Source organism: Tasmannia lanceolata, unplaced genomic scaffold (assembly GCF_043159265.1).
Source record: "Tasmannia lanceolata isolate RefF3 unplaced genomic scaffold, GAP_Taslan_0.1 ptg000002l, whole genome shotgun sequence".
In the NCBI taxonomy this organism is placed as follows: domain Eukaryota; kingdom Viridiplantae; phylum Streptophyta; class Magnoliopsida; order Canellales; family Winteraceae; genus Tasmannia; species Tasmannia lanceolata.
The window spans coordinates 16,230,837-16,302,925 of record NW_027518679.1 but is presented as its reverse complement, the minus strand read 5'-3'; the positions used below and the strand labels follow the sequence as shown (position 1 = coordinate 16,302,925).

At 39.3% G+C, this 72,089-nt stretch overlaps 4 protein-coding genes across 6 annotated transcripts; 2 read left to right on the top strand and 2 right to left on the bottom strand.

The window, feature by feature from the left end:
• The first annotated feature begins 5,034 nt into the window (after positions 1 to 5,034).
• LOC143888620 (uncharacterized) lies at positions 5,035 to 5,787 on the top strand. Its single transcript, XM_077393061.1, has one exon. The coding sequence runs from the start codon at positions 5,035 to 5,037 to the stop codon at positions 5,785 to 5,787; it is 753 nt and encodes a 250-aa protein (XP_077249176.1).
• A 5,741-nt stretch (positions 5,788 to 11,528) lies between these two features.
• Positions 11,529 to 24,636, bottom strand: LOC143879519 (uncharacterized). Its single transcript, XM_077381983.1, has 2 exons — positions 24,474 to 24,636; positions 11,529 to 11,988 (listed from the first exon to the last, which is right to left on the bottom strand). The coding sequence occupies exons 1-2, from the start codon at positions 24,610 to 24,612 to the stop codon at positions 11,771 to 11,773; spliced, it is 357 nt and encodes a 118-aa protein (XP_077238098.1). The 5' UTR covers positions 24,613 to 24,636; the 3' UTR covers positions 11,529 to 11,770.
• An 8,551-nt stretch (positions 24,637 to 33,187) lies between these two features.
• On the bottom strand, positions 33,188 to 61,342 carry LOC143879215 (3-phosphoinositide-dependent protein kinase 1-like). Of its 3 annotated transcripts, XM_077381585.1 has the most exons (12): positions 60,861 to 61,001; positions 40,422 to 40,512; positions 40,154 to 40,334; positions 39,910 to 39,962; positions 39,711 to 39,812; positions 38,997 to 39,102; positions 38,833 to 38,911; positions 38,394 to 38,559; positions 35,222 to 35,356; positions 34,911 to 35,077; positions 33,825 to 34,047; positions 33,188 to 33,733 (listed from the first exon to the last, which is right to left on the bottom strand). In XM_077381585.1, exons 3-12 carry the CDS (start codon positions 40,281 to 40,283, stop codon positions 33,650 to 33,652), a joined length of 1,245 nt encoding a protein of 414 aa, XP_077237700.1. In that variant the 5' UTR covers positions 40,284 to 40,334; positions 40,422 to 40,512; positions 60,861 to 61,001; the 3' UTR covers positions 33,188 to 33,649. The 3 variants fall into 3 exon arrangements, with proteins under 3 accessions (XP_077237700.1, XP_077237619.1, XP_077237781.1); XM_077381504.1 differs by lacking the exon at positions 40,422 to 40,512 and having other exon boundaries at positions 60,861 to 61,333; XM_077381666.1 differs by lacking the exons at positions 33,188 to 33,733; positions 33,825 to 34,047; positions 34,911 to 35,077; positions 35,222 to 35,356; positions 40,422 to 40,512 and adding an exon at positions 37,215 to 37,398 and having other exon boundaries at positions 60,861 to 61,342.
• On the top strand, positions 53,762 to 60,580 carry LOC143881784 (uncharacterized). The gene is made up of 4 exons (XM_077385068.1): positions 53,762 to 54,110; positions 54,201 to 54,405; positions 54,501 to 54,772; positions 60,447 to 60,580. The coding sequence occupies exons 1-4, from the start codon at positions 53,762 to 53,764 to the stop codon at positions 60,578 to 60,580; spliced, it is 960 nt and encodes a 319-aa protein (XP_077241183.1).
• Positions 61,343 to 72,089: the final 10,747 nt, after the last annotated feature.

Sequence of the window (72,089 nt, the reverse complement as noted above, 5' to 3'; positions counted from 1 at the left end):
AGATTTTTGGTGAAGGGGCTATTTGGATACATGGATTTTAGAATCCAGGTTTTAGTTTGAAAGCAGTGTAAAATTCTGGATTTTTCAATCCATTATTCTAGATTTTAAGTAAGAAATCCAGGTTTTCGAAATCTCTCCCCCATCCCGAGATTTCTAAAACCTAAAGACAGGACCCCTCTCTCGCTCGATGGAAAGATGGGCGAGAAATCAGAAAATGACCGGTCTCCTTCAAGAAGCATGAATACACTATATAAGTTCTTCCTTTTCCTCTTTCTAAAGAACAATTAATTGTGTCTATTCAACATTCACCAATGATTTCTAAGCAAACACCGAACTGCACCATGAAAATTTGAATTGAAAGTCAGAAGTTTGAACTGACAAAAGCAATCATCTTTACAAAAGACTTGGGCCCTGTTCGTTTAAGATTATGCCAATCGATTGTGAGTCCAAAACCAATTATTGGACTCAAATTTATGTTTCATTTTGAGTCCAATAATTGGTTTTGGAATCACACTGGGTTGGGATAATCTCAAACGAACAAGGTGGTACGGCCTAGCTATGCGTACCTTTCCTATCTTGAAAATCAAGGAAATAGGGAGAAAAGGGAAGATGAGTTTAGGGCTGCTTCGAGGGAGCCCAATGCCTCCGAGAGATTCACACGGTTGTGAAAGAATTGGCTGTCAAGATGCTTTTTTTTCTTATTCCGTTGCTTCTAAAATAAACATGCATACACACCTTCACTTTCCAAATATCACATATGTCTAAACCTAGCCTAACAACTCACTTTAGAATCCTTCTAACTTTAGAATCCTATATTAGCAATACTACTAATTTATTAAACATACCAAACAGTAAGTTTCTAAAATAACAATACTACTAACTTAATAAACATAACCAGCAGCAAGTTTCTAATTACTCTTTTTTCTCCTTAATGAGATCTCGTAACAATCCTCCCCTCTTAAATTTCGCCCTTGTCCTCAAGGTCAAGATCCGGAAATTGATTTTTGATAAAATCAGAACCCTCCCAAGTTACATCAGCCGGCGAGAGTCCTTGCCAATAGATTAGAACTTCTTTCTTTCTTCGTTGCACTCGTCGGTCCAGATTGGATTGAGGTCTTGGCAGTAGCTTCTCATCCTCTTCTGTCACTGATGGGAGTTGATGTTGAACATTTACCTTTGTTCCAATATGCTTCTTTAGGAGTGAGACATGGAAGACCGGCGAGAATCCGTCGGCAACTCCAACTTGTAAGCGACAGCTCCGATTCGTTGCAAAACCTTAAATGGCCCAAAATACTTGGGAGAGAGCTTCTGATTCGTCCTCATAGACAGAGACTTGCCTATATGGTTGTAGCTTCAAATGTACCCAATCACCAACAGAAAACTCCCTCTCTCTATGCTTAGAGTCATAGATACGCTTCATCCTTGCTTGTGCCTCCTGATTTTCTCTCTCAATTCCCTGACAATCTCATCCCTATTCAATAATTCTTGTTCAGCAGCAGCCACCTTAGCTGCTCCAGGTACATAAGCCAAGAGCTTAGGAGGGTTCCGTCCATACACCACTTCAAACGGTGTCCTTCCAATGGTTGAATGCCAACTGGTGTTGTAACAAAATTCGGCCCACTTGGCCCAATTCTTGGGTTGAGAACTTGTAAAGCAACAAAGGTACATCTCAACCGTTCGATTCACCACTTCACTTTGACCATCCGTTTGAGGATGATAAGCTGAACTAAAATTAAAACTTGTGCCGTTCAATCGGAACAACTCTTGCCAAAAGATGCTTATAAAGGCCGGATCCCTATCACATACTATGGATATGGGCATGCCATGCAATCGAAATATTTGATCAAAGAAGACCAGAGCAACTCCTACGGCCGTATATGGATGAGATATGTAAGTAAAATGTGCGTATTATGATAATCGACCTACAACAACAAATATAGTAGATTTTCCTTTCGAAATAGGCAAGCCATCAATAAAATCCATCTCAATGTCTTCCCATACCTGGGTTGGCACTGGTAATGGTTGTAGAAGACCAGCTGGGGAGAGATGTTCCACTTTGTGATCCTGGCACGTGTCACAATCCTTGATAAACTTCTTGATTTGTTGTCGCATGCCCTCCCAATAAAAAGTTGACCGGATTCTATGGAGAGATTTGGCAAGTCCTTCATGTGGGCTGCCATGAAATTGACTGATAATATCTTCAACTAGCTGAGAATCCTTGGCCAAATAAATTTTTTCTTTAAAGAATATAATCCCATCTTGAAATTTTCATGGACCCACGGCTTCTCCATCCACTACCAACTGCACTAGCTTCTTTAGAGTGGGATTTGTTTGTATTTCTTCTTTAATTGCCTCCAACCAATTTGGTATAGGATGAGATAGAGCTACCAATTCTCCTGTACCTTCACTTTTTTCGTCTCTTCTAGAAAGTGAATCAGCAACTATGTTTTCTTTTCCCCTTCTTATATCCAATGATAAAATCAAATCCCATCAGTTTATAAAGCCATCTTTGTTGTTCAGACGTGGAGATCTTCTGGGTCCACAAATGTTTGAGGCTTTGTTGATCAGTCCGTACCATGAATTGCCTTCCCAAAAGATAAGGTCTCCATTTTTTAACAGCAAGAACAAGTGCCAATATCTCTTTCTCATATGTTGAAAGCAAGAGATGTTTTCCTTGAAGGGCATGACTAAAAAGAGCAATTGGCCTTTCTTGCATCAAAATGGCCCCCACTCCTGAACCTGATGCATCACACTCCACTATAAAAGCTTTTGTAAAATCAGGAAGAGCAAGCACTGGTGCACATGTCATCTCCTCCTTGAGCCGCTGGAATGCTGCCTCGGCAAGAGGGCTCCACAAGAAGGAATCCTTCTTAAGCATCTCCGTGAGAGGGCCGGTTATTTTACCAAAATCCTTGATAAATTTTCGGTAATAGCCAGTCAACCCAAGAAAACCACGCAAGGCTTTAGGTGATTGGGGCTTCGGCCAGCCCGCCATAGATGCTATTTTGTCAGGGTCTACGGCAACACCAGCATGAGAGATGATGTGGCCTAGGTACTTAACTTCCCCTTGGCCAAACTGACATTTTTCAAGCTTTACAAACAATTGGTGAGTCTTCAGGAGAGAAAAAGTACTTTCCAAATGTCGGACATGTTCGAGCCACGATTTGCTATAAACTAAAATATCATCAAAAAACACAAGAATAAATTGTCTCAAATGATTTTTAAATACCTCATTCATGAGAGCTTGAAACATCGAGGGTGTGAGACCAAAAGGCATCACCAAAAATTCATAATGGCCTTGATGAGTTCTACAGGCCGTCTTACTGATGTCAGCGGGATGCACCCTAACTTGATGGTAGCCAGAGCGTAGATCTAGCTTTGAAAAAAATCGTGCACCATTCAACTCATCTAAGAGCTCATCAATCACAGGAATAGGAAACTCATCCTTGATTTTGATTTTATTCAAAGCCCTGTAGTCAACACACATCCTCCATGAGCCGTCATGTTTCTTGACCAAAAGAACTGCAGATGAATAAGGACTATTGCTGGGACGTATCACCCCAGTTGATAGCAACTCGGTCACGATCTTTTCAATTTCTGACTTTTGGTAATGTGGATACCTATATGGTGGAACACAAACTGGTCCGTGCCCTTGCAGGAGTGGAATCTTGTGGTCTTGCGCACGTTGTGGGGGAAGACCCTTAGGCTCTGCCAACACCTCCTTGTACTTCTCAAGAAGTCCTTGCACTTGCGAATGGATGGATGAGTTAGCCGGCTGTTCTTGTGGGGTCCCCAGGGAGTACAGTTGCAACAAAGCTCCTTCTTTTTTCTTCCTAACCACACGCTCCATATGAAGGTCACTAACAATTTTATTCCCAGGAATAGATAACCCTTGTATCACCACTTATTTAACATTAACATGAAATTTCATCTGTAATTTAGAAAAATCCCAGACAATATGTCCCAGTGTACGTAGCCACTGAGTCCCTAAAACCACATCATAGCCTTCAAGTGGTAATAAATAAAAATCAACATAAACAGGAACTCCTTGAAGATTAAGTTGGACATTGGTACATTTACCTGGGCTTGCTAACTTCTCGCCAGACGCCACTACAACCTCAAATCAACCACCTAAAATAGGTTGCAATCCCACCTTCTTGGCTAGCTTCTCACTCACAAATTGTGAGTACTACCAGAATCAATCAAAACCGTTACAGCTACATGTCCAAGGCTACCACTAACTCGCATTGTTTCTGGTGCGCGAGCCCCGGTAATGGCATGAAAAGAGATTTCAGGCCTTTCCGCTGATTGGTCATTGTTAGAAGGTGTATTGCATAGCCTAAGGGCATAGTGGTCTTTGTATGTTCTCTTTATATATAAATACTAAAGTAAGGGGGCGTAAACCCTAACTTCTTCCTTTTCTCTCTAATCTCTTCTCCTCTCAACATGGTATCAGAGCCCTAGGGGTTTTTGTGCCCTAGGGACCATTGGAGAAGCTCCCCTTCTCCTTCTTCTCTCCTCCCTCCCTCCATCACGCTCCTCCTTTTTCTCCTTCTTCTCGTCCACCCTTCCCACTCGCCCCAGCCAATTTTTTTTTTTTTCCACCCCTGCTCCTCCTCCTCCTCCCTCGCTCTCTCTCTCTTCCACCCCAATCTCTTCCTCTTTCTTCCCATTTTCACCCCTCCCTTCCTTTCCTTCATTAAAACCCTCATTTTTCCCTACTAATCCCATTTCCTATCCCTCATGAAACCTTAAATCCCTAACCCTCCCACCCTAAGTTCTAACCCTCTTTCTCTCTATGGTCTAAATTTCTTCCGCCCCTCTTTTCTTCTTCGCTCCGCGACTCCGACCTTTCATCTTCTCCATTTATGCCCTAGAGGCCCTATTATGTCTTTTTTTTCTCCTCTCCTTCGTCGGAGTCGCGCCATATTCTCTCACCACACATAGTGGTCTCTTTATGCCCTAGAGGCCTTCTCATTTCTCTTGTCCCTTACTTTGACGTCGTGTGTTGTCTATTTTGCCTTCGTTCCTTTTATGGATCCTCCTATTGTAGACAATCCCTCTCTCGGGCAAACCTCTTCTTCTTCTACCCCTATTTTCCATTCATCGGGTGATGCCTCCTTCCTCCCGATGATCACGGTCAAGCTTGATAGTTCTAATTACATGAATTGGAAAGTGGCGGTGGAAGTTTATCTCATTGACAAAAGGAAGGTCTACACCATACGTCGTGACCCTCCTGCGGCTTTGGATCCCACTTATGAGCAGTGGGAAACGGATGATGCTCATATCCGTAGTTTACTCTGGCAGAGTATAATCCCACAGATTTCAGGGACTATGATGCAGCTTCCGACTGCAAAGAGGATTTGGGATCATACTGCGGTTATATTTTCAGGCGTTGGTAACCTCTCCCGTATTAGTGCCACATATTCTGCGTGGATGCATCTTCGGCGTGGTGACACCCCTCTTTCTACATACTATGGTCAGTTCGTCTCTCACTGTCAGCAGCTTGACATTTTTCTGCCCTTGACGACAGACTTAGCCGTCGCCGCTCGGCAGCGGGATCAGCTTCGAGTTGTTCAGTTTCTCGAGACCTTGGGCCCCGAGTTTATGTTTTTTCGCCAGCAGATTTATGGTTCTGGCACTATGCCTTCCCTCGAGGAGGTCTATCAGCGGGCACAACAGTGTCTAGGTGGAGCCTCTCTTACTCCTGCTGTTTTTTATGGGCATGCTACCGCGGCATATGCAGTAGGAGATCGTCCTGCCCGTGGTGGTGGGATGTTTGGCTGAGGCCGTGGCCGTGACTCTAGCCGTGGCGGACGTACCATGGGTACAGATTTCTCTAGTGGCAAGGGATATGGTGGCCGACCTCGTCCATATTGTACACATTGCCGGCGCGAGGGCCACCGTGATGAGACCTGTTATGTGCTACATCCTGAGCGTCGTCCCCCGCCGCCATCTCAGTTCGAGCGATCAGCGCACCTTTCTACTCTAGACGACTCTGATCCTCGAGCATCTTCCTCCGGCTCCAGCCCAGTTGTACCGTCTTTCACTCAGGCCGACTATGATGAGCTCCAGCGCCTACGCTTGGCCGCCTATCCTCCCAGTGCTGGCTTTGCACAGCCAGGTAGCACTCCTGCCTCTCTTCTCAGTAGCTCGAGCTCCTGGATCATTGATTCGGGAGCCTCGAACCATGTGACAGGTACTCTATCATCACTCAGGTCTTTTCACCCTCTTTCCTCTCAGTCTATGACCCTCGCTGATGGCCGTACTACTCCCATTTCTGGTACAGGGAGTACCTCTCCCTACCCTGGTCTTACCCTCTCCTCTGTGCTTTGTGTTCCCCAGTCTCCCTTTAACTTACTTTCAGTCAGTCAGCTCACTAAATATCTTAACTGCTATGTCTCATTTTATCCATCTTATTGCTTATTACAGGATCTTGCGACTGGGAGGACGATTGGTAAAGGACGTGAGGTAGATGGGTTGTATCGTCTGGATGGAGGTGCCCCCCGTACCATTTTACACAGTTCTGTCGACGCCTACCAGTGGCACTGCCGCCTTGGTCATCCATGCATTGAGCGCTTACAGCGCACCTCTATAGTTTCTGTTCCTATTCAGTCTTTTCAGTGCGAGGCCTGTGAACTTGGAAAACACCACCGTGTGTCTTTTCCCTCTAGGCTTGTTCCCTCTAGGCTTGTTAGTCGGGCCTCGCACCCTTTTGCTTTAGTGCACTCTGATGTATGGGGTCCCCTGAGAACTCCTTCTATTTTTGGATATAGATATTTTGTTGTTTTCATTGATGACTATTCTCGCATGACTTGGCTGTATTTGCTTCAAGATCGTTTTGAGGTTTTCTGTGCTTTTCGTACTTTTCATTGAGGTTACAAATCAGTTTGATTGTACCCTCAAATGCTTGCGCACAGATAATGCTAGAGAATATTTCTCCACTACCCATGGGTTCCAGGATTTTCTTTCCAGTCGGGGTATTCTCCACCAGTCTTCCTGTGCTCACACCTCTCAGCAGAATGGTGTGGCTGAAAGGAAGATGCGCTCTTTACTTGATGGGGCTCGCTCTCTTCTTATTCAGATGCGAGTTCCCAAGAGCTATTGGGGTGATGCTGTTCTTACTGCATGCCACCTTGCCAACCGGCTTCCATCCTCGGTTCTTGGTGGCTCTTCCCCCTTTGATGTGTTATACCCTGGTCATGACCCCTTTCCTATCACCCCTAGGGTCTTTGGGTGTGTGTGTTTCGTTCACCACCTTGGTCCTGGCTTTGATAAGCTGGACCCTCGGGCTGAACGATGCATCTTTCTTGGGTACTCCCGTACCCAGAAAGGTTATCACTGTTACAGTCCTCGCCTGCATCGGTCCTTTGTGTCTGCCGATGTCACATTCTTCGAGTCTGAGTCCTACTTTGTATCTTCTCATGAGGCTCCTTCCACAGGTCCTGACTCGGACCTTCCTCTTCCCCTCCCCACCCTTCAGGCTCCTCTCCTCTCCCCTCTTGTATTAGTTCTTGAGACTATTCCTGTTTGTGATCCCTCCTCTTCACTACAGGCTCCTGAGGCTACTGAGGCTCCTCCTCCCGCTCCTCCGCAGACATATCCTCGTCGGCCGAGATTTACAGCTCATCCTCGTCGACCGAGATCTACAGCTCATCCTCCTCCGCCTGCGCCATCGTCCTTGCAGCCGGAGATCACACCCCCCACATCTCAGGTACCTATCTCTTCTACTCCTACTTCAGATTCTCCCATTGCTTCTCGTACTCGTTCTCACAGTACTGCTCACCCGATTTCCTCTGTTATTTCATATGATTCTCTCACCCTGATGTTTCGGAGTTTTGTTTCCTCTTTGTCCTCTGTTTCTTTGCCACAGTCTTTACCAGCTGCACTTGATCATTCGGGATGGCGTGCGGCCATGGATCTTGAGATGGAGGCCCTCCAGGCCAATAAGACATGGGAGTTAGTTCCTCTTCCTCCTGGGGCTCGACCAGTTGGTTGTCGCTGGGTTTATGCCGTCAAACACTTACCTGACGGTACTATTGAGCGCCTTAAGGCGCGGTTGGTGGCAAAATGCTATACTCAGACCTTTGGTGTTGATTATTTAGAGACTTTTTCGCCGGTCGCTAAGATTCCGTCTGTTCGTGTTCTTCTATCTCTTGCAGTTACACATGACTGGCCTCTGCATCAGTTAGATGTCAAGAATGCCTTTTTACATGGTGAGCTTACTGAGGAGGTATATATGGAGCAACCTCCTGGGTATGTTGCTCAGGGGGCGATGTCCTCCTCAGTATGTCGGTTGCGGAAGTCTATATACGGTCTCAAGCAGTCTCCTAGAGCCTGGTTTGGACGATTCAGTGATGCTATCATGCACTATGGCATGAAGCAATGTGCAGTTGATCACTCCGTCTTCAGTTCTCATTCCACTACTGGTTGTGTGCTATTGATGGTATATGTCGATGACATCATCATTACAAGCAGTGATTCAGAGGGGATACGCAGATTGAAAACCTTCTTGCAGAACGAGTTTTCAACCAAAGATTTGGGTCGTCTCAGATACTTTCTTGGCATTGAGGTTGCATATTCTACTAGAGGTCTCTCCCTCTCACAGAGGAAATATGTACTAGATCTTCTTGAGGAGACAGGTCACCTTGGAGTGAAACCTGCGTCTGCTCCCATGGACCCAAATGGGAAACTTCTTCCAGAAGAAGGAGATTTATTAGATGACCCTGGCAGATATAGGAGGCTGGTGGGTAAGCTCATATATCTTACAGTCACTCGTCCAGATTTATCATTTGCTGTTGGCTCAGTCAGCTAACATATGAGCTCACCCCGTACTTCTCACTGGGCAGCAGTGATTCAGATTCTTCGCTACTTGAAAGAAGCACCAGGGAAATGACTCGTATTCAAGAAGCATGGTCATACCCGGGTAGAAGGCTCTTGTGATCCAGACTGGGCAGGATCTCCAGCAGATAGGAGATCTACCACTGGATATTGCACCTTTGTTGGTAGCAATCTAGTGTCGTGGAAAAGTAAGAAGCAGGACATAGTCTCCAAGTCGAGTGCCGAATCAGAGTATCGTGCTATGTCTCATACCAGCGGGAAGCTTATTTGGTTACGTTCTCTCCTTTCAGAGATTGGTTTCTCTTCATCTGCTCCAGCTCAGCTGTATTGTGACAATCAAGCTGCAATTCATATAGCTACCAATCCAATCTTTCATGAGAGAACCAAGCATATAGAGGTTGATGACCACTTCATTCGCCAAAGGATACAAAGATGCGAGATTCATGTTTCTTTCACGAGATCTGCTGATCAGTTAGCAGATATGTTCACAAAGCCCTTAAGCTATACAAAATTGAGTGACATATGTAACAAGCTTGGAATGTACAATATATACATTCCAGCTTGAGGGGGAGTGTTAGAAGGTGTATTGCATAGCCTAAGGGCATAGTGGTCTTTGTATGTTCTCTTTATATATAAATACTAAAGTAAGGGGGAGTAAACCCTAACTTCTTCCTTTTCTCTCTAATCTCTTCTCCTCTCAACAGTCATCAGGTTCTTCCTCTTCTTCCAAAACTATGTCCTCATCACCTTCCTCCCAACAAGCTTCACCTTCCTCCCAACAAGCTTCGATGACAAATAATTTATTACAACGATGCCCCGGACTATACTTCTCATTACAATTATAGCAAAGCCCTTTATTTCGCCGTTCTTGTAGTTCTGATGGCGTCATTTTTCGCACTGGAATCATTGGTTGGTTCGTGGTGGCTGCCCTATTAGATTGGAAGCTGGGTTCTGGAGTGGGCGGATTTGTCCTTCGCTAAGATATGTTTCGGGCTTCGTACAAGCGAGCCAACCCGATTGCAGATGATAAAGTTGTGGGTTTTTTGGCCTGCAAATCAATTCTAATAGAATCTCGCAACCCGCTAACAAAACAACTAACCTGGCGAGCTTGGGGAAGATGCCCTACCTTCGCAAGTAACTTCTCGAACTGGGTTTGGTAGTCCCCTACTGATCCCGTTTGTTGTAACTTGGTAAGTTCTCCGAAATAATCGTAAAACTGGTTTGGACCAAAACGTGAGTGGAGCCCATCCTTGAATTCATCCCAGGTGATGACAGCCATCTCTTGTTTTAGAAATTGATACCATAACTGCGTGTCTCACTCAAGATGGAAGGATGCTAGAGATAAGCGTTCTGCATCTGGGGTCTAATGAAATTGGAAGAATTGTTCGACTCTACATAGCCAGCTGGTTGGGTCTTCTCCACAATTGAAACGTGGGAAGTCCAACTTCACAAGCTTAGGCGTATACGAACCCGTTGGGCCTATCGGATGAGGAACGCTATTGCCAGTGTTCCGCCCTCCATTAACTCGAGTTTGAGTATGAGAGTTCTCTCCAAACTCCCTAGCGGATTGGCTGGCAACTTGCTCCACACGAGCATTCAATTTTTCAAACATCTGTCATCCGATTCATCATCTCTTGTTGGCCTGTAGAAAGCGACTATAACTTGCTCTAAATGCTCTACATGTTGGTCCATGCCTGAGCTCTGATACCACTTTGGTACGGCCTGGCTACCCGTACCGTTCTTGCTCTTTCCTATCTTGAAAATCAAGGAAATAGGTGAAAGGAAAAAAGGGAAGATGAGTTTAGGGCTGCTTCGAGGGAGCTCAATGCCTCCGAGATATTTACATGGTTGTGAAAGAATTGGCTGTCAAGATGCTTTTTTTTCTTATTCCATTGCTTCTTAAATAAACCTGCATACACACCTTCACTTTCCAAATATCACATGCCTAAAGCTAGCCTAACAACTCACTTCAGAATCCTTCTAACTTTAGAATCCTACATTAGCAATACTACTAATTTATTAAACATACCCAACAGTAAGTTTCTAAAATAAAAATACTACTAACTTTTAACAAACATAACCAGCAGCAAGTTTCTAATTACTCTTTATTCTCCTTGATGAGATCTCCGTAACACAAGGCCTTATATATGCATCTGATTAGATTGAATGGCAAAAGGTATGAAAATTTCTGAACCAGACCTCATAACCCACCCATACAATCTCTCTAATATATTACTTCAATTTCTCTTTCGCGCTCATTGTGTGATGCATAATTATGCCACACTCGGGATACCCAAGGAAAAATATATGCGGATAGAAGTACAAGTGGGACTCACCTATTCAGTGATCCAAAGTACTCATCTCTTAGGCTTTGCTAAGGATGGGCCATGCACCAAAATCTACTCCCATTGAATGATTCTAACCCTCTATTTGTGGCCACTAAATGGAAAATAAAATAAACAAAGAAACAATGGTCTGCATTCACAGCCACAAATTGGAGGGTTAGAATCACCCGATGAGTGTATTTTAATGCATGGCCCTTCCATAGCAATGCCTAACTGATAAATGGTTTGGATTTTAAGCTGCACTCATACTTCTATACCCTCTTATTTTTCCTTGGAAAACTCTGCTCATCGTCATACAAGAGACCCATTAATAAGCCAAATATGAATAGTCGCTGCCAAAAGTAACTTAAAAGCCATTCTTATATAGCATCAGAACTAAAATTCTGCATTTATTAAAGGCCCACATGTTTGGAAAGCAGACTCAGAAATGAAAAACAGAACAAAAAGAGAAATAAATTCCAACTCCATTGTTGCGAAATGGTGGTCAAACTTCTATCAAAGAAACTCATACCTATTGTCTAAAAGTCCAAATACCATAGAGAAAACCATATACGAGAGCCGGTCTGTCTCAAGCTGGAGAAGAATCAACCGGAAGCTGTCTTCTTTTGCTGGAATATAACGGCATAGATCGGAACAGCCACGCCAATGCTGAAGGCAGTTAACACTCCTAGACTCATCTTCAATGCTTGATGTTTCATCCTGTCCAAATTATACATGTGCTTTGCATGAAGATAATAGGGTTCCGAATCATGGCCGTGTCCTCCCATTCTCTTCACCCCAGTTGAGTGGAATCCTCGGGAAACTGTTACACATGTAACTACTTTCATCAGAGGACTTGCATTACAGCTTAGAAATTGAAACCATCCAAGTATCATATCTAAGCAGTCAACAGTGTAATAAAACGAAAATTATGCATTATATGTTGCTTTTTTTTTTTTAATGACTGCATTATATGTTGTTTCTAAGTGAACTCTTTTGCACTTGACTAAGGGCGCGTTTGGTAACTATCGTGATAATGCATCCTGCCTTTTTATTAGGAGCGTAGAATGAAAATAGCTAGGAATCCCTAAAATCTCGTTCAGCATCCCGACCCAGAAAGGCCCGTTTCTAAGTTTTCTCAGCTTTAGATGGCTAAAAAATAGGATTTTACGAAGCGACGTGGAGTCGCTTTTGCCGATTCTCATATACCTGTTTCTGCCCCATTTTTTTGTCAAAAATGAGAAGTGTTGCTGAACACGCCCTAATGTGCTATCATTGGTTGAATTATATAAAGGATGGAGGAGGACAAGAGTCTCGCTTTTTTCTGGTTCTTATGTGCTTAATAGTGTACTGATTTTGACACTTTACCCAGTTCATTTCAACACTGCATCAGAGTGTGCTGTAGATATTAGCGTGAAGGGCAATGTTAACATATGCCAATATTATTACAAAACCCCCCAATTTATGAGGTTCACGGGAAAATGCAAACTGCTTCATTTTCGTGGGAAAACAGAAACAAATAGCTTTTTTTATTACTCCGTTAAAAGATGATCCTTTGAATGCTCAGGAAAATGTACCAATGATGTGTTCATGACAGTACCTATTAGGTCTTGGAAATGAAGACGAGAATTATTTTTGTAGCTTGCCGGTATCTATTAGGTCTTGGCAACCCACCCTTCAGCCGAAGAATCTCCTGCTACACTTTCTCATGGATCTAGATCCATATATGACAAAGGTCTGCCCCCATATAAGACTGGCACTGGGAACTTGATTAATTGATTTAAAACAGGTCAGAACATCTCTATCCTCCTTTCCTTTTCCCTAGAAATGACATTGGAGCCACAAATCGCTCAACACAGGTCTTGGGCAGCCTAACACACATCTCCCAACAGTCAAAAGATGGAGATGTGTTACAGGCATCCTCGAGTGATAATCAAACATGTCTCTAAGCGCTCAGCTCGTTTTCAGGTCGATATTATAGGAGATTTTTGGGAGTGGCTGATCTTCATTGAAACAATTGCCAAATATGGTCATTGCTGTCATTAGCAGATGGGTTATTAAAGGGTGCCCTTAATCATCGTATTAAAAAAATGATGTTCTGCTAGATTTCTTAGGTATGTTTGGTTGCATGTAGTTGCCTTGTAGAGTAGTGGTGAATTAGAACTGAAGCAGTCAACAGGCGTAAGTGTAACAACAGTGAAGTAGTCTCACAGAGTAGTGGTAAGTAGTGTTTGGTTGTCAGTTGAAGTAGTTTCATGCTGCGGAGTGTCATTGCCAAAATAAGGGGGGCAGTAGGGGCGTCATTACTAATATAAAGAGAGAGGAGTGATAAATCGCAAGACTACTAGGAAAAAATCTTCTTTTTTCAGGTAGTTTGATGGGGGACAAAAGTCATGCCACATGGACCAACATGGAAGAGACAAGGCAAGAAGTTTCCTAGTAGTTTGAATCAAAATGAAAAACCAAACACCACCATAGATTTATCTCAGAAAAAAAAACACTATGGAAGACGTGACATCCAAAAACCAACCAAAACACTTGGTAAACCCCCAAAATTGTGCAACCAAACTGACACTACGGCAAAAGGCCGTTAAAGGGGTAATATTGGCATCAATTAAAGAAGGAAAGAGGCTAAGAATCCCATTTAAACCTCTCAGATTTCAACCAAAAGAAAATACAAGAGTCAAAAAGTAGAGTGTGGGGAGTATGCCAAAATCGAGATCTCAAATGCAGATCTTGAAGCTGTGATTCAAATATTCAATATCTATGGATCAGACTACAGCTCGAAGAGGAAATAGAACGAAGATGAATCAGGATGATCAGGTCAAACTCATAAGTCAAGGGATAGCGACTGCGATCAAGTGGTAGAACAAGGCAAATTATCGTGATCAAACACTAGTGCGAGTCACCAATGCCCAAAGCTAGTCGAGATGGAAAAATTAATGGAAGATGACAATGAAATTCTAAATGAAAAGAGAGTAGTTTATAGAATTACAACCGAGATCAGACGTTGATAGAGGTGTTTATACTGGGTTCAAACCCAAACAATAGAAGCATGACTATGGAGGGTCTCCGCGCAAGCTATTGAGGATAAGTCCTAGCCCAAGCTCTTAATCCACACATTCAGGTGAATAGGATCCTTTGGAGACTAAGGAATGGACTAACTGATCTCGCCTTGCTCATTGTGGAGGAACAAGAATGTAATAATCTAGTGCAGATCTCAAATCCAATGGAACCTGAAAAGGAATCAATGTTTCATGTCGAAACAAAGCTGATTTCGAGGGGAATGAAGAACATGTGCGGCAAATGGTCAACAAAATTGAATCTAGAGATCCGTCACAAAAGATAACGGACATTGGCAATAAAAGTAAATAAAAAGAGAAGGTCTGATCTTTTATTTATTTCTAGAAAACTGAAAGATTGCCGAAATGGTGAATGGGGAAGACGTGGGGGTGGGAAAATCAATCAATTAATCAATAATGAACATAGTAGTGTGGAATATTAACACATAGGGTCGGAGGGAAGAAATAGGCAAAAGTGATTGCAAGGCGAAGGGTTGAGGTTATTGCAATTTTTAAATTAAATGAGGAAACAGTGACAGAGGAACTAATTAATCAACTATATGGTAGACATAATAAGATCTGGGAAAGTCTAGCAACAAGAGGAATAGCATGGGGTATCACTCTGATTGGGAAAGAATTGAAGTTCCACATTGAGAAGAAGAGAGAGTATACAATATCATTGGAGCTAAAAATGTGGATATTAATCTGACGTGAATGTTAACGGCAGTTTATGGCGCCGGTTGAAAGGTTGAGAAGGTTTCTATTGGTGGAATTAATGGAAATCGATAACCAATGGGATGGGCCTTGGATAGTAGGTGGAGATTTTAACACAATTAGCTTTCCACATGGAGAAAAAACTAGAGGAAGAGACATGACAAGCATGGGAAAGTTATTGGAATTCAATCAAGCTTTTGAAATGGTTGTTTTACCTCGTCCGAAATATTTCGATTTCGGTTGCTACTGAAACGAAATCCACTTGGATTCGGAAAATACAAGATTTCGTCCGAATTTCGGAATTTCGCCTGAAATTTCAAGATTTCATTAATGTTTCAGTCGAAACAACCTCTCGGATAAAAAACAAAGACATTTCTACAGAAACCCTAACAAAAATCAACTCCACTCGCAGAAAGAGAAGAACAATGAGATTCCTTTACGATAATTCTAAGAAAATGACAAAAAATAAAAAGAGAAACAAGTGGTGGAGAATATTGCTTGGATTTCGGCCGTGATTTCGTACCAAAATATTTCTGTGACTTTACAAGATTTCGGCTGAAATTTCATAATGTTTCGGTTTCCCTGATGACCAAAACCGAAACCCCAATTTAAAACCTTGATTGTGAGTAGCCCGAAAGGATTCTAGGGTCAAAGCATTATAAAGAGTGTTATTCACATATCAATCAAAAGAGCATGATCGAAATCAACCTCAGACCACATCTCATTAATAATGGAAATGAAGAAATAGGAGGCAGCCTAGTCCTTTTAAAATGGATCTAGCATGGCTAGAAATTTCAAAATTTAAGAAAGTGAAAAAATGGTGGCATGAAACAAAAATAGAAGTATGGGAAGGTTTTAGATTTTTTTAAGAAACTAGAGATTTTAAAACAAAGATAAAGCATTGGAAAAAGTAATACGGGGTATCAAATAAATTTTGAAAAGAAGAAGTGCTTGGCAAAATAGAAAGCCTTGACTTATCAAACGGGGAAGCCCAACTTATGAAGAGTTATGCTAAGCGAAATTGGTTAGAAAGAGATTTTGAAGAAGAGGTTAAAAAAGCAATACTTAGTATGAAGAGGAATAAACCACCTCGTCTGAATGGGTTTCCCATTGCATTTTACAATATTTTGGGAGGACATCAGAGAAGATTTTATGGGATTCTTGAAGGAATTTCATGAAAAGGGTAGAATGGGAAAGGAAGGAAGCCGTACTTTCATCATACTAATTCCGAAGAAGGTTAAATTGCAAAAAAAAATTGATTTTTGACCCATGTGTATGATCCATAGTACATACAAAATATTGGTGAAGGTTCTTGCAAGAATATTAAAGGAAGTCATGGAAGTGGTAATATCACAATACTATGGAGATTTTGTAAAAGATAAGACAAATTCTTGATGGAATCTATTGCCAACAAATGTTTTGATTCAAGGAGGGAAGGAAAAGCGAGGATAATGTACAAAATCAATAAGAAAAAAACATATTATTTTTTAAAAGTGACATATATTCATAATTGATAAAATGTACAAAATGAGGAGAACATGTTGTCCCTCCACATGACATTACAGCATACCCTACCATAGGAGACTTCTCCAACGGCCCAAATGATAAGAACATTAAGAGAGAAACCCAAAAATCCCAGAATAGCCTTCCATCCTTCTCCCCGCACCTCAACAAACAATCACTCATAACACCCATTGAAACCAAGACTCTTGACCAAACGAGTCTTCCAACCCCTTACCTTCATCCATCCACATATATACTACGCCCACTGAAGATCATAATAACAGGGTGACCAACCAGGGCACAAAAGAAACCGAGTAGCAAAGGAATAATGACCCTCCTCAAGAGTCAAAAAGAGCATCCCTTCAATCTATCCATCTACACCCTCACACGTTAGCAAAGCGGAAAAAAACACCTTAACATCTACATCCAACGAGGCGACACAACAAAACTCCCAAAAAAAAACTGTATGTACAGCCATCACAACCTTCTAATTAACTTAAGAGTGACTTAAGCTCCCTCCCTCCTTTACTAGGAGTCTTCCCTTTCACAACATCACACCTCTCGATATCCAAGAACATCCTCTTTATCTCGTCCACATTCTCCTCATAGCCTATCCCCAAGCAACTTCCCATCTTCTTCATCTCCTTGAATTCATCCACCAGCTCTTCATTTTCATCTTCCACACTCTCCGAGATTGCCTCCCCCAACTCTTCATCATCCCTTTCAAGAAATTCTTTGATCTTGGACTAAGACCCTCGTCCATTGAGTCCCCAGATGTCCCAATTTCTCCTTTTGAGAAGACCCCTTGGTTCGCTTTTGTCTTCATCGGGGAGAATTCAGTATTCTCTCCCTTCCGATATTCACCTCCTATTGATTCTACCTCCAACTCTTGCTGGAAAAAAGGCAATTCATAGAGCGGAACACGAGCCTCTTCCAAGCTTTTCTTCCCCGTCATCTCCATTATTTCTTCCTCCTTACCTTTTGCCTCCTCTTGAAGCTTTTTCCATTGGAGCTTAAGATACTCCACTGCCACTTCCTCCTTTTTGAAACACTCCTGGTGTTTCAACTCTGGCTCACTCCCTTACCCAAGCCACTTGAATCTTAATGAAGCACCCACTCCCAACCGATGATTACGATTGGAAGGATCCTCAAAATTAGGGTTCTAAGGCTCATCGTCACCGAAATGGACGAACCTTTTGAGCAAGGAGAGTAAACTTGACACAGACATTTTTTCTTTCTCATAGAACCACTGCTTTTGTTCTTTTTATATGGAAACAAACCGCCTCTTTTAAACATTGGCCTCAGCTTTAATTTATTATTTTCCTTCTTTCCAAAAAATTTATGCCTGCTGAAATCATCCCTTTCCCAATAGCCTTTTGAGCCCTGCCATGGGTCCCACGATGAAGCAGGCGCAAAACTGACACGTTTCCGGACAAGCACGTATCCAGCGCACTTTTTTTATTTTTCCCAAGATTATCTTCATCAATTTGGATTCTGGCCTCCTTCTTTTTCCAGGGAGAAAGTAAGTTTCCATCATTCTCTGCCAGGCCTCCCTCTTGTCCACATGTCTTAGCATTTAATTCAGGGCTCCTCGCAGTCTCATTGAGCCAATCACCTCCACCATCAGAGTTTGCCAACCTCAACATACCTGGTAGAGAACACTCCGCCCGATTTGACCCCCATTTCAAATTTGAATATAGATTTCTATAACGGTCGGATTCCCCCCTTTTCGGGCTTCAGAGGATTGGCTTCCATGACCCTACCTCATCAGAAACTTTTCTGAGCTCTGGCAACAACTTATCCGCAGCAGGAACCTTAACCGATTGAGAACACGACTCATCCTTAGAGTTCTCAGACCCGATGACATCATTTACTAAATCCAAAAGGAATTACCTCCTCTGAAATGCCCACCACCCCTATTAAATAGCATTTATTTTCAATGTTCACTCTAATAAAAGGACTTAGGTTACCATTCAAAAAATAAAAAATAAACAAATAAAATGACTTAGGTATTTCCAGTCCAGGTGAGGACCTTAAGCCGAAGAAAAGGCCACACAATAGTCATGATAACCAGATAATTTGACTTGGAGAACCAAGCCAAAAACCCTGCCAAAAGCCTCAATCATTGTCTCCGACCAATCATGAAGTGGAATATCATAGAACCTAATCCAGATAGCCTTAGCACCAGAATGGAAATTAGGACTCCAAGGATGCAAAGATGAGAATTTATTACCCAGCGCATCACCCCCTCTACGCAAAATCCATCTTGCTAGATTCTCTTATTCAAACCTAAATAGAAACTCCTTTCTGATTGCAAGAGGTTTTGCAAGACCTAGTATTTTTCATAATTTCTTAGCCCACTCCCATATTTCCTCAAGTTTCCAGCCTCCCACCAGACACATTTTAAGTAGTTCCCTACGACCCTCTATCTCTTGACCAAATAGATTAATTTCTAGGAGTCTCCTATCAATACCTGGTTCTCTAACCATCTCCTCCCATCTATTGTCGAGCACCACTCCATCACCACCAAAAGATATTCCATTGACTCTGTTTACCCTACACTTTCTGCAACAACTTCTTTTCCCAAAGTTGAAGTAACCGCAGTTTATACATTTCCAGTCTCCTTTGAAAAACCATGATGGTCTTTCTGAATGCATATTGTTTGGTTTACAACCATCAGCCCATCTCCTATCTCTCTTCCTAGGAGGCAAGACTTTTTGATCGAGGTCTGGCCTCTCGCCATCGCTCCTCGATCCAAAGGTAGGTTCATGATCATTACTCGGCGAGGAACATTTAGGAACACCGAGACTCTTCCGTTACTGATTAAGATGAGATTTTTCCTACAGCAGTCTTGATGATTCTCCAGAGCTTGAAGGGTACCAAAAATCGTGTACCCTGCTTCAATGAAATCAAGATAAGCCTCCTTCAGACTCTCTATCTTGTACCCACAACTACAACTTCCTCTTCCAATGGTACTTCCCAAACAAACCACCCCTGGGGATCTCTCCCTTTGGTGACCGAAGAAATCACACATTGACATGCTCTCCACCAATCACACTCTGTTTACCCTACGCCTTAATGCATATTCCTGAACATCCTTTCCACTAATATCACACACCATCTCATCGCAATCCACAATCATAAAACTCTAACCCAGTGGTCCACCCAATATCCCCCTGCTTCAGTGGCCGAACTTTCTACCACCACAACCTTGATGGAAGTCTTCACTCGTAAATTCAAGTCCTTGATAAAATAGTCAAGCTCTCTAATCCAATAAGAAAAAAGCATATGATCACGTGGACTGAAGTTTTATTGATTTTGTACAAGAGAAGGTGGGGTTTTGTGAAAGATGAAGTGAATAAAAGCTTGCATTTCATCGACACATTTTTCAATCATGTTAAATGGGTCACTGATAGGCTTCTTTGATAGCCCTAGGAGAATATGCCAAGGAGACCCACATTCCCCAACAAAGGCATTTTTCTCTTAATTAGAAGATCAGAAGAGAGATGTCTAGTAGGTGGCATCAAAGTAGGGTTTAAAGGGCGGCCCAGTGCACGAGGCTCCCACCATTGCGGGGGCCTGGGGAAGGCTAGATGTACACAGCCTTACCCCTGCTTTGCAAATAGGCTGTTTCCATGACTCGAACCCGTGACCACCAGGTCACAATGGAGCAACCTTATCGTTGACCACCGTGTCACAATGGAGCAACACTTTCAACCTAACCTTACCGTTGTGCCAAAGTAAGTAGGTTTCAAATTTAAAATAACATCTTCAATTTGCGGAGGATATACACATTTTATTAAACAAAGAGAATGAGGTTTTAAATCTAAAGACAATCTTTAGATTTTTTGAAAGTGTGTCAAGGTTGAAGATCAATTATGGAAAGAGTATGGTGGCGAGAATTAATCTAGATGAAGACAATATGGAATCTTAGCCATAACTCTTTTTTTTTTTTGGAAAATGGTAGCCAATTTTATTGAAAAAAAAAAGACTGAGGTGGTCAAGAAACAAAGCAAATAAGAAGAAACATAAAATGAATAACAAGAGAACAAGAGAGGACTAAGGGGGGAGTGCATTGAAAAGTGCTAGCTCATCCTTGGAAACTCCCTCCCTAGCAAGACGGTCGCTACTTGGTTAGCGGAACGCCGAACGTGATGAAAGGAGGAATCATAGCCATAACTATGGTTGTAGAAAAGAAGTTCTACCACTAACATAGCTTAAGCTTATATTAGGCATGGCCGCATGGGGATTCTGGCACCATCTCTATGGGATCTGGTCATTGAAGGAATGGAGAGAAAGGTTGCAACTTAGAAAAACAGGGTATCTTTCAATTGGAGGTAGAATCACATTAATCAAAGATGCCTTACCCAATTAATCAGTGCACTTCATGTCGATATTCAAGATACTATCTATGGTTACAAATAGAATTAAAAAATTCAAAGATTTCCTTTGGGAAGAAAGTGAATCAAATAAAAAAATCTCACAAGTTATGAATGGCAACTGGGAAGTAAGTTTTCAAATTAAAGAAACAATGGAGCCATGGTATTAGTATGATAAGATACAGAAACATAGCACTTTTGGGCAAATGGTTAGTGAGGTGTGGTGAAGAAAAGGATCCCTTATGGTACAAAATCATTGGGAAAAAATGGGAAGGATTATGGGATTGGGGGTCTAAGAACCTATCAATAGGTAAAGGTCCGATTGGATGGTGCCATGGCGGTCAAGTTCTTCATCTCGTATTTTGTATGAGTCTATAGTTAGGGATATGGTTGGAAGGGAGAGGGAACAAGTTTCAAAAGAAATTATGGGTTGGTGAGTCTTCTTCGTGCCATGCATATCCGAACATATACTTATTAGCAAACCATAGAGAGATGAGAGTTTGCAATCCATTTCAGAGGAGGGAAGATGTGTCCATTCTAAGAGGGCTAGGTCTTAGGAGAAACCTTAAGCAAAGTGAAATTTATAAATGTCACTAATATGGTCTTAAATTTCTATTGAATTAGACATGAAACGACTGAAATGTTTCCATTACCATCCTCACTGACATGCATACTGAAAATAAAATCATAATTGTTTTATTGGTATACTATATCAATATGTGTTACATAAATATATTTATATGAATTGCAGGTGAAATGTAGTACATATATATATCAGTGTTTAAAAACTCATTGACTCGACTCGGGACTAGCCTGAGTTGACTCCCTTTAACCATGGCCGCGTTCCGAGTCGCACCGCATCCGCATTCTGCGTTTTGCCCTATAGAGTCAATAAAAACTCCTTTGACCTATGAAGCTACGTGGTTTGGTTACGACGCGATACGGGTACGTCGATACTTTATTTTTAAAAAAAAAAAAAAAGGATACGGATACGTTAGGGGTACGCTGAATATAATATATTTTTATATTTTATTATATATTTATAAAAATTAAAATATTAAAGGCCATGTTCGTTTGGGATTGTCCCAACTCCCAATCGAATGTGAGCCCCAAACAGATTATTGGACTCAAAATTAAACATAATTTCGACTCCAATAATCAATTTTGGGCTCTCAATCGGTTGTCAGTGTCACAATCTCAAATGAACATGGCCTACATGTAATTTTGAGTCCAAATGTGAGCCCAAACAGATTATTGGACTCAAAATTAAACATAATTTTGACTCCAATAATCAGTTTTTGTTGTTTGGGTGTATACTACCAGGTACGCACCCGGGGAGTACCCGGGCGCACCCGCACCCGATACGGGTGCGTGGGCCTCCAGAGAGTACCCGTGCTTCCTTGCCTTTGACTCTCCCGAGTTATGACCACGTCAACCGCGTTCTTGGCCGCATCCGCGCCGAGTCGATCAAGATTTTTCTTGGCCGCATTCCGCGTCACATCCGTGTTTTTAAACACTGTATATTGTGCATAAATATTTATGAGTTATATAAGAAATGTATAATGTAGTGAATCATCAGACATTTGCCGTAACGCATGTCACTAGGTATTCGATATTAAATCATTGTGAGTGGGTTTTTTTTTGCTTCTACAACGGTTTTTTACTGTCTCTTTGTACTTATTCTGGCACTTTCTGAAGTTTCATCATATATGTCTATCATTTGCATGTCTCCATACGTTTCTATGATTTTATAGGATTTCCAAATAAATTTCCATCCAAAACCAGCATGTTTCCATTTCTATCACGACCGAAATGTTTACTAAAATCTAAAACTAAAATCTTAGTTACTAATTTGTTAGAGGTTCTTGATAAAGTGTACATTTCCCATCAAGAATCTGATAAGAGAATTTGGATGCCAGATTCAAGATACCATTTAAGGTTACAAATACTCAACTCAACTGGGCCAAATAGAATTTTAAAAAAAATAACCCAAAGATATTTACTTTGGGAAGGAAGAGAATCAAAGAAAAGGATAAAACGCCTTATGAATTGGAAGAAAGTGTACAAATCAAAGACGCAATGGGACCTTGGCATTGGTACGTACGATAAGATAACGAAACAAAGCACTTTTGGGTAAATAACTTTGGAGGCATGAAGAAGAAAAAGATGCCTTATGGCACAAATTCATTGGAAAAAACATGGGAAAGAATGGAGGGATCGAGTCCACAAACCCATCAATAGGTAAAAACTCGAGTGCATGAAGGTCAAATTTTTCATATCGTCTTTTGTACTCTAGGGTTAGGTATATGGTGGCAAGGGGGTGTGAACACAGTTTTGAAAGAATTTGTGAGTTCATGAGTCTTCTTTGTGCCCTGCATATCCAGACGTATACTTCTTGTTAGCAAACCATAGAGTGGTGAGAGTAAGCAATCTTTTTAAGAGGAAGGGGGATAGGTCTATTGTATGAGGGTTAGGTCTTAGGGAAAACCTTAAGCAAAGTGAAATCGGTAATGTTACTAATCTGTTAGGGGTTCTAGATAAAGTGTACATTTTCAATCAAAAACCTGAAAAATAATTTGGATACCGGATTTGCAAGGAACTTTTCCATTCAATCATTCATCTAAAGTTGAGGTAGAAGGTGCCAAATCTCCCCTTGCAAAACTTTGTCGCTCTATCACTGCCTAGAGTTATTGCTTCCGTTAGGACGGGGGCAGCTACAAAGATAAATGCTTGTGATAGACTCAAACGAGAGATCCAATTAGCAAGTAGATGTAGACTTTGTAGGGCAGCCGAGGAAATCATTGATCACATCACAATTAATTGTTTCAAATCAAGCAATCTTTGGTGCCCAATTATCTAAAGCTTTAATGCCATGTGGGTGTTCTCATCTTCAAATTAGACGGTAATTTCCCAATTGGAAAGGAGGGCCTTTAGAAAGTGGTGGAAAACTCCTATGAATACTGTTAGGGCCCGTTTGGATAGCTCATGCATTTGTATTTTGATTTGGATTTGAGTTTTGGATACAAAATACATCCATCATCTTCATGAACATGTTTTAAGAGAGAGAGAGAAAGAGAGAGGGAGGGAGAGAGGGAGGGAGGGAGGAAGGGATGTCTCGCTGCTGCCGGAGCAACGTCAAGGAGCAGCGACGGTGAAGGAAGTTGCCACAAATATTGATTTCCAAATATTGCAGAACATATTTGAAAATTGGAATTTTTTGCACTGTTGTAGCTGATTTGGAAATTTTTAGGATCTGATCCAGTTCAAAATGTCAACTAAATCCAAATCTAAATCTTGTGGGTATCCAAACGTGGCCTTATATTTCTAGAAATCCGAGGTCTTAAAAATTCCTAAAGAAAAGTGAAGATCTAATAAGTTATTTTATTGGTGACCTAGAAAAAATCATCCACAGAATCTTCATGATTGCAATCGGGTAGGAAAAAAAAGGCCTGGTAGTATTAGTTCTCAATAAAGAAAACCACATGAATCATGTAAGATATAGATAGATAGACAAATAAAAGCATGACATTCGATAAGAGTTTCATCAATTGCAAAGAAATTAAACAACATGATAACAATAAGATTTTTCATTTCTTTTTTCTCATTGATTTACACGGAAGGAGATGAAGAGAAATGGAATCAAGACTTGCCTGATCTTGAAAGAACAGTCTCGGAGGAGGATTTGAGCAACTTTACACCTGATCTCAGCCCACTGTTTAACGCCATCTCTCTCTCTCTCTCGCTCTCTCTCTCTCTCTCTCTCTCTCTCCACGAATGATTGCTTTCCATGCCCTACAGCAAATAAATACATGGGTAGAGTTTTTTTTTGGAAAAATGATATCAACACCACCAAAAGTTTTGATATCACTCACTACTACCTTGTCTTTTAGTATTTAAAAGGCTGTCAACACGTTATTACAGCTTCCAAAAAGCTCTCACAAGCCCATGAAATACTAAAAGACAGGCAAGGAGAGTGTGGATATCAAAACTTCAAAGTGTTGATATCATTTCCCTTTTATGTTATTTTTTGGGGATTGCTAATTTGCTAGGGTCAATCGCAAAAGGCATTTCACGGCTGGTCTGTCGAGCCGCGAAATGCATTTTGGGATGGACCTTAACAAATCCCTTATTTTTTTAGGGAAATGATATCCCCCATAAATGCCTGGGATTTTACCCGGGGGATATATCATTTCCCCATCTAAAGCACCAACAGAGTGACCATCCCTGGCAGGGTCCACTGATTTAAATCAATTCCCTATAGGAAACTGATAGTCTTTTAGTATTTAGGGGAAAATACAGACACACTCCCTCTGGTTTCTGACACATTCAACTCTAACCCTGACTTTCAAAACGTGTCAAGTACACCCCTTGAAGTTACAATGGGTTTTTTTAACGTGATGGAGTCGACGGCGAGGCGAAAATGACAATGTGCCCTCGCCTTCCCCAACTGAAAATTAGGGTTTTCATACTTGAAAACTGAAAAATTAGGATTTGATTCAAACCCTCGTTTATTTATCAACACAAACCCTCGATGTAGGGGTTTTATTTGTCTTCATTCACATCATTATCATGCTTTGAAAAGAAAGCCTAATATTTTAGGGCTTTTTTTGTCTTTATCAATGTTTTTTCTTGAAATGTGTGGTTTGATGTAGCCATGGGGTAGGGTTTCATTGTCTGTGGTGGGGTACCGAGATGGATAGACAATGGCGGTGGCCGAAGGTGGCGACCGCGACGGTGATAAAGGGAATGGCATAACCCTAATTCCTCTGAAATGGCTTAAAACTAATGACGAGGGTATTTCTTTCCTCAAAATCTTAACCTAGGTTAGTTTCAGTCTTTTCGTCAGGTTAAACTGACGGACCGTTGACGAAGGGGGTCTAACTTATACAAATTGAAACCTCAGGGGGTGTACTTGTCACGTTTTAAAAAGTCAGGGTTAGAATTGAATGTGTCAAAAACTAGAGAGCGTGTAAATGTATTTTTCCCTAGTATTTAAAGAGCTGCCAAAAGTTTATTACATTTCCCAAAACGTTCTCACAAGCTAATTAAAGAATAAAAGACTGGGTTTGTGCAAATATCAAAATATGGTTGTGCTGATAACATTTCCCTTCTTATATGGGGATTTTATATTATAACTATGGATTTGATGGCAACTTTGGCAGAAATGCATTTACTGGCGGGCTGTTGCATGTGAGAGGAGCCACCTCAGATGAATTAAGTGAATAAGACAAAATCTGCTGAAAAGTCGGCCTCTGTGGCTGCTCTCACATGCAACAGCCAGCCAGGGAATGCCTTTCTGCGAAAGTCCCTAGAAAATCCCTTGACCCATGCTTTTTTTGCAAAATTCCCTACAAATACAGGAGCCCAAAAAGTACAGTGAGACCCACCTAATTGGATGATCGAAACCGTTCATTTGTTAGTTGCCCCCATGATCCATCAAGCCCTAGGAAATAATTGATTTGGATCATTCAGCAAGTGGCCCCAACCAACTCATATATTTTTCTAAGCATATGGTGTATAGGGTTTCTTTCTTTTGGCCATAGCAAAATTTCATTTTAAATCTTGTTTTTTTTTTTTTTTTTTTTAAAGAATGCATTTTTGTAGGTTCACCATTGACTACTTCGTTTAAAATTTTTACTGCAACAAAAAACACTGTTTACTAGAGGGAAATGTTTAAAACCCATTTTAACCATGTTTCAAACATATTAAACACTTTTTTGCCAACTTTTCAATTTACCCTTCGTTATATTTTGTACATGAAAAAAATTTAAACGTATCAACGCATTTTTCATGTTTTCATATATATGACCTTTTTTTACTACTTTTTTTGGGGGGAACCATTACCGTGTTAAACCCGGATTTTTCCCATCCAATTTTTTTATGGTATCACTTAGGACTACAACCTGGGTCAGGTTTTACTCGACCCGCATCGACCCAACCCGAAAATAGCTTGGGTTGGATTCATGTTTCTCGGGTTTCGGGTCGAGCTCGGTCTACGATCCAAAAGCCCGCATGAATCTCGGGTCGAGCCGGGTTTGAAGAGGCCCGACGACCTGAGTTACTTAAGTTATAGTATGTATTTTTTTTTCTAAAACTTTGTTACTTTAAAGTGAAAACTTAAAAGTAAAACTCACACACACACGCAATCACAGGGACTCTTTCCATCTTCTGTTCGTTTCCCCCTTTAGCTCTAGGGTTTCAAGTTTCAACTAAATAGTTAATGTACTAAATAGTTTGTCGTTTATCTCACATGAGTATAATCATTTTCATTTGGTAATGCATCAATTTATTCTCTTTGGACTAGTTATTAGTTAATGAACTAAAGAGTTTGCCATGCTTGAGTTTTTCTACTTCTATGAGTTGAGTTGCCTTGCCAAACAAGAGTTTTCCTCAAAAAAATGCATCAACGTAAAAAAATCCAATCCAACCCAAGATTTATCATGGGTAGGGCCGGGTTTGGGAATCGTGGGTTTTCCGGGAAAAAACCCGACCCGACCCAAGATATTTCTCGGGTAGGGTTGGGTTCTTCAAAACCCGACCCGAGTTACAGCCCTAGTATCACTATCACGTTCATGAAAAAAATATTTCGTAGATAGAGAAATTTCAAGGTCCAACAAGAATGATATTTTCCTAAAAGGTAGGGAAAATTTTGGATTCCAAAAAAAATTTTCCTTGAAAAAATGAGTTAGCCTAAGGACATGCTTGGCAACCATAATTTTTTCTCAATGGATTATTACTTAAGGAATGCTAAACTCAGGGGTGCCTAGATGAAAGGGCGCCCCGTTGGTTGAACGTCGCCAAAGTGCATTTATAAAATGGAAAGGTCAAATAACATCAAAAGACTTTGACATTAATTGCACTTTGGCCTTTCCATGTTATAAATGCACTTTAGCAACGTTCAACCAATGCGGCCGGCCTGATTTCTGCAAGGGTGCCCTTGAGTTTAGCATTCCTCATATTAGTTATATTTGTTTATGGAACAATTACCATTGGGGGACAAAAATTAGGCGGAATTATCAACAGGACCCATGCTTTTTTGAAATTATCAATGAGGGACAAAAGATGTCTTGTCAGTAAAAGCTGGACGAAAATGCCATTTTCTTAAGCAACACATTTTGCTTTTCCACTTTTCCCTCTTCTCTCTTCTTTCCCTCTTTTTTTTACTTTTCCATTTTCAACTTTGTTTTTTTAGCTTACCAGTTATCTTCTTCATCGTTTAGCCACCATTGGAGGCGGAAAAGCTCGAAAACTTGAAACGTGAGTTCATTCCCATCTATCTCTCTGTATCTAGGTTTTGTTTTTCATTTGTTTTAGGGTTTTATATTTCTCCTTCAATGGCGGATGAGGAAGATGAATCGTAGGGTAGAAAGGAAAAAATGGTGAAAATGAATGAATGAAAAAAACATGAAGTAAAAACGTGTTCATATGGGACTTGATAAGCCCATTCGGAAATTGATAACCCCATTTTGATACTGGATAACCTCAATACCAGAGACTTGAAAATCCCCTTCAAAAACTCCAGTATCCTCGGCCAATTTTAAAGGACTTGATAAGCTCATTCGTAAATTGGTAACCCCTTTTTAATACTAGATAACCCCAATCCCAAATACTTGAAAACCCCCTTCCAAAACTCCAATACCCTCAGCCAAGTTTCAGGGGCTTGATAAGCCCATTCGGAAATTGGTAACCCCATTTTGATACTAGATAACCCCAATCCTAGAGACTTGAAAACCCCCTTCCAAAACTCAAGTACCCTCGGCCAATTTTCATGGACTTGATAAGCCCATTTGGAAATTGGTAACCCCATTTTTGATACCAGATAACCTCAATCTCAGAGACTTGAAAACCCCCTTCCAAAACTCCAGTACCCTTGGTCAATTTTCAGGGATTGATAACCCCATTCGGAAATTGGTAACCCCATTTTTATACTATATAACCCCAATCTCAGAGACTTGAAAACCCCCTTCCAAAACTCCAGTACCCTCGGCCAATTTTCAGACACTTATAAGCCCATTCGGAAATTGGTAACCTTACTTTTGAGAGTTGCTAACCCCCATCCAGAAAGTTGATAAACCCCTTCTGCTACAAAACCCCCTGCCTATAGCAACTCTTCTAATGGCATTACAATTCTGCTCATGATAGAAATAACAAAAGAAATGGATGTTGTTTTTCATTAAATTTGCTTCATGTATAGCCATCCATCCATGTATTACATCAAAATTTTCATATACAACCAGTTGTCTTCCAAAAGGTGAGTGGAGCCATCTATGCATTATCTCTAGAACACACCCTAAAATACAAATCGCTTAAACCGTAAACAAGATAAATAAAAAATAGTGCAAAACCCTAAAAAGAAAAAAGAAAAACAAAACCAAGATACAGAGAGATATATGGTAAGAACTCAACATTCAAGTTTTCAAGACTGCCATCAACAATGGTGGCTGAACAAGGAGGAAGATGACTAGTAGTGTAAAAAATTCAAAAAGTGAAAATGAAAAAGTAAAAGAAGAGGGAAGAAGGGGAAAAAAGATGAAAACATGTTGTAAATGCCAGAGGGCATTTTCATCCAGCTTTAACTGACAAGACCTCTTTTGTCCCTCGTTGATAATTTCTGAAAAGCATGGGTCCTGTTGATAATTCCGCCTAATTTTTGTCCCCCATTGGTAATTGTTCCTTGGTTTATTGAGTAATGCTAGAGAAACCGAGAATACGACCTAAAAGAGGACTGAACCAATCGATTCTTTCCACCACATGCAACAACATGCCAAGTGACGTGAGCAACCCTTAGATGTAGGAAAATCGACGGAAGGTAAAAAAAAATTTGTACACATGGCATATTCTCATTGCAGGTCCCATGCTCAGTGGTACTCCTCTGTCTCCATATCAATTGCCTTGTTTATTAAGTAGTGAGAGAGGGATAAAGATTCATCAGAGAACGGGAGACTTGAGAGGGCATTAGAAATGACAGGTTGAGAAGCGGCTGAAAAGCAGGGAAAAAAATCATATTTTGAGTAGAGTTTTCTTTATCCCTGTTTTTCAACTTTTCTCAACCTTATCTTTACACACGCCCTCTCAGGTCTCTCCTCTCTACTGGGTAAATTCAGGAAAACTCACTTTCCAATGTTTTTCTTTCTTTCAATGAAATTTTGTTTGTAGGTCCAAAAAGATATTCCTCAGAAAAAAAAGTGCTCACTAAACTTTCAAAGTATGTGCTAGATGAGAAGCGCGACCATGGGTGTGACCTCATGGAAATACAATGAATGTACGCACTAGAGCATAGTTGGTCAAACTTTTGATTGATTGGAATTATGCATTTGATAGGCCTTGCTTCAGATATCTTATTGTTGAAAAATCATGTTCAATAGCGCGATCTTAATATACAATAATGCATAGTCTTTGTTATCTTCAAGTCAAGGCTTCCCTAGCCAGTCACCAAGTCAGATACAGAGCTTTGTCACTCGTGGGGATTAGTCATCTCTTTCTGCTTGTGCGCTTGACCATCAGGGATCACAGACCGTTCAGGGCATGTGTTGGTGATCATTAAAAAAAACAATCAGGGAATGTCTGTTTATCTAGGGCATGTGTTGGCTATCATGAATTGTTTTCCCTAGAAAATTAGCTTACCTAATGGTGAGGGAGGGTGGGAGAGGAACATACACGGGAGGGACTGCACGATCAGAGGGTAAGAAAAGTCTGAAAAACAATGAAACAAAAAATTCAGAAGAGGCATTATACTGAGGGCATGGGGTGGGAACACAATGGATGCACCTAAACATCCTTTTGTTAAAATAGATGAACATGGGCTCTCAGAGGCATTAGACTTAGTGTATGTTTGGTTAGCAAGAAAGTAGTGAGGAAGAAAACCTTTTCCCACTTTTTACCATCTTTCGCTGTTTGGTTGTCCCAAACTACTTGGGTCGGCTAATTAATCCTTTAGAAAATTTTCATGAAGAAGGTGAAAGAATCCACCTGGCTCAAAGTAACTAAGTCTAATCCTGACACTAATTGGGTTCTTCTGCATGTATCATTTTCTTCCATTCTCTCATATTCAAGGTCATGTTCTCTGTTATGTTCCTAGCCATCAAGTCTTTCGTCACTGTTTCTGCTTAAGTTGTTTCTGGTCTTTCCCTACCTCTTTTTACTCCATCAACTTGGCACGAGTCACTTCTTCTCACTAGAGCATCCAAAGGCCTACGTTGGATATGCCCAAACCATCTTAAGCGGTGCTCTCTCATTTTCTCCTCAACTGGTGCCACCCCGACTTTTTTACGGATGTCTTCATTTCTAATTCTATCTAACCTTGTGTGGCTGCACATCCATCTAAGCTTTCGCATCTCCGCTACACTCATCTTATGCACATGCTGCTTCTTGGTGGCCCACCATTCAAAGTCGTACAACATGGCTGGCCTCACCAGCTGTCTAATAAAACTTTCCCATCAACTTGGTAGGTATTTTACGGTCGCACAGAATTCCTGAAGCATGCTTCCGCTTCAAGCAACCTGCTCTTATTTTGTGGTTAACATCATCTTCAATCTCTCATTCCTTATGTAGGATTGAACCAAGATAGCGAAAGATATCCCTCTTAAGTACCTCCTATCCAGTCATATTTGCTACATCCTCGCCCCGCCTCCTTGCATTACTAAAGTTGCTCCATAGACTTTGTCTTAGTCCTACTCCCTCTAAAACTTTTGGATTCCAAAGCAGTTCTCCATAACTCTAACTTAACATTAACTCTTGTGTCGGTTTCGTCAATTAATACCATGTCATCTGCAAATAACATACATTACCACGCCTCATCCTGGATACCCTACATAAGTTCATCCATAACTAGCGTAAAAAGATAAGGGGTTAGAGTTGATAATTGGTGCATTCCTATTGTAATTGGAAACTCACTAGACGTGCCATCCGTAGTTCTGATACTAGTTATTGTTTCATCGTACATATCCTTAATCACATAAAAATATTTAGTAGGCACTTTTCTCCTTTCAAGGATCCACCAAATAACACTCCTAGGAACCCTATCATACACTTTCTCCAAATCAATGAAAACCATATGAAGGTTCTTTTTATTTTCTCTAAATTTCTCCATTATCCGCTTAATCAAGAAGATAGCTTCCATAGTCGATCGTCTGGGTATGAAGCCAAACTGATTATTTGACACTTAGTCACTTTTCTTAGTCTAGCTCAATTACCCTCTCCCAAAGCTTCATTGTGCGACTCATTAGCTTAATTCCCCGATAACTGGTGCAACTTTGAATGACCCTTTTATTCTTATAAATAGGTACTAATGTACTTTTCCTCTACTCATCAGGCATCTTCTTAGTCTTCAAAATATTATTAAATAATATAGTTAACCAAACCAAACCCACATCACCCAAGCATCTCTAAGTCTCAATAAAAATACCGTCCGGCCCATAGCCTACCTAATTTCATATTTTTCATAGATACTCTTACCTCTGATGTTCGGACTATACAAACAAACCTCTAGTTTGTATCATTAAAAGCTTTAACAAGTTCTCCCAAATTTGCTATGGATTCTCAATTAAACAACTTATCGAAATAACTTCTCCACCTCTCTTTATTTATTTATATTTAAAAATAAATAAACATACATTGTTATAAAAGAAAGTAAGGCTAAATATATGCATAATAATCAACCTATACCAAGCCCTAATTGGCCTCATATGATATGTTATTACAAAAAATTATTTGGCGGCCGACCATGAAGTCCCATGAAGGTGGTAAGTCAAATGTACCACCCTTGATATTTGATCCAACAGAAGCTGTTAAAAAGTGTTGGATCAAATATCACTTTTTAAGAGGCTGCTGTTGGATCAAATATCAAGGGTGGTACCGCTTTCACGGTACTTGACCGTCGGGCACCATATTAACACTCTGTTATTACTTAAAATACATGTTTGCTCGGCCATTTGGCCCTCCATGAGAGCCGCCCTATTAGTAGATCACTCATGACTCATGAGTACATATGTAGCTTTTATTTTTTGCCATTATGTAGGTAGGTGCCACTACTAGATTACCCATTATGATATATGCGTGCCCCACCAGGAGATCACCCATTAGTATTGGAGCGGGACTCCCAAGTTTTTGGCCTTTGGGTACTCACTCTTAACTATATCCATCAGTAGATCACTAACTTTTTTTGACTTAGGCACAGCCCCTCTAGTGTATTTATGACTTTGATACCGGAGAGGAATATATCAATTCCCCACTAATTAATATATATGTTGGCTCCCCACTAACAAATCATTCATTGTTTTCGCGACTCAATCTTGGGAATGAGATCTCCCTTCAAAATTGGATCAGAACCCATTGAGTTACCCCTTTGATGGCCTACCAGATCATCGGTCCCAATCACCAAAATTTGTCCTTATTTGCGAAGTTAATATTATTTACATATGTACATTAAGGTCACTTTGGAAACCAATAACCAAGATCGATCTAAATTAAACATCGATCTAGGACAACAATAACCATTATTGCCCATAAAAAAAAAATAGTAACCATTATTTCCAAAAATGATTATATGCAAATAAAACTAGATGACAATAGTTAGTAAGGTATCCAATGAAACCCTTATTTTATGCATGGAGGAAAAAAAAAGAATCTATTACTGATGGGGGGGGCAAATACATTTTAACTGTTCCTCTCATAGAAGGGCACGGAATAGAGCTGCTTTAATGAAAATGTATGAGAAGCTCAGCTGCTCTTTTGGGGGGCAACGTGATCCTTTAAGATCTTTGCATTCCTCTGCAGCAATCTCATCAAATGGAATAATAGATAAGTGTGTTAGAAACCTTGAATAGAATTAACGGTTCTGGAGGCCCTCGATCGCCTTCTTCCAATGCCACGCCGGTTGTTTTGAATCTTCAAATGCAAACACTTTCTTTGACTAAACAGTTCAGAAAAAAGCTAATTTTAGCGAATGAGTATACAAATGGAATGTGTTCAACAAGGGGGAGGAAATGGCTGGTAAAGCGTACCGAGAAAATCTTGAAATGTGACAAATTTACAACTTGGATGCTTAGGTCTTTGGGATTATCAGACCAGATTATGTTTCCTTTGAGCATCAGCTTGGAAGGGTCCACGTAAATCAACTTGGGTTTGTCAGTGAGGATGAGCTGGACTTTCTTGTTTGTAAGCTTCTGTATTTTCTTCACTTTGGAGATCATAACAACCGACTCCCCGGGATCCAAAAATTGTTGCCTGTGGTTAGTAAAAACAAGGAACATAAGCAGCTGCGAGTATGCCAGACGATAAAAAGGACATCAACTGCAGAACTAATTAAATGATATATAAAGGGAAATGATATCAGCACAACAATTTTGTTATGGATGCAGTTTTAGCTTGTCTTTTCTTTTTTAATTGGCTTGTGAGAGTTTTTTGGGAACTGTAATAAACTTTTAACAGCTCTTAATATACTAGAAGACAAGATAGGTGAGCGCATATATTAAAGATGCTCGTGTTCCCTAAATATACGGTCGAACATGAACAGTGTGTAGCCAACAATTTTAACAAAATTATGTTGAAGTGCATCCAATTTGTGCCCACCCCCAACCCATGGATTTGGTCTCTTGTTGTAGCTGACCTTCCTATATCACAAAAGCATTCCACGAATCAACTTTCGAGAAGCTTAAACAAGCTAAGAATCTTACAAGGTCCCATGCCAAAAGAATCCCCATGAAGTTTTCTAACATTAACCTATTGTGACCATTTCCATCACACAGATGGAGGGCAGCTTGGAAGTAGAAAGCGATTCCTCTAACACAATATCATGAGTCAAAGGGATATGACTTGCCAATATCATGGATGAGATTAAAGATCTGTGTCCGCATGGTGTATTCTCATTTTCTCTCATTCCTAGAATCGCTAATGATTTGGCTGATCGCCTGGTCAAATCAGGAGCCTCTAGTGTCTCACTGTATATATGGGGCAATCTTTATCCCCAAAGTGCACTTGTAATCCTTTATTCTTAATAAAATTGGTATCTATTTCCAAACAAAAAACGAACATGAACCTATTGAGAACCAATTTCGTGGGTAAAACGTGTCAGATGACTTAGAGAATACCATCTAGAATCGAAGGAATCAATTGAAGCAAGCCTAATCATTTGAGAACTCGCATCGGAAGATGATGTCACACCACTACTCCCATCTTGAACTGTATTGTGTGGGGAACTGTCTCCAACATGTGAAAGGTTCCACTCAGAATCTTGAACATCATCAGCCTCATCTATCTGAAACAAAAGCCAAATAAGATGTGGGTATAGAATTATTGATATCTGGCCAGTAGAACAGAATAGCTAAGCATCCAGGGATATAAAACAGAACATTGTGTGCATTGAAGAATAACAACATCGAAACATAAGAGAGGATCATACATCTGACTCCAAAGCAAGATATGGTGCAGACGTTCCCCTTAAATTTTCCCAGTCAACTCCCTTAAAGAATGGATGGATCTTGAGGGCAGCATAACCACCAGGTCCACAACCTAGTCTTTTGCTGGGATCCATATCCTGCATTGAAGTTGCATACCAGAGTAAAGGCTACATAATTTAGCTTCACTATAAATACGAACTTCCTCACATGTAATTGAAATGCAGACAGCATCATTATACAATTCATAAATGGCTTGTTTATTGACAGAAGTTATCAAACTATCATTCTCATTTAAAAAAAAAAAAACATAACCGGTGCAAGAAATAGGAAAGTTTGCACCAGTGGAGGAAATAGCAATGGCATAATCAAAACAAAGTACAAGGACATGATAGAACCCTCACAGGGCTTTGCGGAGAAGTTCAGTTTTTTTTTTTTTTTTTTAAAGGTTGAAAAGCTCACTTAGTATACCACAATAATGGATATAACACAAATCTTGTGTCTTAATTTAACTCCATCCTAGCTTTGTTTCTGGTAATTATCCAGCTGATATCTTGGGGCAGATCACTCAATTGACACAAGCCCTAATTATGTTGACATGTCTCAACACATCAAGATTTTTAAGATAACCCAGTAGAAAAGGCCACAGGATTGCCATTACTATAGCCTAACTCTCTGAGGGAGAAAAGAGGATAATTTTTCTAGCAACCATGATGTTTCTTTAGCTCTCGACACTACCGTGAGTAGATTTAGCAGAAATTTCCATCCCAATGATTCATGACAGAAGTAACCCACAATAATCCAATAAGCAAGATTTACTGTTACAACATTCTATTTCAAACCCAAAAAAAACAGAAAGGACCGCTTCACCTCTGCGAGCTCCAATAGGATTTCACATTTCCATCCATTCAAGCTCATCTGAGCAATCAAACCTGTTAACAGTTATCAGCATCAAATCCCATTTGTTTTTCGTTTAATTCATCGGGTAGGGGTCCGCCAAACCCCAGCTTGCCCATAAAAAAAAATCCCATTTGTCACAGTGATAATGTTAATATCATAACATGTTACTTTAAGCATATATTTATCTTTAAATTTATTCTGACAAATTATTTAACTAGGCAAATCATGTGCTGCCAATATTATTGTGATTTAATTCTACCAGAATTCCAAAAAAAAAGTATTTGAAGTTCAATTACGAGTAATGACTTAATAAAACTACAATAACGAACCAAAGAAATGCACTGTATACAATTAAATATAAAAAATAGGAAGTTTGGAACCTATTCAAATTAGAAGGTCCAACAGAATTTAGTTGAGGAAGTTGACACAGTGTCTTACAAAGAAAATCAAGATACATAATCATTGAAATCATTGCATTCTGTATTTTAGAATACATTGGTGGGCATCTCTAATGCATCCTAAAGCTTTCCCTTTCCGTTTTTTAAAAAGATAAAATCTTTCTTAAAATATAGAAAAAGAACAATACATTCTCTTGACTTTAATGGTTAAATACGGAGAAGTGGTTGGTGTATAATATTTCTTTTTTGTTTCTATGAGTGACTAGGCACTGGATGTGTAATCTTTTCAAGTGTCTTAGGTTATTTTTTACAATTTAAGTATCATGTTATGGTATTTAATGCTGGTTCTTCATGGATGATAAATCCTCTATTTTCATTACAAATTAACTTTTCTAAGAAATTCCCGATAAATAGAATCCCTTGATTCTCCAACATTCCCTTGCTGAAGGCATCCTGATAAGAATAGTTATTACTAACAAAGAAGAAAACTTCAGAATGCAGAAGTTAAATCTGTCAATCCTGACCAACTCAAAGACCTACACAAAATCTTGGTGCGAGTTGCAGCCCAAAATACCATAGGAAAATTAAAGATCAAGTTTAGACTTTGAGGAGCAGAGGATCTTTAGTCCACAACCTTTCATGTTAGTAATTGCTATGATAAATATGATGTTTGACGACCTACCCGCTGTCCGTGACGTCTTGAAACCACTTCCACCTTTGTGTTGCAACCTTCAAAGATTTGTGTATTCCTATTTTCCCAGAAACTAAAGCAATTTTAGACTCTGGATAGCGAACAACCTTTACGGCATGTTTGGCTACCATGAATTGTTTTTCATGATAAATCGGTGTCTCCAACTGGAGATGAGGGTGAAGTGGCTCAAAATCTGTAAACAAAATACCGGAAATTAGTGTCTCTGGTGATGAGGAGTGCCTAAAAATTCGAAAACAAAAAACTCTAACAAAAATCCAATCGATTGTTTCCTGATTTTTTGCCACTCCTCATCACCGGAGACACTAGTTTCCAGTATTTTGTTTCCTGACTTTTCGCCACTTCACCCTCATCTCCACTTAGGGACACTGAATTTATCATGAAAAACAATTCATGGTAGGCAAACGTGCCCTTAGTTCACAACCTTTTTTTGGTAGGTTAGTTCACAACCTTTCATCTATGTAATTGCCATGATAAATATGAAAATTCTTTTGGTAGGTGAGCTGGGATTGAACCTCCGACCTTTGGGTTGAAGAACTACCAAATTTTCAAATATGACAAATTCTCTTCCTTTAGCTTCTAATATCAGAGAACTACCAATACCTTCAAGTTCAACTAGTTTTGATCATCAAAATTTAATTGCACTTTCAAGCATAAATGAAATAACTGATTTAATTTCAACTAGCTAATGAGGAAAAGTAGCATGTGAAGATAGCAACGGCGAGACAAAAAGATAGCACCTGAAATTAACTGGAAGAGAAAAGTAGAATTTATGAGGGGAATGAAAATATCATTCAAATGCATTTTCTAATGCATTTTTTTCAAATGCATTTTCTAATGCAAGTATAAATACTGCAAAGGCAACAAAGCCAGGCAGCAGGTGAACTGTCCTGGCTTCTGAAAACGAACTCCAGAAATTCAATTTGCAAACTAATCATCCTAAACTAGGACAGGAAACGAGATAAATCAAACTGTGTAATCAATCGTATCATATTGACAATGAAGATATAACATTTTCTAGACATAAATTCAATTTTAGTTCACATAATTTGTACTCCAAAGCATGGATGATGAGATGAATAACACAAATATCTCAAGATAGTCTAATAGCCTATGTTTCAATAAGCTTATATTGCAACAAAACATACATATGACTTCAATGTCGCTTACCAATAGTTTATCAATAAGGTCTCTTGCTTCATCTGAAAAGTAGTCAGGAAATTTGAGATCTCTAACTATAATTCTTTGGAAAATTAGCCATTCGTTTGCATCTTTGAAAGGAGAAGTTCCAGAGAGCATCTGATATAAAGTGCAGCCAAGTGCCCAAAGGTCATTTCTGTTTCAACATACAAGCGAGTGAAAGAAGATAAAAGGGGAGCATTATCATACAAGACCAAATGAAAATAAGGAAACAAAACGCAAAGCAATTATATTATTGTAAATGAATACATAAAATATAGTGCATATATTAATTTACAGACGTGAAAACATAAAATATTATCTAGAGAAATATTCATCCTGATAGATGTGTTGAGACAGGCCTAGTATCTGTATGATTTTTCTGAACCACAACGTCCATGTCAAATGAGGTAAGGAGATATTCCCTTACCCAAAAGTTGCAGGAGAAGAATTAAGGACTTCTGGAGGGACATATCCAGCTGTTCCCACGAAGGTACAGGCCTTCTCAACTAAACAAGCACAGCAAAAGGAACATAACCTATCACTTCATCGTCAGAGCAAAAGGTTTCATAGAGAATATCATTATAACCTTACTAGCTGAAGTTGGAGGGACATTAATTTGACTATCCTTCATTGGCTTTACACTACCAAAATCAGCAATTTTGATATGCCCCTCTGCTGTAAGCAATAAGTTCTCTGGCTGCACGAAAGAAATTGTTAGCAAGGTTCTGAAAATCAGAATCGAATCGTAAATCGCTACAGTGTTCAAATCATATCGAATTGTAAATCGGATCGTAAATCGTAAGATATTTTCAGATTTATATATAAAAATGAGAAAAATATAAAAAATATAAACAAATAGAAAAATAAGAATAAAATATGAAATTATCTATTTTTCATTCATAACCATTAAATTAAATATAAAATTCCATGATTAGTAATCCAAACTTGCGGCTGGTATTGGTAGAAGTAGGAAGCGTGAGGAGTATGAAAGAAGAGGAGAAAAAAAGAGTTAGGTTTCCTTACTTGTTTTTAGCTAATAAGTTGGGGAGTTCATATACGATTTATTTTAATCGTAAAGGGCCCACCACAAAAAATAAGCGAACAAAAAAGAGTCGTAAAAAATCGTAAAAATCGCATGATTCAAAATCAAATCATATTTGAATCGTACGATTTTTATGAAAATGATTCTTCCTTCATATTTGAATCATTCAAACCTCGTAGATTCAAATCGTAAATTGTACGATTTTAACATAGATTGTTAGCATGTCATGCTGATGAAAAAGGTGTGTCTCACCCAAAAAGTACCTTGATATCCCGATGAATTAATCCCACACCATGCATGTATTCCAGAGCCTCAACAACTTCCGCAGTATAGAAGCGAGCCTCAGCTTCTGGCAGACCACCTTTCTGCACCCAAATGAAAATAAACTGAATGCCATAAATGAAGAACTTAATTGCCATCACAATATTTGTGGCACTATTCAGCTCAGTGTTCGAAATTTACCTTGTTTATTTGATCAAAAAGTTCTCCCCCTTCACAAGATTCAAGTGCCATGTCTTCATGTTATATAATTAAGAAGAAAATGTCAGATAATGAACTCAATTGGGCAAAATAGGCAACTATAACAAAATAAACAGGCTCGGCTTCTACGTGATAGTATGACATGAATCCACAAAGAAAGGCCATAAATTATCCAAGCATTGAGAATATTGAAATATTGGTGATGGCTAAATCCAGAAATACCTACACAGGGAATAGGTGTCTTGGAATGTGAAAAACAACCTAATAATGCCAGGATGATCCAACTGATCAAGTACAATTCTTTCCAGCTTCACATACGATATTTTATTTTCTTTAGTAATGAACCTTTTATCCATGATCTTCAGAGCGTATACACTTCCTGTGTCCTTCTTCCTCGCCCTCACAACCTGATGAAGAAACTATATTAGATATAATTTAGAGGAAATAATGAGAGAAGAATGTAAACTAAAAGTGAAAAAAAATACATGCAGTACTTTTTCTTTCTTTTTTGTTGGTAAGCTACCAATAATTAGGAATCCGATGCATCATGCTCCTAGGATGCCGCTATTGATACCATACTGCTATCTGAGAGGGGTGAAATTTTTCGAAGTTACAATTCTAAAATAAAGTGAAACTCAAATTGTTATTTCTCATTCAGCCTTTAATAGCATAAAAATTGAATCAAACTGTCTTATATGCAAGTTCTCACATAAAACCAATGCTTGGAAGATTTATTGAATCATAAATCTGATTGTAAACCACACGATTATTTAAAATTTTCTAATAAAGAAACATTCAACTAAATTTTCATCAGAAATATTATCAGATTGCCTTATTTAATTTACTAAGTGCATCCCCTTCAGAAAGTACTCTTTCACACTTTCAATGTCTTTCATATAAAGATCTTTTAGTTAGCTTCTAAGATATTGAATTGTACATTCATTTTGCTATTACCCGGAAACTCTTCTCGAAAAATGTTCCAAACTTGTTGGCCTCTGACGCCCCAGAAACTATAAGCATAGCACTTGAAACTTCCAGCGTGATGAGAAATAGTGGGTAACATGTTTCAGTGTCAACTTTCATCTGACATTTTTGAGTTTGATGTTGAATTCAAAAATTTCAAAGTTCACAAATTCCAATAACTTTTGAGATAAAACCGTACGAATCTTTGTGCTCTGCAGTCCAGATGCTACAGTCTTCACGTCCAACTATGAGTATTCTGGGTGTGACATGCTTCAACAACACACTACCTACATTCATCATACCCCTTTTTTCTCATACATGGGCCTCATACTTTGGGAGTTGCTACCTAGACAACCCTAGACACGTCAAGAAGCCTCTACAAAAATTGGATTTCTCTATACTACTTGGGTCCCATATCACCTCACAGAAACTTTCTGCTCAATCTAAAATGAGGTATGCTTCTAACAAGAATACATCCCAGCTTTCTACCAAGAACACAAGCCGGATCGTGGTCGATAAGGCCATATTAGTAACAGGCCAGTTTCGCAAGGCTAAGCAGGATAGGAAGTATCTTATTTGTACTCCATGTTCGCCTAATGGGGGTGCAATTCCACGGTATTTTAGACTAAGACAAACAATACGGCTGGAATGAAGCTTTGTTGTCGGATCTGGAGCTTGCAATCATCATTCAAGTTAAAAAGATTAAACATTTCATTGATTCTATATTGATTGCCAAACAGGAAAAAAAGACAATTTTGGGTTTGTGAATTCAACATCATTCCCTATAAAGCAAAGCCGTAACCCGTAAGGTTGTAAAACACTCAAGTCAGCTTAAGTTGATCAAGGTTCCTGATATTTGGAGTCTGGACTATGATGTGTGTTGAGGAAGAGACTGAGAGAAAGAAATTGTGAGTTAGGGAGTCTCCTCCTCACTAATGTATTTATATATAATGAGAAATGTACAAAAGACGGATATGCCCATAAGCATATACATACACTAACACTCCCCCTCAAGCTGGAATGTACATGTCAAACATTTCTAGCTTGCTACAATTATCACTCAATTTAGCTTTGTTCAATGGCTTGGTAAACATATCCGCTAATTGGTCCACCGATCTAGTGAACACTGTGCATATTTCTCCTTTTTATATCCGGTGCCAAATGAAGTGGCAATCAACTTCGATATGTTTAGTTCTCTCATGAAAGACTGAATTTGTGGCAATGTGAATCACAGCCTTGTTGTCACAATATAACTGAGAAGGAGATGATGGGGAGAAACCGATCTCTGATAAGAGAGCACGTAACCAAATGAGCTCTCTACTTGTGTGTGCCATAGCTCTATACTCCGCCTGTGCACTAGATTTAGAGATAACATCCTGTTTCTTACTCCACCATGACACAAGGTTACCTCCCACAAATGTGCAGTATCCTGTGGTAGATCTCCTATCAGCTAGAGATCCTGCCAAATCTCCATCTGAGTACCTGTAGACACCCAATTTTGTCAAAGAAGTATTAGTGATTGGTGACGCGAGGAAGAACATTATGAAGAGTTCCAGAGCACCAGTAGTGTTTCTCTCAAATCTCTCTTTAGGGTACCAAACGATTTCTGAGAGCCATTTTGAAAACTACCGACAAGCCTGTTTCCACACAGCACCCACCTTTTACGGCACAAACCGGTAAGCCCGTCTGTACACGACAATTCAATCCGTAGGTTAACCTAAGGCCCGAAACTCTCTTTTAGGCAGCCCGAAAGACACCTTGTCTACCGAAAGCACCCGATTTCTAGTTTATTGGAAAGCCCTGGACACAAGGGATCCAACGGACCTGACCGCGTGCGAATCGGAGTCCAATCGCAAGAGATATGGACGATCGAAGTTATCGGTAAGAGATGAAAACAACTGCCACCAAAAAGCCCGTTTTAACATGGCAAACGCGTTTTTAGGCGAACCAGAAGCCTGTCCACTCAGCACCCGCCATTTCCGGCATAAACCGGTAAGCCCGTTTGCACATGGCATTCCCAATCGGTAGGTTAACTTTGGGTCCGAAACTCTCTTTTTGCACCAAAAGGGCACCCGGTAACCGATTTCCTGAAAGCACTCGATTTCTGGTTCATTGGAAAGCCCTAAACACAAGGAAGCCAACGGACTTGACCGCATGCGAATCATAGTTCAATCGGATGAGATGGACGACCGAATGTACCGATAAAAGATGAAAACACTACGCAACGAAATAGAGAAGAGACGAAATAGGATGGGGGGTAGGATGTGACATCACCCACTTTAAGGGGTGATGTCACCCCAAATTTGTCTGAGACGAATGGAATTCTTCTGGGTCGAACCCAGATATTTTTTACCCCTCCCCTAGTAAAGGTTTTTTATCCCTCTCCTCTCTGTCTCCTCTCTGAGATATACGCCACTCTTTCGGTGTATTTCCACCTCTTTTTTTCAAACCCCGAACTCCTGCAGAAATCAGACAGAAACCCTAGTTAGCTTGCTTTAGAAGAGAGAAAGTATAGAAGCACTAGGTAGCCCCTTTCGGACGTCGGCACTCCATCGGATTTCCGAAGGTTCAGAGCGTTTTTTTTTTCTTGTTTACGACGTTGTTCTGTTGAATTTCGCAGAACTAAAAGCTACTTTTCCATAGTAGTGCCGTTGTTCTGCTGAAATCTCGACAGACTCGGAGGCAATTCGGCTATACAGCGCCGTTGCGCCACCGATTTCTCCGCAGCCTCGAAGGCCTCCCCTTCAACACAGCATGATAGCGCTGCCGAATTTCAGAGAACCCAACGCCCTATTCTCAATATAGTGCCTTGGTTCTGCCGAAATTTCGACAATCTCTGAAGTCTCCCTCTTCAAACAAGCGCGATTACGATCCCCAACTCTCCAAGTGGTAAGAATAAACCCTAAAAAATGTAAATAATATAATCCACTTACTTTTCAGTTGCGTATTTACAAAACGGGTAGGGTGGGTTTCATCATCCGTTATGTCCCCTCTACCTGCCCCTTTACTACTTTAAGCTATTTACAGCTTTCATTTACAAAATAGATACGGTGGGTTTCATCATTCATAATGTCAATCCCCTTTATCTGCCCTTTTTCCATCTAATTTAAGTTAATCTGTGTCGTGAGTAAGTTGCGAAATCAGGCTCTGCCTCAAGCAACTTACAATATCAATCAGGTTAACCATATTTACTTTCTGTTGTGTATTTACGAAACTAGTAGGGTGGGTTTCATCATTCGTGGTGTCAAGCCCCTCTACATACCTTTTACTAATTCTAGCACTTTACTGCTTTCCGTACTTTTATATTTCAAAGTAAGGTACGAGGTTGAGGTGTCAAAAAGACTTGTTCCACTACGGCCGAGCGCTTGAGACATTATTCCCTCTGACTTGCTTTTACTTTCTGCATTTACTGCTTTACGAAAGGTATGTGGTGGTGAATAAGTTCTACGGCCCACGTTGAACTTATATAAACCCTACTATCTTTCTTTTGTTTTACTTTTTGCACAGTCCTTTTCTGTTTGATTTAAGTTAACCCGCCTTATGAGTAAGTTGCGATGTCTGGATCTTCCGTAAGCAACTTACAATATCAATCAGGTTAACTATCGCTTATTTTTTATTTCTTTCATAAATACATTTCATTTATATTCGAAATTAAACATAATCTAACAAGGGAAACAAAATCAAATCCTTTTATTTTAAATCCTTCAAAAATGCCAATTTAAGTTAAGAGACTGGATTAATCCGGGCAAAATGGGTGCTTAACACCTTCCCCAATTGTAACCACAACCCTTACCCGGATATCTGTAAGGATCATGCCTTAAGCGAACAGAGTAAAATATAAGGTTCTAGGCCGAGAGCAAAGGAAGCCCTGATTACTATTCTTTCAACGAAATTCGAGTCGTTACTCATTTCCTTGGAAGAATAGACACGGGTCCTAGACCCTAACCTAGGTGGCGACTCTGAGTTCCTTTAACTTGCAAAGTTAGGACTACGGTCTCGAGTTCGCAAGATGTGCAGATCAAATAACACCCCCTCTTTGAAAACCCGATTGTGGTGATCCCCTGTCGTCCTGCGCAAACACGGGAAAAAACCGGCTCCCACAGACTGTCGACTTTGCTGGGGAATCTTTAAAAGAACATGATAATCCCTCTCAAGCAGAGCCTGTTATCAAATGAAAAGGTTGCAGCTCTATATAGCTAAATTGGCAATTTTCAAGAATTTGAAATCAATTAATTTGATTTTTCTCCTTTTTTTGGGGTTATCCTTAACCCGATATAGCCTTCAGGGGTTTTCGCAAACTGCGATGCTCCAGAATAGCAAAAATAAAACAAGTGTTAGATTTACTTTCTAGTACATATACACTTGCTGCGCCTTTTCTACTGGGATTGCTAGAGCCGATGCTCAAAATTGCCGCAAAATTGTTAGAGCCAATGCTCGCAATTAAATTACACGAAAACGCCCCGGGAGACACCTAGGCTTACCCCTCTTTTTTTAAATTTTCACGCGCACACCATGGGAGTTCATCGCCCACTTGCATACCTAATTACCCGGGAGTGCTAGCCCTTGGAACGGATTCGGTTGTATTTGGGATTTCATCACCCGAATCTACTGGTCTCGCATCCATTTGAGGTGAAAGCACCACCTCTTTGCACGTCGCCCTTGTGGCGACGTTAAAACAATGATGTATTAACTTCACGTTGCGTTGGGTTACCCTTGACATGCGTTGTTTAATCACATTGGCAAGAGAGACCTTCAAGCCTTCATCCCCTGCATAGCCCAGCATATGATGCACTTAGATGTTACCGTGTCCTGTCTAAGGACATGTTGAGCTTAGAGTTAGGTAAGCCTACCAGTTACTCTCGAGAGATGTGAGAGTCATCTAAATAGGGATACACTAAACCCCCAGGCCACCTCGGGCATGTTGAGCGAGTCTAGAAATGTGTCCCCGGGTTGCCTCAAGTCTTGCTAGGGATGTCATTACCCTAGCTCGATGCGCAAACGGTCACACCTTACTTTTACCCAAGATTAGAGGTTACTTTTAACCTTTGGTTTGTCCAGAGTCATGTTTGCAAACCCATACTCTTGAATAAGCAACCATTGTACCCTAGAGGGATGTTTGTCCTACGGTTAATACGCTTAACCAAAAGACCCTCATTTTAGTCCCATCTTTCAAAAATTATTGCAATCCCTCAAATCACCTCCTTATCCAGACCGTCTTGGTCTCGGCCTCATCAGGCTCTACTTTTTATAAAGTTCAAACCCGTCCTGACCATCGTTATGGTCGAAGCAGCGGAGCTCTGCTCAAATAAATGTTCAAACCGTCCTGGTCTCAGCCTCGTCCGGCTCTATTGCTTTTTGAGCCTCGATCCGTCCTGACTATCATTATAGTCAAGAAGGCGAAGCTCTGTTCAAATAAGGTCTATATGTCCTTAGTCTTGTCCTAACCACCTCGATCAAATCCTCTTCAGAGTTATTGTCTCACACAGATATAGACGTTCCCTCACCTCTGTCATGGTCAAGAGCGGCGGAACTCTACCCAAATGAACCCGTCTTCTCCTGCGAAGACAATCTTGTCATGACCGTTGTTATGGTCACAGTACCCGGGCTCTGCTCAATCCAAGTCAATCCTTTCTGAAAAGATAGACTCATTCCATACCTTTGTTATGGTCAGCAGCGGCGGAGCTCTGCCAAAATGAACCCATCTTCTGGTACAAAGATACCCCTGTCATGACTATTGTTATGGTCACAGTACCCGAGCTCTGCTAAAATTCAAGTAAGTCTTTCAGAAAGGTTAGACTCATTCCAACCACCTATTTTGGTCCAGACAACGGCATAACTCAGCCCAAATAATCTTCATCTTCCTCTGGGAAGATGACCCTTTTTTCAGACCGGTGTCTTGTTCATAACTCAGGAGTCATACTCAGGTCATGTTGTTTTCACTTTTGAAGACAATCCTATCCGGACCATTTTTCATGTTCAAAGCGTCAGGACTCTGTTCAAATGCATATGTCTTCTCACGAGAAGATATACCCAGCCAAACCTTTGTCATTCAAAGTGTCGGACCACTGTCCGATTGTCATCTCAAAATCAGGGTGATCTCAGGTCTCAATCCTAATCTTTTCTGGGTTGTCCTCCCATTTCTCAGATCGTAGGGGCATACCTCGCTTTCAGCTCCTCACATGTTTAGGTTCTGTCAAAATTTGAGAAAATTTGTAAAAATCAAAAGTAAAAAAAAATAAAAAATACAAAAAAATGTTTTACCAGGAGTTTTACTGTGTTTTTGTTCTCTGTCTTCCGTATAGGTAGATCATGGACCGCAAGGAAGAATTTGATGATTGGATTCACAACTTCTATGTCGTCGAAAATTTCGATTTCAGCCGGTATTTCACCAACCCCTTTGAGCAGTACTTTCCGATACTCCCTTTCATCCAAGTCGATTGGACTCTTCTCCAAGCAGCCGCTCAGTGTTGGGACAAGGACAACCATGTCTTTCGCTTTGGATTGGAAGAAATCTGTCCCACCTATGAGGAATTTTGTACCTTACTAGGAGTGCCAGAGGAAGGGTCAGCTGTCAGACCTGTCATCAGGACAAATTACATACATCAAGTCAAACGACTTTTTTGCATATGCGGTCAAGATTCTTTTAGTTTCATGACTTCGAAAGGTGTACTCGTCGATCAGCTGATTGAAGCCTTTTCTCCTAAATAGGATTCAAGAAGATCCTGATCATCAGTTTACAGGATTCCCCATCCTACTCTACATTTGGCTTTGCTTAAAACTCTACACTGTTACTCCCGGTGTACTCGTCGATCAACTGATTGAAGCCTTTTCTCCTAGATAGGATTCAAGAAGATCCTGATCATCAGTTTACAGGATTCCCCATCCTACTCTACATTTGGCTTTGCTTAAAACTCTACACTGCTACTCCCGGTATCCTGCTGGATTTTTCCATTTTCAATTACCAAAATTGGCACCATTTTGGGTGCCTCAAAACAGTCACCGACTGGTATTCATGGATGTCCAGCTTAAAAGCTGATAACATTTATTGGAGAACTCATATGTACTGTCTTGGTGTCGTATCCACACCAGAATCTTCTTACGTCCGACTCCTTGGCAAAAAGAAACCTCATTTTATATCCCAAGCCATATCATGCGTTAGTATGGAGTCAAGCAAGAGGCCCCTGAACCAATCGTTCGCTTCCGTCCTTCTCGAGAATTCTCTAACGATCTTGCCAAATCTATTGCCTTTGCATGGAATACTAGGGAGGCTATGATCATGCCTGATCTAGTTGCTACAATCGCGCACGAAGTAGTAGTCAATTACTACTCTGAACTCGAAAGGGATGTTCTCGAAGGAACCACGTCCATCGGTCATTGATCCAGCCTATGTAGAAGACAGATAACGCCGTTTTTCTTTTCTTTTATCGTTTTTTGTTTTGTAAATAGCCTGTTACAGGCCCCGATGTAAAAGAAAAAGGAAATGTGAATAAATAAAAGTATGTGCATAAGTATTGTATCTACTCTTTTGTTTGTCTGAAAATTTCTTTGTTATCTTCTGTACGGAACAGACCATGTCTGCTGATGTGATGTCCGAGTAGGTACAAAGATATGGTGAGTCAAGCAGCTACTAATGGTTCAGCCATCTCCATGAGCAAACATTTCCTCTGTACGAGTCCATCCCAATAGATTGAAACCTCCTCAAAGCAGCAACGTAATACTGGGATCCCCGGTATTATGTCTTTTTCACTCTGGTCTTCAGGAAGTGTGTCCCACTTTTCGAAAAATGTTGTACCCTGTTTGCAATACCTGCAAAACGGGCTCATCATTCGTCTCGAACTTAGGTTTAGAATCAATAAATTCACATATCTTCGGCTGCTTTGCATGCTAGAACAAGACCTAGGAACCCTCAGACGGTCTTTACATAGATAGGCTCATTAATGCCCGTGTTTCTTGAATATTAACCCTCTACCTGGAGCACTTTTTAAATACCGAAGAATCTAAAGAATTGCTGCCCAGTGTGAAGTACAAGGTGAACTCATATGTTGGCTGACAGCACCAAAAACAAAGGAGATATCTGGGCGTGTGACTGTAAGGTAGATAAGTTTACCAACCAGTCTCCTGTATTTGCCTGGGTCATCTAACAAGTCTCCATCTTGAGGTGGTAACTTCACATTTGCGTTCATGGGAACTGAGGCAGGTTTCACTCCAAGACAACCCGTCTCCTCAAGCAGGTCTAAGACATATTTCCTCTGTGAGAGAAATCCCTTTTGTCGAATATGCAACTTCAATACCCAAGAAGTATCTAAGATGACCCAAATCCTTGGTAGGGAACTCATTTTGCAAGAATGTCTTCAATTTCTGGATCCCAATTGTATCGCTGCCAGTGATGATGCTGTCATCGACATAGACTATCAAGAGTACACACCCAACTAGAGACTGACAGCTGAAGACAGAATGATCAACTGCGCATTGCTTCATACCAAAGCACATAATGGCATCATCACTGAACCTTCCAAACCATGCTCTAGGAGACTGCTTAAGACCGTAAATGGCTTTCTTTAATCGACACACAGAGGATGACATCTCCCCCTAAGCAACATACCCAGGAGTTTGCTCCATGTAAACTTCCTCTATGAGCTCACTATGAAGAAAAGCATTTTTGACATCCAACTGATGTAGAGGCCAGCATTGATTAACAGCAAGAGAAAGTAGAAAACGCACTGAAGGAATCTTCGCCACAGAAGAAAATGTCTCGCCATAGTCCACCCCAAACGTTTGAGTGTACCCTTTAGCAACCAGGCTAGGCAAATATTTCACAATATAGACCCAATGACACCCAACGGGGCGTGCACCAGGAGGCAGTGGAACTAAATCCCAAGTCTGATTTGACTGAAGGGCATCCATCTCAAGGTCCATAGCAGCGCGCCACCCCGGGTGATCAAGTACTGCAGCCAAGGACTCTGGCAAAGAAATAGAAGATAGAGAGGACACAAAACTGCGGAAAGCAGGCGTGAGAGCATCATATGAAACAAAAGACGGAATAGGGTGAGCAGTACTATGAGACCATGTTAACTTACCAACTTCTCCAAAAGCTTAAGCTGTTGGAGAAAGGCGTTATTTATCTTTTGTACTTTAACACTCCCCTGAACGAGTGCCTCACTTGGCAAACACGTGGCACATGTGGTCCCACTTTGGGTCGACCATCGCATGTGGATTTTTGCTATCCGGGAGGTTTGAAATCGAGACCTTTGGCTTTGATACCATGTTGAGGAAGAGAATGAGAGAAAGAAATTGTGAGTTAAGGAGTCTCTCCCTCACTTATGTATTTATATATAATGAGAAATGTATAAAAGATGGATATGCCCGTCTTTAGTGGGGAATGGAGAGCAACTTATAACCCGAATACAAATGATCATATCGAGAAAATTAACAAGATTATTTTTACAGATTTTCTGCACGAGATGAGCTCTTCCGGTCTATTGTACTTCTCAAGAAATGCCTACGGGTGGCACTTCATATTCATTTTCACAACACAGAGGTTTTTTGTTATTGGTTTGAAGTGGCATTCCTTGAGTAGTTAAGCTTGCATTGCAGCACTATAGACACTTGGAGGACTATTTCATGCCATTCAGTAGTTTCAACTTTATTAGTCTAGGATTGCAAGGGCATATGAAAAAGGCAAGGTAAAAAAACATTGCTCTTTGACTGAGTGACCGAATTCTTAGAGCTACTACTAAAGTCGAGATGAATCTCCCTTTCTGTTGTCATAGCAATTCAAACCATAGTTACCGAAAGCTCCCTAGTTGGGTCGAAAGCTAAATTCTTCTTGCTTCCCAAATTTAGCAGAAGCTCGCTTCAATACTTCCTCTAAATCAAGAGTACTTTAGGTGATTATTTTTTTGTTAAAACTGTGCTTTCTCCTTTCGGTAATGTCAAAGGAGTGTATTTAGAAAGTAAGTATACTTGAAAGTTAAAAAAGTCATCATAGGTTTCAAATAAAACTTCTATGAATTTCTTCAAAAAAATAAAATATTAAATCTAAATGATTAAAGCATCAAGATTGCAAAAATATAAACCACTACACTTGTAATATTATTTTTCTCTGCCTATATTGCGGTCTTGAATATGGGTTGTTTTTTGTGGGTTTCCACCATTGTATGAGAAAAAGGGCTTCCACTTCCATCCTCTTCCCCTGTAGATTTTTGCTTTCATTTTACGGGTTAATGGAAGCTCATATAGGGCTTTCATCGGGACTACCCTACAGTTCATGGGAGCTTCTCTTTCAAATTGGGTTTTTGCTATCATTTTATGGGTTAATGGAAGCACATATAGGGCTTTAGTTGGGACTACCCTGCAGTTCATGGAAGCTTCTCGTTCAAATTGCAGCCTTTTTCAAAATTTTGACAGGTTTTTCCTTTTATTTTCACTACTGTAAGCCCAAGGGTCCCCATCCTCCTATCTTGTTTTGATGATTCTCAAACTAAATTGATTATGTTTTTTAATACTAATCAATTTGCCTTGAAGTGTTGTGATAAGACAGGTTAATCATTGAAGGAATCAACACACCACATGGTCATATTTGAAGATGTACCACACAAGAGTCAAAGGAGCTAGGTGGAGCTCACATTATCTCTCAAGCAAGCATACACAAAATGGAAGATCAATTGATGACCACGGCCATAGTTGTAAATTCCGTTTCGTTTCGTCCGGAATGGACGAAAAGAACCGGTTTCGTTCCAATTCCGGAACGAAATTCGTGGAACGGTGGAAATTTCGTTCCATTTCGGCCATTCCGGACGAAATTTTTCGAAATCCGAAATTTTGTCCGGAATGGACGAAATTGTCCATTCCGGCCGGAATCGTGCATAACGGCTAGTTTGACTGGATTTTGCAGATTTTACAACAATGCCCCTGGAATGCTCTTTTTGGTTTTTGACCATTTTAACCTCAAAATGTGACCGTTTATAGCTGTTGGGAAGGGTATTTTAGTCATTTTTAAATGCACAATCAATTAAAAACTCTATAAATAGCCTTTTCCCTACCTTCTTATCCTCCACCTTCACATAAGCGATTCTCCTTCTTTCTCTACTTTCACTTACATTATCTATTCTACTAAATTTCCTACAAGTCTACCCACTTCTTCAACTCAATCCAAGTCTATTTTGGAGCAAAGGGAAGGCATACATTCAACTTACCACTACAAGAAGTCAAGAACTATTTCCAAAGGCTTATTTCAAGTGAGTGAAGGCTAATTTTTTCTTCTTCTCTTCAACTCAAGTTCAACCTCAAGGTTTTCTTTATTTCTTTCCATTTCCTTTCTTTTATTTCTTACTTCATTTGTCCCCTTCTACTTCATTTTTTTGTAATTTGTTTCAATTTTCTTTCTTCTAATTCATTTTTCCCTTCTTCTACTTCATTTCAGAATGAGTGAGTCGGGCTCGGGACCTTCTGCAGGAGCATCCTCTATTGGTTCGGCACCCACTAGATCGGATGACCCGGCATGGGCTTACGGTACATTGGTTCCGGGTCAAAAAAATAAAGTAACTTGCATATTCTGTGGCAAAGTCATATCGGGTGGAGGTATAACCCGCTTGGAAGAACATTTAGCGGCTGTTCCTGGTGAAGTAGCATCATGCAAAAAAGTGACTGAAGATGTAAAATATCGAATGAAGCAACTTTTAGATGCAAAGAGAAAAGAAAGGGCTAGGATGAGCCTATCCAGAGCAGAGGTTGGAGGTTTTTATGGCACACCAGACGAAGAAGAAGAGCAGGATGAAGAAGACATTGGCACACAATTGCCTCAACGAAGAGGTAAGGAAGTTCTCGTAGAACCGAGTGGTACAAAAAGGAAGAAGAAGGGAATCACATGAGGGATCAGGAATTTCTTTGCACCATGAACAACCCCTGGAGCCTAGCCAAGCATTAAAAGTGCTTTGGCTACCAAAGAAACAATGGATAGAGCAGACATGGCGATTGGCATGCTTTGCTACGATGCCAATCTCCCTTTCAACGTTGCCAATTCACCTTTCTGGCAACCTATGTTTGATGCTGTGAATGCCGTGGGTTCGGGTTATAAGGCACCTACTTATCATGCTTTAAGGGGTTCCATTTTGAAGAATACAGTGGATGAGGTAAACAACTACTTGAGGAGATTAAGATGTCATGGAGATACACTGGCTGTAGCATTATGGCAGATGGATGGGCAGACACCAAACAACGTTCCCTAATCAACTTTTTGGTGTACGGCCCTAAATGAGTCATATTCCTCAAATCCGTTGATGCATCTGGCACAATGAAGAATGCCGATGAATTATACAATATCTTTGAAAAGATTGTCGGAGAGGTGAATCCGGAATATGTGGTGCAATTTGTAACTGACAGTGAGCCAAGTTACAAAGCTGCTGGGAAAAGACTAGAAGCCGCGATTGGTACATTCTTCTGGACTCCGTGCACAGCTCATTGCTTAGATCTCATCTTGGAGCATCTGTGCAAACCGACTGTATTTTCTCATATAGCAACCACAATTGAGAGGGCTCAGACGATTACAAAGTTCATCTACAACCATGGAAGCCTCTTGAATTTGATGAGGAAGAAGTTCACAGGTGGGAAGGAGTTGTGCCGCCCTGCTGCAACCAAATTTGCTACAAATTTCATTAGCATACAAAGTCTAGTGTTGAATCGGAAAGCACTTCAGCAGATGTTTGTGTCTGATGAGTATAGTACTAGTAGGTTTGTCCAACACCCACTGAGTGAAGGGGTAGTTAGTACTGTGTTGGATAAATATTTTTGGGACCAATGCAAGTACATTCTAAACATCAGCGAGCCTTTAGTGAGAGTGCTGCATTTGGTAGATCGGCAGGACAAACCGGTGATGGATTACCTATATGAGGCTATGGATAAGGCCAAAGAGAACATCAAGGAGAGGTTGAAGAGAAAATCAGATTACATGCCCATCTGGAGGATCATCGACCAAAGATGGGATAGGCAACTCCACAGTCCCCTCCATGCAGCAGGATATTTTCTTAACCCTGCTCTCTTTTTCACTCCTACCTTCTCTAGGCACAGTGAAGTAACCAGAGGCTTGTTGGCATGCATCATTCGACTGGTACCTGATGAAGCTACACAAGACCTCATCACCAATCAGATTGAGGATTATCGAGAGGCTAAGGGTATGTTTGGAATGAAGCTTGCAATCTGCAACCGAACGAAGTTGGGACCAGGTATATTTGAGTTGTTTGTTTAATTAAGTATAATTCATTTTAACTTTCAGTTTCTCAACAAATAATGCTTTACTATTTGCTACTTTACAGTTGCATGGTGGAATCAATTCGGAGGTGACGTGGAAGAATTACAGACCTTTGCGATCAGAATCCTCAGTCAGACCTGCAGTGCGACTGAGTGTGAAAGGAATTGGAGCACCTTCGAACACATTCACTCTGCAAAGAGAAATAGGTTGGAGCACCAGAGATTAGATGACTTGGTGTTTGTCCATTACAATCTTAAGTTTCGAGAAAGGTATACAACGTAATATAATGGTTTCAACTCTCACCTCATCACTTTAAGCTTTTAAGTTTAACCTTTGACATTAAACTTAATGTTTTCCTTTTCAGGGACTTGTTGAGGAAATCATCTACCACTAGTGACCCTTTGAGCATAGACCATCTGGATGTCATGATGGATTGGCTTGCAGAAGAAGAAGATGTCATATTCACGCCGGAAGACATTGGGTGGGAAAATCTTGAAGCACCTACTGCTGTGGTTGGGGCCGGGGACGACGACGACGACTTTCTCATGCCTCTTGAAGATGTCCCTACTGGTGGTCCAAGTGGTGATGACGGCGGCGACGACGACAACGAAGAAGACATTGAGTATGATCATCCGGGTTATGATGACTGAGAGTTGTTGCTACTAGCTATTGTCTATGTTTCACTTTCATGTATCTCTTTTTTTTACGTTTCTCTATGTATCAGACTATCAGTTGGACTTGTGCAAGACTTTATGTGTTTAAGTAATGAATATGCCTTTTGGGACACATATTTTGGACTATTTATTAGTTTTTCATCTTTTTCTATTGATTTTTTATTTTTTTGGATTTTTCTCATATTTTTTAATATATTTTTTGTGTGAACGAAAAGTTTCGACCGAAATGACCGAAATCCCACCGAAATTTCGTTTCGGTGGCCAAAACGAAATGGCGACCGAAATGGAATTTACAACTATGACCACGGCTAAAGAGAAGTTGAGCATTCCCTAGATTTCATTGTACATCATTTTCTCTTTAGATTTCTAAGTCAAGGCAAGGTTTTCAAAACAGTTTCCAAAACCCCTTAAGAACTTAAATGGTTAAGTGAATGTTCGTGAGGTGGACCAACATATTTGGACCCTCATGACATTCCATTTATCTTGTTAAAATTGAGTTCCAAAAGCCCACAATTAATCAGCAACAAAAAACAGGAAAAACTGATGAAAGTAGGCTTCTCGGAACTCTGAGAAATGGTCCAGGGATTATAATCCATACTCTGGTCGTTTTCTCGGAACTCCGAGAACGTCCGACAGCAAAAAAAACACCGTTGTAATTCAAACGGCTAGTTGCTTTTTGGGGTGTTTTTGTTACTACCATCCCCAAACGGTCATATCTTGTTTTGGGCTTATAAATACACATTCAAGAGGTTCATTTAACTCTCTTGAATGATTCACTAACCTTCCTAAGCATTCATTAACACTTGCAAAACCCATTTGGCTTAAGCTTTTATTCTCTCCACCAAACTTGCCTTGTTACTTGCAAATCTTTGAGTTTGGATTTATGATATTAACTTGTATTATCTTGGAGAGCATTCAAGGGGATTTTATTGTGCATCAAGCTTTAAAGGAAGGCATATCAATCTTCTCTTCTTTATTGTAAAGGTGGCTAGGGCATCCTATTCTTCATACCCTAGGGAGAAGCGCTTAGAACTCGGCGGAGAAGGAGAGTCGGTGTAAAGATGGCTATGGCATCCTCATTTAATTCCCTTGGGATTGTAATCGCTTTGGAGCCGGGCATCATGGAGGTCTCACATAGTGGAAATCCATCAGGATGATCTCAAGAAGAGTGGAGTAGGGCTTTGCCCGAACCATTATACATCGGTGTGTTCTTTTCTTATCCTTGCATTTCATTTTTGTATGGTTAGGCATTTTTCGTTATTATTTGAACTAACCAAAAACTAAGCAAGTAAAGAGAAATTGAATTAGGTTTAAAATTTGATTTCAAAGGATAAATTTTTGAGAAAACCAATTCACCCCCCTCTTGGTTCCCTAGACCTATATTTCAATTGGTATCAAAGCCTCGTCTCTATTTTCAAAACCCTAATCAATTTAGAGAAAAGATCCTAAAATGACAAACTACCCTCAACACCAAGAAGGTCACTCAAACACTAGGCCTTCCTATTTTGATGGAACAAATTATGGATATTGGAAAAAAAAATTGAAATCTTTTTAACCCAAGATTACCAAATTTGGAGAGCCGTTGAAAATGGATATACCTTGCCCACTAGAGATTTAAACGAAAGGACCGAAGCCGAACAACAAGCCTCAAACTATAATGCTAAAGCCATGAATTCCCTAATTTGTGCTTGTCACCCGGAGATTTCAATAGAGTTTCAAACTTAACTTCGGCTAAAGAGATTTGGGACACCTTAGAAATTACCCATAAAGGAATTAACCAAGTTAAGGAATCTAAAATAAGTCATCTATTTACGCAATTTGAACTTTTTCAAATGACAACTGATGAAACCATTGCTGATATGTACACTAGATTCACTAACTTAGTAAATGGGCTAAGGGGACTTGGGAAATAAATTTAAAACAGAGATTTAGTGTCCAAAATCCTTAGATCCTTACCTTTATCATGGGAATCCAAAACCTCCGCAATCACCGAAAGGTTTAAAATTTGATTTCAAAAGGACAAATTTTTTAGAAAAACAATTCACCCCCCTCTTTGTTCCCTAGACCTATATTTCAACTACAACAATCCTAAATTGTAAGAGACTGAGGTGGTTATTTTTGTTTCTTTCCTATGGAATAAAATCTCTAGATTATTTTATGATCCAGCTTTCCAGATTGTTAGAAAATACACATACTTAAAAGCCATAGCCTTGAGATAGTTTTTCAATTTTGAATTTTTGTGTTGAACTACTTGGCTTACAGTTGTTACATATAATATTGGGATATGTTTACTTTTCAGGAGTAGAGAAAATAAATAGTTTTGAGAGATGGACACCTTCTCGAGCTACAATTAGATTAGGATGTACGAGGTCGACATACCCAAAATGACATTCATAACGGACAGAGGCATGTACTGCTGCGGAGTTATGATGTTTTGCTTTTTATGTGCATTTTATGTGTTTCCTATTTTTACCCCATTGATTCGTTAGTAACTTCCCATTTCCCGTGTTTTCTCTTGTTTTAGGCCACTTGCTTCTCACTTCTGCTTCTTGTATCACTTCTCACTCTAACAACTATGATTCAAACTCATTCTGTTGACATGAGAATGGAAATCTCTTGAGATAGTGGCATAGTAAAAGATCCGTTAACAATCTTTATTGGGAAGGTGGCAAACATCTATTTCTTTGTGAACCCCATTTTCATTAACATAGTGAGACTTAATTACAAAACTAGGGTTTTTTAGCAATAGCGCTAATAATAATAATAATATATTTTGGCTACATATCGCTTCAGGCAAATCGAAAACTAATAAGCATGGGACTAGAGCCCGAGACATGCCTCACAAGCAACTTCCACAGACATGTCAATTTCGACCTACATGTGTCAACTTCCGTGGGGTCGAAGTGCGAAGTTTGATTCCTTGCAGTGCACCTACACAACCAAAAACCCCCCACATATCCGGAAATATTAATGTCATTCCATTAATAAGATGAGTAAGATAAAAAGTTAAAGAAAATAAGTTGAAAAGTTAAAAAAATGACACTACACGGTCATCAACTTTCATAAAATTTCCTATATTCGAAATATCTATATTTGAAATGAGCCTTGTTGTCCAAGACATGCGAAACAGTGCATGTTACTAGTTGTTTGATCTTGTAAAACCATTATGAATAATTTCCTAGCTTATGTGATGGTATCTAGGTGTATATTTGTGCTTATTCTAGCGTTTCCTGAAGTTTCATAAAATTTCCATTGTTTCCATGGAATTCAATAAATATATTTGAATTTCACAGGTTTCATGGACTTCCATAGACTTCCACGAAGTACTTCTATAGGGCCCGAAGCCCACACCAAAACTAACATTTGAAATCTTACTTACAAGGAAGGGCTCCTCCACCGCTTGAACTATGCAGGGTTTTGGCAATAGCAAAAAAGTGATGTCACAAAATATGGATATTGGATCCCAAGAAGAAATGGAAAGTCGCAACCCACTCAAGAGCTTGTGAATCCATAATACCTCTTGAGTTTTGCAGAACATGCAATGTACTTTGGCCACAATTGGCAACCGGTTCTAACTAGATCAAGCAAGAACATGGATCATAATGTCGAATTAGACCTATTACGGACGCTTGCATCACCATAATGCCTCCATTGTCAAATTTGCATCCTGTGAGACCACCATGAACCCACTTGTCCCTCTCAACTATCTTAAAAGTTGATTGATAGCTCACAATAGAACATTCTACAATTAGATTACCTTGTCAATGACTCAACAACCCCATATCTCTAGGCAGACATACAATGTCAAAGACATCAAGCAACCTACCATGTGTCATATGTGCATAAGGTACTCTAAAATCTCAAGGCACACAAATACCGTCAAAGCACATTAATTCTAGAATTTGTAGTGATTTTGGTATTTTTCTTTATTTCTTGTATATTTATAATTGTTCTTGATTTTAAATTCTTTCATTCAAAAAATGCAAAAATTCATGAGACACCTCACCTCAAAAGAGTGTTCAATGCCTCGCCTCATTACTCTGACTTATTGCTCTAGAGATAGGAACAGAGATGCAAATAGATAAGGAAAAGTCAGTAGGGAAATAATTTAGTGCGCACAAACCACAATGAAGAGGATCTATCGAGAATGGAACATATGGAGATCTTTGGTAATGAAATGAATCTCAAAGGTGAAAGAGACCAGTGTTTAAAAACTCCTTGACTCGACAAGGAACTTGCCCGAGTCGACTCTTTTTTGCCTTGGCTGCGTTCTGCTTTGTACCACATCCGCATTCCGCATTTTGCCCTACAGAGTCAATAAACTACTTTGACTCTCTAGAGTTATGACCGCGTCAATCGCGTTCTTGGCCGCGGCCATACCGAGTCGACAAGGATTTTTCTTGGCCGTGTTCCGCGTCACATCCACGTTTTTAAACCCTAAAAGAGACCCACAAAATTAAGTCCTAAATCGTGCACATCTGTTGAGCCGATTGCGAGGAGGAATTGAAGCTCGGAATTTTCGTGCTATAATATATGGTGATGGCAATGTTAAGTTCTTGATCGAGATAAGGATACAAGGATGAAATTGAGCTTCCATGTTACAAAGTTTGATTTACATGCTAAAAAGGAATTAGATTGGCTCAATGAAGTTAAAAAATGTCTTTGAAAGCCTTGGTGCTGTGGAGAAGATAATTTAGTTGCCACTAAACATAGCGAGTATGCATCAGTTTGGTAAGAACTAGTCCATGCTATGAAAATTTGAATGGGAAGAGCCAAGTTGGTACATAGAACAAGTGATGAAGAAGGCAATACCAGCTAAGTTACAACCGATCAATTACATTTACACCCAAGAATCAAGCCTACAATACTAAATATTGAAGCAACTCAATTGTATAGATAAAGAGTACACTAACAAATTTTATGGTACATGATGTTGTATTGAACTCATGGAAACAGAATCAACATGCTGCTTATCATATAAATGGGTTATGGTCTCCAATCATAAACCAAGTTGAGCCGTGTGTAGACCATGTCAAATACTGTAAGAAAGCAGAAGCACAATTGAATGAATCAAAATCGAGCCTCTTTTGTAGATTGTTAGGTGAAGTCTTTTAGGATCCATGAGAGAGGAGTTGGCTCCCAATCTTATAAAGAGAATTGGAACAATTTTCTCTCAATAATCAATGAAGTAAAACACTGGGTAATCAAGTGCAGCACCATGCTATCCGGGTTTTGACTTATCAAGGAGGGAAGAAGTTGACCCCATTTGTAACATCCTTGATGATGATGGCATGGAAGTTGAAATGGGATTCATGATGGTCAATATGACAAACAATGTGGGATGACCAACCCCACAAAAGAAAAAGGGTCGAAAGGCACTTGTACAATGCAAGATTGGATTAGATGGATTATTCTATATTTGGACAATTCTAATGATTCTTGGCCAGTGCAAATCTAGAAAGGTAAGCAAAGTATTTACTTGAATTCTTTCAAAAATGGTTCCGTGCTATGAACCAAGAGTGAAATTTGATGCAAACACTATTACATCACGGCGATTCTTCGCTTTAATATCTTGAGGAAGTGCACAACGGATTTTGCTTGCATTGCATTTTTCCTTTTTTTTCTAATGGTAATAGCTTTAATTGGAAGGTTGCTTTGGATTGGTGTAGACAAATTGCATCCCGATAATTTGAACTCGAGGACGAGTTCTTCCCGGTCAGGAAGTACCAATGAAAATCAAGTGGGATCCACGATTCTCCAATTGCTATGAAATTCAGAAAGAATGACTAATTAAGAGTTTTAATAATTTAAGTAATTTTCGTTAATTTTCAGAATATTCATGAGAAATTGGCAGGCTACAAACAAGGAAAAGACCAAAAGAAAAAAAAAAAAAAACAAAGAGAAAAACAGCCAGATTTTAAAAACACAAGGCCAATGACAACAAGACCAGATTCGGCCCAACCAAGAAACAGTAAACACAAAGATCCAAAATCCTTAACTAAAAAAAAAAAAAAAAAAAGATTGAATAAAAGAGAAAGGAAGGAACAAACCTTGGAATAGGAACCGACACCATAGATCTTTCCCAATTCAAAGTCTTGGATGGTGAAATTTTCTTGTGGGGCCCTGAAGGCAAAACACTTAGATCTCTGAACGCCATTAGGGTTAGGGTTGGAGCTTTGAACACGCAGCTTTGCCTCAAAATCCTTCTCCATTTCTTCACCACCACCAATAAACATCATCTCTCTTCTCCATCTCTATCTCTATTCAAAGTTCTTCAAACCTTAACACCCAATCTCTCACTTTTCGTCAAGGCTTCAATAAGAATAATCAGATTCCTTCTTTACCCGTCTGATAAAGTAGGAAAACGTGAGGGTTCTATCTCTCATCTCGCTGCAGAACTTTTTTTTTTTTTTCAGAACCCAATAAGAATCCGGTAAGAAGATGATGACGTCAATAGTTTTTCTGGTTTTTAGTTTTGTTGCCCAATCATCAATCTCTATCCATATGCTGTTGAGAGAAAAAGGGAAGAGGAGAAAAAGGACGGTGAACGTTTTACCAACCGCAAAATTCGGTTGCTATGGGAAAGGCATCAATTTTGGTGGGCCCTTTCAGAACGATCTAACAAAAACTGCATACGAAATATAGACAGAGCCCACCTAGTTCAAAGATCCAAACCATTCATTCGTTGGGGCCCAATCTAGATAGTTTGTGCTCAAATATTATTAGCTTGGATTTTTCAATTAGGTGGGTCCCACTGTATATTTTTCTAGAAACTTTATACACTGGCGGGCCATCCACCCTTGCTATTTGATCGCAGCCCACTTTTTCAACATTTTAAGGGGTTGCTGTTGATCAAATATCAAGGGCAAATGACCTGCTAGTGTACGTGCCTGAGCCGGCACCGATATAATTTCTCATTTTTCAAAATAAAAGCGGTTACTAGCACTCTTGTTCCATGCTATGCATGAATGTAAAACAATGGCCCCACCCCCATCAAAACATGCTGTTGGGAAGAAAAAAAAATCTTCTGCAAGTTAATTTTTGGTTCCTGGGATTATTTTGGTTCCTGGAAGTTTATTTTTTTCCTTCTTTTTTGGTTATTGGGACTTTTGTGGAATTTCCGCATGAAACCAACGTTTGGTTGCTGGGCCCAAAATAATCCCAGGAACCAAAATAACCCCGCACGAAACCCCAGGAAGGAAAAAAATACTCCCAGAACAAAAAATAAGCTTGCAGAAGATTTTTTTTCTTCCCAATACTTCAAGCAACCAAAAAAAGCTTTTTTTCCCCACTGTAGTCCGGTCAACCAAACATGGGATTTTTATTTTACCGGGATACTTCCAGAGAGTGTTTTTTCCTACCAATCTCCCAGGAAGTTTTTTGTTCCACAAAAATCCCAAGAACCAAAAAAATTCCAGCAACCAAACTGAGGGTCAGACCCACCCCCATCAAAACATCTGGCAAAATGGTTGGCCCTGCCCTATGCATGGATTTGATTGGAGTTTATAGGGCCCACCCTATGATAACATCGTGGCCTTACCTGATGCATGGGTTTGACTGGAGATGGTGGGGCCACTTCGGGGGTGTAAAATGAGGGGTCCCACCATATGCATTGGTTTGGGTAGAGATGATGAGCCCTGTTGTATCAGAACATGAGGTGTAAAATGTTGTGCCTTTTTTTCCTCTTTCTGGATGGTAAATATTTCTCAGATAAAATGATGGGCCTCACCTAATGCATAGTATGAGGTGTAAAAAGACCCACATATAAATTTTTCTAGTAAAATTTTTTAGGGCATAGGTTTTCTAATAAATATTTTCATTAAAAGAAAATAAATGACAAAGGAATAAATTTGAGCCTGCATTTTCATGGAAATAGGCAAACCATAAAAGTATATAAAAGGACCCATGCGTTTGGATCATATCAATAATTTTTTATAGGTGATCTTAATGTTAGAATATATGCCTAGAAAAGCCAGTAGAATAATATTATGTAATCAATAAAGGTTTATTTCATGACATGAATAGGTATTTGAATTAATGAATGTATGTGATGTGCTTATTTTATGACACATGTTCGTCCTTAGGTAGCATAGTAGGAATGCCATGCTCAAAGGATTCACAGATCCAAGTGAGGACCCCGATCGGGAGGAGCGGCGAGGAACGGGTCCCCCGTCGGTTCTTTGTGATCTCCACATAAAGGAGAGCTCTAGCAAGGAACTTTCAAAATGGTGCCACCCTCATAGCATAGCACAGGTGTCAATATAAATGAGATACCTCTTGATCCGGAGCCAGGGCTCGAAACCAAGACGTACATAAAATAACTCAGAGTCACCATCCATGGATAGGCTATGGAACCCAAAAACAAATCCTCTGTGCAATGGGTAACCAGAAATATATATGGGTCCGTGCCTGATTACGAATGAGGAAGGTCCGAAGAGCACCCCATCCGCCCAAGTGCAAGCAGTAGGTCTCTTATGCCATTTATTTATTAACTTTGAAAAATTTTGAGCGAAAATCATGTGAAATGGGAACGGGCATCCCCGAGAAAACGTCTACCTAAACATACATGACCCGGGGATGGGCAAAGAAAATAAACATCCAAATCCTAAAGAGAAGTGATATCAGTGTCATCTGACATTGGAAAAGACACTAGAATTCACTGTCTCTCAAAGAGGCAGAGGAAACTAGAGTTTATCCAATACCAAATAACCATGCTATCTATCTCCACGCATCACAACTAACATCCATACTTAAAGAGAGCTAGAACCAGTATCATCTGTTATTAGAATGATCACTAGAATCCACCGTTTCTCAAAGAGGCGAAGAAAACTAGAGTCAATCCAAAAACAGATAACCCTGTTTTCGGTCTCTATACATCCCATCTAGTCCTAACTCATCACATCTAATAAAGCAGTAAACAAACACATGCATATCTATAGCTAATGAGATAAACCTGCACATTGAACAAACGTCAGTAGATAATAACAAGAATAATAATCAGCAAGGATAAAGAACAACAACTAAGCATATAAGAGCTACAACTAAGCAATATAATCAAAAGACAATAAACTAGTAAACAACAAAGAGCTAAAGCTACACATGTAAGTGATCAAGTAAAGAAATATTCACAGTCTGAAAGAAAACATACAAGAAACTATAATAACCACAAACACATACTTTAAAACACTGATAACAAACCCTTAGACTCTAAACGTTGTCGCCTGAATCTTCGGATGGTCTGGTATTCATCTGAAGCCGCCTACGTATCCTCGCCTCACAGGAATCAAGGCAACGTAGTTCTTGCGCGCCTATTCTAAACTATGATGCTTAAGACATCTAGACTACTAAACTAGACTCAACCTAAACAACTGAACTGATTTTTAAAGCTTCTTTAACGTTTATTTAAATTTAAGTGAATTGTGAATTTTAGGACACCCTATATGCCTTAACTAAATGCAAGTTAGCCTTAAGCTAATGCAGGTGGGCCCTACATCCTATGTGCAACTAGGTTGTACGTCCTAAAAAAAATAATGGGCTATCTAACGCATCATATTCTAATCATCAGTCGGTGATGTGGATCGCCAACTGATCAGACAGAGACGTCAAAATCCTAGCTAGGACAAACTCCTAACTCTAAAACAAACAGAAAACATCAAAACAAACACATACCAACACACAACACATCTAGGATAAAATCCTAACTATAGAGGAGGAGCTTTTCAAAAACAGGTTTATTAAAAAGTTTTGAAATATTTTTGTGTTTTTGAAAGGTTTAAATGGTTTATTTACAAAGTTTGACTGGACTTGGGATAAAAGTCTCAAGCTGCCTACGTACATCGTGGAAGAGGATCAAGCCAACGTAGTTCGGAAACAAACTCTCCTACTACGCTCCTAAAATCTTTTAACTTTTAAAAAGTTTTAATGTTTTTGAGTTTCAAGTTTTCAAATGTTCTTGGATTTCAAATGTTTCAGTGTTTTTTTTTTTTTTGGATTTCAAATTTCTGATATTTTTGGATTTTAAAAATGTTCTAGTGTTTTTAGATTTTTAAAATATTTTATCCCTTAAAAAGGGAATATACCAAGTAGCACACTAGGGCCAAACCCTAGGGTTAAAGGGAAAACCCCGAAACAAGCAAACTCACTAAAAGTGAAATGATTCCAAAACAAGTAAACTAGTGTCCTAAGAACATGAAAACGGTGAAATCCCAAGCAAGTAAACTAGTATCCCAATAACTCTAAAATGATCCACAATAAGTAACTGGTGTCCCAACTATGAATAACAAGGTAAGATCCCAAGTAAACAAAGCTCTAATAAGACTGGGTTAATCTCTAACAAAGAGGAGTGTCGACAACAATAAGGGTAAACTCTTATATAAGAGGATAAACTCTTAAACAAGTAATTCTAAAAGAGGGGGTGCAAATAGGTCCAAACATGTCTAACAACTCTAAGATGGGGTGCCAATAAATCAAAGACTAATAACGCTGCCTAAATGGAGGAAAATAAGTCAAAAACTTTCTAATAACGCTGCCAAAAATGGGAGAAAATAAGTCCAAGACTCTCTAATAATGCTGTCGAAAATGGATGCTAGTGAGACTAGACAAGTCTCCTATACACAAAGGTTGGCTCCGAGTATCCATATCATTGCCCTTGCAATGATAAATAAGGGATTAGGCAACTAACAGACTAAGTTGGTCTCCAACTAGTAGGGGGTACAACTTAGAGATGATTCTATAAATGAGGCCAAGCATGCCTCCTATGAGTAGCTTTCTTATGTGACAAAGGTAAATTCCTTAAGGGATAAGCTCTAAATGATAAGGCTTGTCTCCAAAGGAGAATCACCTTAATGAGACATAGTGTGTCTCCTAGTGGGGGCTCTAGATGACTCTTTCATTGCCCTTGCAATGAGGAAGGGAACCTATATATAAGGGTATCTAAAAGACTAGACAAATCTTCTAAAAGAGATAGGAAAATGCTACTGGGACTTGGCAAGTCCCCTAAGGATGGGCTTGGGATGAATCCTTCATCGCACTTTACAATGAAAATAGGATATATACATCAAAGAAACTTTGTTAATATTTAAACAAAGAAAAGAAGAATTAAAAGTACTTAGATACAAAGAAATAATAACAATATTTTCTTTGTATTTTAGCATAACTGTCATGTACTTTTAGCACTTTTAAATATAATTAACCTAATCTTTCTTGTCAGTGATTGTCCAAGAAGAAAACTCATATGAAATAAAATGCGATTGTGTCTAACAACATACAATAATGATTCAGCAGATACATAATCCAAATATGTAAAATAAATATTCTTTAAAAAAAATCACATTCTGTTTACACTTGTGGACTCAATAAACCAATTAAATTTAACAGGACAAACATACCATATGCTTTAACCAATTGACTAATCTAATGAGAAAATCTTTCCTTTAGACAATTTTGATCCCAAAACATTAAAAATCTATAAATCTTAAAACACAGGTTAATCTCCCTCTCAATCGAAATTGAATGAAAATTATAACCTTCAGAACATAATGAAAACCTCATAACACATTATACACCAATTAAACTACACAAAATAAACCCTGCTAAAAAAATACAGTTACCATTTGTAATCATCTGAAACCATTGCCAGATTAAATAAGGATCTCAAAAAGAACAATTAAGACTAAAGTTATCATGTTATGAGACTCATTTCATGCTATCTATTCTTACTACTTTACCATAAAATTTCCATAAAGTATATAAGAACTGATGTGCTTTGCTATAAACTAAATTATATCTTCTTTATTTGAGCAGAAAATAATCACAATAATATTTTAGTTTCTAAAAGACGCTTAAAGGCAAGCAAGTTTTGTTTCAGATTAGTCATAACATAACTGAGTTATCTAATAGCATTTACTTCCATTATATTTAGCATTTGTGTAACCCTTTTCTCAAATCAGACTTAAAAAAATAATGTTTTCCATAAAAAATTTTATATTTTATATTTCCAAAGAAGCAAACATCTATAAACAACAAGCAAAGCATTCAAAACTTCAGCACAACAGTAATTTCCTGAACTTTCAATAATTGATGTAAAGGAGAGAGAGAAAAAACTTGTGCAACCATCATGTGATTAAAAATGTATCTCAAAGCCTGAAAGAAGAATAATACAAGCTAGACTCTCTAATCAAATATTTCACTTCTCTAAAGGAAAAATGCTATCCATGCAGCCATGTTTTATTAGCTATACTATCTCACGTATCACTCCTTGCTTAAACACCCCATGGAAATGGCAAACTAACTTCATGTGGTAAGCTTATAAAGGAAATGAGAAAAAGGCACTGTGCACATCATTCTTGACAATAAAGGTACTATAGACACAAAATGTTCAAGTGGTATACTAACCAATTTCAGATTTTGTGCTAACCAGTTTCAGATTTTGTGCTAACCAGTTCAGGTTGTATACTATTATGCAACGAACACTTGTAATCCAATTAATAAGCGTGCATACTTTGAAACACACAGCAATTTATCCAAACTACCCTCCAGCAACATCTACTCATGCCATGATTATCCAAAAACAACAACAGAGACACAACAGGTTATTCAAAATATTCTCATGTTCTACTTACTTATGCCATGACCACCTAAAATTCATTCAATGAATGTACATGATTAGAGATACAAAGCACAGACTATTCCCAAAATATCCTCAATATATACCTTTTCATGCAACGAATACTAACAAACCTCATGACCAAAAAATTTCCACAGATTCTTTGAAGCAATAGGAAACGAAACAAAATATTCAATAAAATCTGAGTTAAATCATGGATTCAACAGGTGAAAATGCTCAGTACTACGACAAATTTGAAGCCATGTATTTAAACCTTTGAAATGCTCATTTCTCATAGCAACAAATAGGAGCTTTGTGACAAACAGGTTGGGTACTGAAATTAGCATGGCTGTATATTAAAAAAACAGATTATGTGCTATCATCAAAACAGTGTAGTGTTAATTTTCGGACCAGGTGTTTCTCATGGTAAAAGCTGTTTTGGGTAATGGTGATGGTTCCATTAGATTTGATGTCCAACACACTCCAATGACAATCTCATCTGCATCTTGAAATGAAGGAGAATAATGAACTTGTGCAATGATTCAAGAATGATAAGAGCTATGAGGATCCACAATTGACGATGACAAACACAAAGCTGAATTTTGACACACAAAGTATGAGCTGTAATACAAATATGATGAGCTGAACTTTGACACACAAAATATGAGTTGAACTACAATATGCTAATTTTTGATACACAACACATGAGCTGAACTACAACATGCTGATTTTTGACATAGCAATTTTCTTAAATTCAACCATAGCATAATCATTTATCTATTCAAGAGAAAGCAAATTCTAAAATCAACACATTCACAAGTAGCTCTCTATTTCTGGTGATCCAATGACCTGCTAAGGACTAGGATCCACTGTAGCAAGCCAATAAGCAAAGAAAATTATAGCAAATTCCATCCAAGATATCATGGCTTGAAACCCTAAAAGAAAATTCGCATATCAACATGATGATTGGAATTGGAGAATATTCATCACCATAGACAATGAACTCAGAACATCAATCAATGAAAAAATTAAAAGGGAAAAGGAAGAATGAAAGCAAGGTTGTAAGTTCAATAGGCTATAGAGTGAGGATTTGGTTCAGTGAAGTGTTGGAATAACAGAAATGATATGAGAAGGGTATGATTGAGATGATGAAGGAAAAAAGTAGGATAAGGTCTATTGTAGAAGAACACAAAGGTAAATGGCTGGGCCTTGGAATGACCAAATTTTTGGGTGAGAGATGGGGTTACAGGTTTAGTTGGAGAGGATGCAAATTAGATGTATGTGTATTGCTGGAGAAAAAATGAAGGTAGAAAATAGAACTAACCGGATGGAAGAGGGTGAAGTTGATGAAAATAGATGAAGATAGGCAACCAAATGATGATAATGACAGAGATCTCTTAGAAAATAACATCTCTACAGTAACCTTTTTACCAATGAATTAACCTGCCATTGTCTATTATCACTTTTCCAACTCACTTTAGCTGTTATAAATCCCCAAACAAACCAAGACTTAAGTAAAATGTGTGTAGACATCAGATAAGATTTTACATTCACAAAAATAAATTTTCAGAAGAGATACCCCATGAAAGCCTGATCTAAATGAAAGGAAGAATTGACCACAAATGAGAATAGAAATCTAATTATAATGACATTAGTTGAACTTGAAACCATACAACTTATAAACTATTTGATATCAGTATACTTTTTTTAAAGCTCACAGAAATTAGGGAAATGATGTTTATAGATTCAAATCTTATATAAACACCATCATTTCTCATGCGCTCAGATTTGTATAGTCAATAAAGACAGCTAGGTCTAGCATCTAGACTTGATGAATATTATGAAAACCTCAACAGAACATAAACGGTATTAAAAATTCACAAGAACATCTGTTAAAACGAAACAAATAAGCTCATTTCTTATCATCATTAAAACTTAATAATGATAAATCATCTTTATTTTTTCTAAGCAAAATCTTCACATTTATGAAGGAAAAAGATAAACAAAAACATATATCATACATTCAGCCAAGTAAACTAGCAAGAATCATCATATTCCTTATTTTTAGCAAGCAAATCATCAAAATCTCAAAAGAAATCCACCTAGAAGAAATGAACTGAATTAAGAGAAAAGAAAAGAAAACTATGAAATCACAAATATGTAGATTGAAACAAATCACAATACGAAATATTCCATTACAAAGACATAATATCCTAAACTAAACAAATCTTGTAGATCAAACGCTCAATATCAAACATTTCCGCACGTCAAAATAATCATTTTCTAAACACAAGGAATTAATCAGAGTTGCCAAAAAAAAAATAAAAATCCTAAGACCTTTTATTCATTAGAAACAGAGTGAAATTATTTGAGTAACTTTCAAAGAAAGGAGAAAAAATCAAAATTACACTAGTAGATCAACGAATCCACTGATTTTTCGTTCACCTTTTCAAAACTTAGATCCTCAAAGAACATAAAGTGATTCTGAAACTCCTGAAGTTTAGATCAAGAAAATGATGGATTTCATAACTTCTCAAGGAGAAATTGCAACTGATCTAGAGTTTTAAAGAGGAAATTTGATGAATCTAAAGTTCTGAGATGATTTATAATTAAAAACAAAAGAAAAAAGCAAGATTCTTTATGAGAACAACAGGAAATAAGCAAATTAAAGTTAAAAGAAAAACCTGAGTAGGATTTGGCGAAAAATCTGATAGAATTTATTCAATATCGTGTTGAAGCTTTGAAAGCTCTACCAAAGGTATAGCCGGAGAGAATGACCGGAGCTCAAGCTAGCCTGACGGAGAAGAAATGGCAAGGATGAGGGTTAGGGTTTTGGTGGATTTGGAGATTTTTCTCGTTTTCCCTCTCTCTCTCTCTAAAAGATTAACAAAACCTCATTTTTTTTAAATGAGAGCCCTAAGCTCATATTTATAGGAATCCAGCCTAATTTTTGAGGCCCATTAGTTGACAGGGCACCCCCTTATATGTGTATTTGAACATAATTTTGCTAAATGATGGGTGGCCCCAGAGGAAAAGTTTAAATGAAAAATAAGAATAAATTCACGCCCCTTTAAGTGGGTGTGACGATGGGATCGCGCAACCGGACTGGATCAAATAAAATAACAACGTCTGGACAAGAGAGTGTAAAGTTGTTCTTTGGGACAGGACCCTTTACATGTCCTTAGACATGAGGGATCTTATTGGTCTGTGCGCCAATTCTAGGGTCTTAGTCTATCCTATAGTGATTTTAGTATAGAGTCACATTCGGATATGTGGGACCCTTGAGGCGCACGGGGTAAATCTCCCTCTCCTCAATCTCTACATGAGATGGAGAGCTCCGTGTGGCTCTCGGATAGTGCCCTCGCAGTATGAGTTTATGGCATGAGATACCACTTGATTTGGAGTAAGAACTCGAAACCAAGTCGTACCTAAGTAGATGTCCCCACACAGATACAAGGATCCGATGAGAAACTAAAAATAAGAGTCGCCATCTAGGATTAAGGCCTGGAACCCATAATGATCTTTGTGTAATGGATAAAAGCATGTCCCAAAATAATAGGGTCCATGCCTGGTTACGAGTGGGGAAGTTGTTAGGCACCCCACTCGCCCAAGAAATCTCGGTCTCTAATGCTATTTTTATTAGTTTTGAAGAATTTTGGGTAAAAACATGTTATGGGAACTAGCATCCTAGAGAAGACGACCTATCTACAGCATACATAGCTCGAGGATGAGCAATCACATCCATAAAAGAAAGGAAAAACCATCCACAACCTAAGGAGGGTTGATATCAGTATCTCCCAACATTGGAAGAAACACTGTAGTCCGCTGTCTCCCCCTCTCAAATATATATGCCAAATACATACAGAATATGTCAATAACCTCAAATACCTCATGGGGAGGCGGGAAAGACTAGTGCCAATCCAATATTGAATGACCCTGATACCTGTCTCCACTACAGCCTAGCACATCTCATCTAAGAAACCGATAAATATCCACATATATGCTTTGGATAAGCAGATATATGATGAGCAGATATCAAGAGATAAAATAAACAGATAATACTACAGCTAATCATGTGAATAAGCATGTAATCAAAAGATAAAATAAGCAGATAATGTTACAACTAAGCATGTGAATAGGCATGTGATCAACACAAGAAAGATATACAGATAATGCTATAGCTAAGCTTGTGATCAAAGCAATAAAGAAACAAATAATGGAATAAGAAAGCATAAGTAAGCACATGATCAAAACAAAACTATGCTAAACATATCAACACACAAGTCAAAAAATCAATAAAAGGGTTTGCAAAAGAAAAGGGGCTTATAGGCGCGAGAGCGCAATCGTCCTTATGTACAGTTTGTGTCCAATAAAATCAACTCTCATGAGAGTGTTGACTTCATAGTGCCGTCGACAACTACCTTTTCTTCCTTGTTATTAGTTGAAAACTATTTTTTCTTAAGTTTTCGAAAAACCTGTTTTATTAGTTTTTGAAAACAAGGCTGTGAAAAGGTTTTGGTGAAAGATTTGAAGATTTGAAAGATCATTGAAAGGTTTGAAAAGTTTGATTTAAAAAGGTTTGATTGGACTTGGGAGGACCCAAGCTACCTACATACCCTGTGGAAAGGGATTAAGCCAACGTAGTTCGAAAATAGCTTTTCGAAATACGTTATTA

Bases quoted from the DNA above. Each gene is read 5' to 3' on its own strand.
- LOC143888620 (XM_077393061.1), top strand. From the start codon at position 5,035: ATGGATCCTCCTATTGTAGACAATCCCTCTCTCGGGCAAACCTCTTCT.
- LOC143879519 (XM_077381983.1), bottom strand. From the start codon at position 24,612: ATGGAAAGCAATCATTCGTGGAGAGAGAGAGAGAGAGAGAGAGAGAGC. The intron at 11,989-24,473 runs GCAAGTCTTGAT...CATGTGTAACAG, and splicing joins GACTGTTCTTTCAAGATCAG to TTTCCCGAGGATTCCACTCA.
- LOC143881784 (XM_077385068.1), top strand. From the start codon at position 53,762: ATGGATTACCTATATGAGGCTATGGATAAGGCCAAAGAGAACATCAAG. The intron at 54,111-54,200 runs GTATATTTGAGT...GCTACTTTACAG, and splicing joins CCGAACGAAGTTGGGACCAG to TTGCATGGTGGAATCAATTC. The intron at 54,406-54,500 runs GTATACAACGTA...TTTCCTTTTCAG, and splicing joins AATCTTAAGTTTCGAGAAAG to GGACTTGTTGAGGAAATCAT.
- LOC143879215 (XM_077381504.1), bottom strand. From the start codon at position 61,049: ATGATGTTTATTGGTGGTGGTGAAGAAATGGAGAAGGATTTTGAGGCA. The intron at 39,103-39,710 runs GTACTTTTTGGG...TCTTTCGTGCAG, and splicing joins TAATTCATCGGGATATCAAG to CCAGAGAACTTATTGCTTAC. The intron at 38,560-38,832 runs GTAAGGGAATAT...ATGTTGAAACAG, and splicing joins TCTTCTCCTGCAACTTTTGG to AAATGACCTTTGGGCACTTG.